This window comes from Phacochoerus africanus, chromosome 4 (assembly GCF_016906955.1).
Source record: "Phacochoerus africanus isolate WHEZ1 chromosome 4, ROS_Pafr_v1, whole genome shotgun sequence".
Taxonomy (NCBI): Eukaryota; Metazoa; Chordata; class Mammalia; order Artiodactyla; family Suidae; genus Phacochoerus; species Phacochoerus africanus.
The window spans coordinates 76656264-76720580 of NC_062547.1; the positions used below are offsets into that span (position 1 = coordinate 76656264).

The 64317-nt window shown below is 52.7% G+C and overlaps 2 protein-coding genes across 5 annotated transcripts; both read left to right on the forward strand.

The window, feature by feature from the left end:
• Positions 1-333: 333 nt before the first annotated feature.
• Positions 334-12918, forward strand: MKNK2 (MAPK interacting serine/threonine kinase 2). Of its 4 annotated transcripts, none has more exons than XM_047777653.1 (14): positions 334-487; positions 630-765; positions 4200-4287; positions 4386-4487; positions 4570-4667; positions 6941-7020; positions 7324-7397; positions 7652-7756; positions 7882-7937; positions 8024-8119; positions 8569-8763; positions 9652-9816; positions 10492-10535; positions 10887-12918. In XM_047777653.1, exons 2-14 carry the CDS (start codon positions 715-717, stop codon positions 11554-11556), a joined length of 1824 nt encoding a protein of 607 aa, XP_047633609.1. In that variant the 5' UTR covers positions 334-487; positions 630-714; the 3' UTR covers positions 11557-12918. The 4 variants fall into 4 exon arrangements, with proteins under 4 accessions (XP_047633609.1, XP_047633611.1, XP_047633610.1 ...); XM_047777654.1 differs by lacking the exon at positions 334-487 and adding an exon at positions 3890-3924 and having other exon boundaries at positions 493-765; XM_047777656.1 differs by lacking the exon at positions 334-487 and having other exon boundaries at positions 518-765; positions 10852-11231.
• A 15094-nt stretch (positions 12919-28012) lies between these two features.
• On the forward strand, positions 28013-50868 carry BTBD2 (BTB domain containing 2). Its single transcript, XM_047777657.1, has 9 exons — positions 28013-28428; positions 40702-40821; positions 45419-45575; positions 46538-46643; positions 46731-46928; positions 48700-48892; positions 49067-49154; positions 49443-49589; positions 49844-50868. Exons 1-9 carry the CDS (start codon positions 28049-28051, stop codon positions 50003-50005), a joined length of 1551 nt encoding a protein of 516 aa, XP_047633613.1. The 5' UTR covers positions 28013-28048; the 3' UTR covers positions 50006-50868.
• Positions 50869-64317: the final 13449 nt, after the last annotated feature.

Here is a 64317-nt window from a genome sequence, read left to right on the forward strand (position 1 = left end):
ATGGCAGGTTCTGGAGCAGGAGAGTGGCTAAAAGGAGTCAGTGTATCTTAGCCCCGGCCAATAGACTGATGTTGCCAGAGGGAAGGGCCGGGCTTTGGCTCAGTGTCAGGGTCCCACGGGCTTCCTCGAGTCTCCGACTGCGTCAGGATCTTGCCCGGTCCCGCGCCAGAAACCCGGAGCACTGCAAGGCGCACGCGCGCAGACACGCCCCACGGCTAGAGCGGCCTTTCAGCCCCGCCCCCGTCGTGCGCACAAGGGCGGGGCATGAGGGGCGGGGTCTGCGTCGGGGCGGGGCCGAACTTGGCTATAAAGGTGGTGGCGACGCGGCGCGCCCGGCTCCTCTCGGCGGTGGCGGCCCTGACGGAGGAGTCCGGGGTGGCGGCAGCGGCGGTGGCGGCGCTGTTCCCCGCGCGGTCCGCGCAGCGGGGTCCGGGCTGCGGCGCGTCTCGGGCGGCGGCATTGCGGCCCCGGCCCGAGCCCGACCCCGGTGAGTGCGGCCCGGTGACCCCAGCCTGGCTCCAACCCAGGCGCGGGGATCGGGCCCCACGGAGCCTAGCCGCCCTGGCCTGGGCTCCCGGCGCGCTGGCTGCGGCCACTCAACGCCCTCCTTTGTCTGCTCCCGCCCACAGGGTCCCCTTCTCGGCCGCCCCCCCGCCCACGGGCCGCCCCCCGGGCCCCTCGTCCCCTCCCCCGCTGGCGGGGCCCGGACAGAAGATGGTGCAGAAGAAAACAGCCGAACTTCAGGGCTTCCACCGTTCGTTCAAGGTGAGGGCCGGATCGGTTTGGAGGCGCCTCGGCCGTACCACTGGAGTGGCCGGTGGCAGGGCGCGGGGGCCCGACCACAGGATCCCTCGGGAGCTCGGGGCAGCACCCCACCCCGCTCCTGGGGCTGCTTCAGCTGTGCACTGGTAGGGGTGTTCAACTGGCCGCAGTCCCGTCTCTGATATCCTGGGGCCTGTGGGTCTTTCTTCTAGGAGTCTGGCCTATGGGGACCCCTGCCTATGTGTTCCCCGCAAACCCCAGCCAGGGGTATACTGGGGGAGGAGGGCGTTCAGTAGGCCACACAGTTCAGTCCCTGGCGCCCTGGGGCCAGTAAGGTCTTTCCTCTGCTGCCCACCCCCCACCCCCACCCCCACCCCCGCCTGTGGGGGCCCCTGGATTTGTGTCTCCTGAAGACCCCTGCTGAGTGTGCACTGGGGCATCTGCAGGCCACAGTCCTGACCCCAGCGTCATGGGGCCTGTGGGGTCTGTGGAGTCCTTCTTCCAGAAACCCCAGGCAGGGCTGCAGGCACCCCCACGCCCTCCTAGGTGGTCTGCAGAATGGGGCAGTGGATTGAATGCTCTCCCAGTCCTCCACCTTCCAGACACCCTAGGCCAGAGTGCTATTTCCTGTCAGAGTGGGAAGTTTCTGCTGGGGCCCCCTGGCTGTGGCCGCCAAGTCCTGGTCTCAGACGAATGAGTCTGGGGCAGGGGGAAGCGGGGCACAGGCAGGTGCTAGGCAGTGGCCCACAGGGCCCGGCCCAGGGGACGCAGTGATGTCAGCGCAGCGGCCACCCCACCTTGCTAGCTGTGTTACGTAATGGCTTCCCTGGGCAGGGACCTGTTGCCCTGTAGAGAAGGCAGGACCTAGGTGTGTGTGTTCACGCGTGCATGCATGTCCATTTGTGTGCATGTGTGCACGCGCGAATATACCTACAGGCAAACTGCACACCACGGTGGGAGGAGCAAGCCGAGACTGGGTTAAAATTCCCAGGCCTGTCCAGCCAGCGTCCTGGGCCAGTGCCCCACCCCTGCCCACACTCCTGTCATCCTCGCTTCTACCCCCGGGGCAGACACAGCCTTGGCATGTCCAAATGTTCAGGTCTGGGCAAGAGGATCAGGATGGACTTGAGATGTCACTGGCGGTGGTCTGAGCCCTCCCAGGGCTGGGCTTGAGCCTAGATGGGGTTAGCGTGTGGGGCCAGCACAGTGGCCAAAGCAAAGTCGAACTTTCTGGATGGTTCCAGCCACCTCCTGCCAAGGCCTGCTGACTAGAAACCCGCAGCCAGCTCTAGGCCTGGCCTGTCCACACTGCCTTGTACTACAGGCTGGCTGGCATCTGCAGGGTGCCAGATAGCCCTGCTTTGAGGTGGCACTGTGGGAGTCCTGAGGGAGTTGGGGGGATACTGGACAGGAGCCCTGGCTCTGAGGTGGCCCTCTGAGTGGCCATGCTAGGAGGCTCCTTCTACTGCACTAGACTGTTTCCTTGGGCTGGGGCACCTCCCTCAGCCTGGCAGCAGGGCAGCAGATAGACAAATCTGCCAGGTGTCTCTGACACATTTTCCCCATTTTAAGATGAGAAAGTGGGAGTTCCCTGGTGGTTCAGCAGGTTAAGGATCCGGCATTGTCACTGCTGTAGTGTAGGTTCAGTCCCTGGCCCGGGAACTTCCACCTGCTGAGGGTGCCCCTCCTCCCCGCAAAAAATGGGAAAGTGGAGGCTTAGAAATAGTGGGGATTTGTCTTTGGTTCCCCTTGCACTTGGTGACAAGGACACAGGAACTGGCCATGCCTGGTGTCTCTTCACCTTGGTGGCTCAGCCACCCTTCCTCTCCAGGGTCCAGCTCTTTGAGTTGGAGGCAGTGACAGGACCTGGAGCCCCTGTTAGGCCCTTGTGCTCGTACATGGTCCCACAAGTTGGGGGTGGCTTCCTCTCGAGTCACCTGTGGGTACTTCAGGCCCAGGCTGATGTCACTAGGCTGAGGTGAGATAACTGGTGAGTGCTACCGCTTGCCTGAGCAGCATGTCCAGCCTCCCTCCTAGTCACCCCCATGTTGGCTCCCTGTAGCTGCACCTCTCAGTGGAAGGACCTGTGTGCCTGACTCCCTGTGGGTGCCAACCCCTGGGTGCCGACCCCCTTGCAGTCAGGCAGGGCCAGCTGCTGGAGCCCTTGCAGGGACTGGCTGGAGCCCCTCCTCCCTCCCCTCCCCTCCAGCCAGGCCTCCTAGCAACTATCTGAAGGGCGGGTGGGGAGGCTGGAGGGCCCACGCCTGTTTTCCAGCCGCTCCCTCTGACCTCTGCCTGCCCCTCTGCTGCTGGACTGGCTTCCGGGCCTCCCATCTACAGGAATTTGGCCAGGCCCCTTCTGCCGGTGGGCCCCTGGGTGTCTCCTGTGGCTCTCCTGGAACTCCTTTTCTGCCAGATGGCTCCCCTGCCAGAGCCCTGGTTCCAGTTGTCCCAAGGCACAGAGAGGGGCAGGGGCTGGGTCCACATCATCCAGCATCAGCACTGGCACCACTTGCTACATGGAGAGGCCCCGCACACACGCTTGAAGCCCTGGCACCTGGTCTGCCAGAATGGGGGAACCTGGTAGGGTCTCAGAGTTCCAGCCTTAAGGCCTCATCCTCATGCCCTGCTGGGGCTGCCAGTCCTCACGTGTTTATCAGGTTGTATTATGTTCAGAGGAACCCCGGCTGCCTTTATTCACTCCCTTGGGCACTCCCCCAGTCTTGGGGCCCCTCCCCAACATTGCTCTTTTCTTAGCTGGGCTCTGGGGCCTGTGAGGGGCTCCCTCCTGGGGTGTGTGAGGTGGATGGGGCAGGGCAGGGAGTGGCCCAGTGTGGGCCAGGAGAGGAGGCAGTTGCTTCAGGATGCACAGAACTGGGGGGCTGGGGCCATCGCAGGCAGTGTCAGGAGCAGAGGTGAGAATCGTCCCATGCAAAAGGAGCAGTGGGGACAAGAGAGCAACGTGAAGTAAAGAGGGCAGTGGTGCCCCCTTTCACAGAGGGGAAACTGAGGCCAGGGGCTGTGGGAGAGCAGGCAGGGCTGCCTAGCTGGGAGCCCTGCCTGGGTAGCTAGTGACTCACTCCCTCGCCCTAACTCCCTGATGCCTTTGATCCCTGCGCCCGCACAGGATCGCCAGGCTGTGGGGCTGGCCCCATCCTGCAGGTGAGCAAACTGAGCTTCAAGGCATGGCTTGGGCCCCATGGTGACTCAGCCCTGTTCTAGGAGGCAAGCATCCCCTGGCCACCTGCATCTGGCTTCTTCCCACCCCACATCACTCTCAGAGGCCCCAAGGGCCCTGGGTTGAAGGTGAAAGGTCCATTTCCTTGTGGTCACGCTGAGCCAGGCTTTCTGGCCTGCAGCATGTGGACATGGGGTCAGGTCAGGGGCATGCTTGGGCCAGGGCCGGGGCCTGAGCTCTCTCTGGTCCTCTTCTGTAGGGGCAGAATCCTTTCGAGCTGGCCTTCTCCCTAGACCCGGCCCACCACGGGGAGACGGACTTGAGCCTGGAGTGCCCAGCCCGCCCTGGTAAGGGGTTGGAAGGGAGGGTGCGCCTCCTGCAGTAAGTAGGGGCAGGGGCCACCTCCTGTGCCAGGTCAGCCTCACCCCCAGGTCTCCCTGCACAGATATGCCCTCGAGCCAGCCCATCGACATCCCTGATGCCAAGAAGAGGGGCAAGAAGAAGAAGAGGTGCCGAGCCACTGACAGTTTTTCTGGCAGGTTTGAAGGTGAGTGCGGCCGATGGGGGCAAGGTGCGGGGCAGATGATGGCCAGGACGGCTCTCACTGCCCCCTGCCCCTGCTTTGGCAGATGTCTACCAGCTGCAGGAGGACGTTCTTGGGGAGGGTGCCCACGCCCGCGTGCAGACCTGTGTCAACCTCATCACCAATCAGGAGTATGCCGTCAAGGTGAGCCGGCCCCCGGCATGTGGGCAGCTCCCCCGCCTCTCCCTGGCAGTGGCTGGGATCTGGCGCAGGCCACCCATGGCGGGAGGAGGGGAGCTGGCATTTGAGCTGGGGGACTGGCAGCTGGGGAAAACCAGTGTCTAAAAATAGCCCCAAGGCCGGTGACTCAGGCCACCCCTGGGAATCCAGGTCAGCCTGGGCTGAGCCCCCAAGTCCAAGTGGGAAGTGACCATAAGGGGTGGGGGAGGGGGGGGGGCTGTGCATGTGGCCAAAGATCTGGTGTCAGAGAGGCCTTCAGGAACTGGGGGCTTCAGGCAGAGCCAGTGCTCACTTGCTGGGTCACACAGGCCAGGCTTTATGTTGGTTACAGAGATGGAAAGGCAGTGCCATACTTAAGCCCAGGGGAGCTGGGCATAAGGGAGACGGGGTCAGGCCCAGGAGAACCTCCTTCACGCCTGTGCTGCTCCTGACCCAGGGTGTGGCTGCGAAGCCTGTGTTGCCTGGCCAAACGTCAGACTCCACGTTCTGAGATGCCTTCCAGGCCTCCCTCGTGACCGTGTCTCAGGGCTGGGTGGGGTCCCAGGAGGCTGAACGTCCAGGAAGGAGGGCCAGGTACTCCCTGGCAAGCAGGCCTGGCTGGATGCCTCGGGTCCTGGAGGAAGTGCAATGACTGGGGTGGCTGTGGTTCCTGTGCCCTGGGAGTTCCTGGGTAGGGTGGGCAGTGAAGAACTGGACATCTGGCATCGAGTAGGTACCACAATAGGTGTTCTCCTGGGCCCCTTCCATCCAAAGGGTCCTACTGGGCAGCCTGGCCTCTGTCACTCTGAGGCTCAGTGGGGTTGGGTTTTACTGTGTGTGACCTCCCAGAAGGCTGTGTGCCTCCAAAGAGGCACCACTGTCTCCTCTGTGAAGTGGCCACATTCCCACGGAACGGGATGAGGGTTAGTTAACACCAGAAGGGTGCACTGGTGGCACTGTCTCAAGGAGTCCCAGAATCTGGTGGCTCTGCTCCTCTGTGGGACAGGTGTATTTGTCACTAGACAGGCAGGACAGTGCTTAGAGTGGCCCAGCCCTGGTGGCCAGTGGACATACCTGCCTGCCTGCTGCTGGAGCCTAGCGTGAGGAACACCCCACATCCCTTCCCCCAAGATGCTGGTGGGCAGGGACCTCTGGGCCTGATGGTGACCTAGCTTACCCCCAACTCAGTGAGAGAGGCCCAGGCTCCAACCTGGGAGGAGCTCCCCATGGGTTCTGGGGGCCCGACACTGGGAGAACGCTGGCAGCACCTTCCGACCTCACCTCTCTGTGAGTGGAGTGTCTGGGGGAGCCCCAGGGGCGGGCCCAGAACCCTCTGGTCCTTAGAGCTCCTGGGTGTCAGGGAAAAGTGAAGGCAGAGGCGTGGGCTGGTTTCTTGATGCTCTGGGATCCCAGGAGGCTGAGCCTGCCCATGGGCAGTAGGGCCAAGCTGAGCCGACCTGAAACAGACTTGGGCTCACAGGACCAGGACCATCTGCCCAGACTAGCATGGGACTTGGGGGCGAGATTGGTGCCCAGGCAAGTGGGCTGGTAGCCAAGCACCCCCAGGCCCCTCCAGTTCCTTGGGTGGTGTGTGAACCAACCTGCCTGGTGGTCACCACCCTCCTAGACAGGGAGGAACCTGCTGCCCTGAAGGGATGGTTTGTTTTTGTTTTTGTTTTTTTTTATCTTTTTGCCTTTTCTAGGGCCACTCCTGCGGCATATGGAGGTTCCTAGGCTAGAGGTCTAATCGGAGCTGTAGCCACCGGCCTACACCAGATAGCAACACCAGATCTGAGCCACGTCTGCAACCTACACCACAGCTCACAGCAACGCTGGATCCTTAACCCACTGAGCAGGACCAGGGAACGAACCTGCGACCTCATGGTTCCTAGTCAGATTCGTTAACCACTGCGCCACCACGGGAACTCCAAGGGGTATTTTTGCAGGGGTTCCAGGTCCCAAATGTGCCTCAAGGCTTGTCGGGGTCAGGGGGTGGTAAGCTGGCCGGCTCCACCTCCCTGCTTTCCCTACCCCCTCACCCCTCCTCAGATGCCTCTGGGAAACACGTTGCCCCCAGTTGGTGCTGACACCACAGTTTTGACTTCCAGCAAATTCTGGGCCCCCATAGGCACTCTCTGCTTTCAGAGTCTAATGAGTGTCAGGCATGGCACAGGAGAAGTTTCTAGCAGAGCCCTCGGGCTGTGGGGGGCCCTGATGATCCAGTTGGTGAATCTCTCCCTCCCCCCACGCCATTTCAGATCATTGAGAAGCAGCCGGGCCACATTCGGAGTAGGGTTTTCCGGGAGGTGGAGATGTTGTATCAGTGCCAGGGACACAGGTAATGTGACCTCCCCTTGCCACAGCACTGGTCCCCAAGCCATCTCTCAGTGGCCTGAACACCTCATCACCCCCACTGTGTGCCAGGCCCAGTGCCAGGTGCTGTGGGTGGGCCCAGCGGCAGGCCTGCTGACAGTCCAAGGTGGGCAGGGTGGAAGCAGGCCCATGGCCCCAGGCTCAGGCTTCCTGTGCCGGGGGTGGGGTTCAGGGGGTAGAGAAGGAGGGCCCCTCCTGGGCTGGGCTGTGGGTGACAGGGGCCTGGGGAAGACTCACTCTTCCTCTGCCTCTCTGCCCCCCACACCAGGAACGTTCTGGAGCTGATTGAGTTCTTTGAGGAGGAGGACCGCTTCTACCTGGTGTTTGAGAAGATGCGGGGCGGTATGTGGGGCCTATGGGACATTCCAGTTGGGTCCTAATGGGCTGGAGGCTCAGTGCCACCAGGGAGAGCCTTTTGGGGGAGAGGGGGAGCTGCATAGCACAGGGGCTTTGTGGAGTCCACACGCCAGCTCACGCTGGAGGACTTGGGGCCCAAGGAGGCCAGAGTAGTGGCTTCTCTGCCAGGGTGGGGTGGGTGCTGGGCATTGGGCAGTGGAGGTGATCCCTGTGTGTTCTGCTCTGTGGCTTGGCCCCAGGCTCCATTCTGAGCCACATCCACAAGCGGCGGCACTTCAATGAGCTGGAAGCCAGCGTGGTGGTGCAGGATGTGGCCAGCGCCCTGGACTTTCTACACAACAAAGGTAAGCGGCCTGCCCCAGGGGTCCCTGAGTGTCCAGCCTTGCTCCCAGTCCACCTGTGCAGGACTCCTGGAAGGCATGCCCACTTGCCCCTGACATTCCCTCGTGGTTCCTGGTTCTCCTTGCAGGGATTGCCCACAGGGATCTAAAGCCGGAAAACATCCTCTGTGAGCACCCCAACCAGGTGAGTGGCGCCTGGGGGTGGGGATGGCTTTCCTTTCCCCAGAGGGCGGGGCCGCTACCCACACTGCCCCGTCCCACCCTTCCCAGGTCTCCCCTGTGAAGATCTGCGACTTTGACCTGGGCAGTGGCATCAAACTCAACGGGGACTGCTCCCCCATTTCCACCCCGGAGCTGCTCACACCGGTGAGGGCCTGCGGAGTCAGGGTGCTCCGAGTGGGGCTGGGAGGAGTAGGTGTTGACAGGGGCCAAACGACTGAAATGGCCCCAGATCTGGTCCCAGGCTGTGATTGCGTAACCTGAAGGTGTGGAGCCTGTTTGGCTGCTTGGGCCTTGGAGCTGGGCTTCCGCTTAGCAACAGCGGCTGATTGGCCCAGGGGGTGCGGCTGGGCGGGGCCGCGGTCAGGCTCTTTGGGGCTGGGCGGGCTGCCATCACCTGTTGATTGGGCGGGGGCAGAGGGTTGGGGCGGGGCTGACCCAGCAGCAGCCTCTAATTGGCCGGTAGGCGGGCCCCCTCGGCAGCCTCTGATTGGTCTGGCGGGGCTGTCTGGCTGCGGTCTCAGGGAAGTACCAGTTGTGGACGCTGCTTCCCACCTCCACCGGGCCCTAATGCCCCACCCTGCCCCCGCCCGCAGTGCGGTTCCGCTGAGTACATGGCCCCGGAGGTGGTGGAGGCCTTCAGCGAGGAAGCCAGCATCTACGACAAGCGCTGCGACCTCTGGAGCCTGGGCGTCATCCTCTACATACTGCTTAGCGGCTACCCGCCCTTCGTGGGCCACTGCGGCAGCGACTGCGGCTGGGACCGCGGAGAGGCCTGCCCCGCCTGCCAGGTGCGAGTAGGGGCCTCCCGTGCACCCCTCTCCTGAGCACCCCACCATGCCTGCCAAGGCAGGCACACGCGTGCACTCGCGCTCACACACTCTGGGACCTGGACTGTAAACTCCCACCTCTGCCTGCCCAGTGCACCCCAAAGGCCTCGTCCATGCATAGAGCTACCCCTCACCCTGGTGGACCTAGACCGAGCATCCCCCAGGACTGTCCAGCGCACCCCAAGGCCTGGCCTGTGCACGTCCACACTTACACCCACCCAAGGCCCTGCTGGATGTACCCCTTGAGAGTCCTTTAGGGCTTGGCCTCTAACCACTGATGACATCCATAGGGCAGTGCCTGCCTGGCCTTCCTGGGTTCCCAGAGACTCTTTGGGTTTACCAGCCCCCTGGAGAAAGCAGTTGGGTCAGGGAGTTGAAGTAGGAGTGAGGCCTATGATTTGGGGTGATCAGGTTCTAGCCTCTACGCACTGTAGGCAGCTCAGGGTTCACGGCCCAGTGACCCCAAAATCTGGCTTGTAAATTGGTCTCCATTTGGGCAGAACCTACCAAGTTCCTCCCTTAGGCCACTCTGGTCCAGCCTACCAGCCATTTCCAGACCACTGGGTCCTTGCCTTCCTTGGCCCCCCAGAACTACTGGTCTTGCTGGCTGATCTCAGGGCACTTTTCAGCCCTCTCTCCATCCTGCTGTATTGGGGGGTTGCAGCCAGGGCCCTTTTCTCTGGGCCCAGGTCATACTCAATGTGGTGGAGTGTGGGGGCCCTGATGGAAGTGTCACTCACTTCCTGTGTTCCTGTGCAGTGCTCCTCCGGGTCCAGGCTTGCCCATTAAGCAGTTCTGGCCTCCACCCTTGCTGGCTGAACTGACCCCTCTCTCCTGTGTCCTCTCCAGAACATGCTGTTTGAGAGCATTCAGGAGGGTAAGTACGAGTTTCCTGAAAAGGACTGGGCCCACATCTCCTTCGCTGCCAAAGACCTCATCTCAAAGCTCCTCGTCCGTGATGCCAAGCGGAGGCTGAGCGCTGCCCAAGTCCTGCAGCATCCCTGGGTGCAGGGGGTGAGTCTCCAGCTGCATCCCCTGGGAGGCGTGGGAGGCCACTCACCTCCATCCAGCCTCTGTGGATGGGCAAGGGTACTAGAACCTTCAGCAGTCCAGCATCAAGACCCCTGCCCTGACTGGGCCAGGGGACTGCAGGAGCTACTTCTTAGCTATTTGCCAGGCCCTGTGTCCTGGAGGCACTGGGGCCTCTTCAGGCCTCAAACAGCACGAAGCTGAGGTCAGCCAGGTAGCAGGGTGGGCAGCAAGCCAGGGTAGATCCATGCCCTGCCAACCCTGTCCAGAGATTTGTCCCCACCAATCTAAGAAAAGATGTTTCTTCTGCCCAGTGGGTGCCTCCCAGATGGGCTGCCATCCCAGGCAGGGAGGCCAGCAGGGCAGGGGCCTTACCCAAAAGTACAAGCTGGCACTAGGGCCCCACTGTCAAGGCGGATGGGCTGGTGGAAGGGGCTCCCAACCCCTTTCCGCAGCTGGGAACCATCTGGAGGGAGTGGCTTTGGTGAGACTCAGGCCCCGCCCACTAGGGCGGGGCTCCTGCTGCGCCTCCCTTCCCCCAGCCTGGCTCAGTTCCGGGGCAGGTGCACGGCTTTAACTCTTGCCCGTCTCACAGACTGCTGGGCGCCCCAGAGGGCGGGCCGGGCTCTGCTATTCAAACTCCCCTTTCTTTTCTTGCAGTGCGCCCCAGAGAACACGCTGCCCACGCCCATGGTCCTGCAGAGGTAAGGCCCGTGTGGGAAACCCCGGGTCCAGGAGGGGGCGCCACATGTGAAGATGTTTAAAGAAGAGAGAAAAAAAAAAACCTCTTTTAAGTCGTGTGGCGAGAAGCTCTTCAAGTGCTTGGGTGTCCTTGTACTGGGTGACGGATTTGGGACCTTAGCAGAGGTTCTAGACCCCTTCCCCCAGGGGCCAGGGTCTCTTGGGGCCCCGCTCCCAAGGAACTGCACAGACCCCAGGGCTCCCGAGGGAAGCAGGGGGACGGTGGCTACCTCCCTCTATTTGGTGACCCATCCCCACGCCCGCCCCCGCTGTCCCCAGGAACAGCTGTGCCAAAGACCTTACCTCGTTCGCAGCCGAGGCCATTGCCATGAACCGGCAGCTGGCCCAGCGAGAAGAGGACGCGGCCGAGGAGGCGGGGCAGGACCAGCCCGTGGTCATCCGAGCTACCTCACGCTGCCTGCAGCTCTCTCCGCCCTCCCAGTCCAAGTTGGCCCAGCGGCGGCAGCGTGCCAGCCTGTCCGCCGCCCCCGTGGTCCTGGTGGGAGAGCACGCGTGACCCCCTCCTTCCCTCTGTACATAGGCCGCCCCACCCCCTTCAAATCTAAAGATTTTTTTAAGCTATTGCCTGCGGGTGACCAGCGGGCTGCCGGCCCCCCAGCTGGCTTCCTAGGCGCTAAGCTCAGCTCCGGGGGGTCTTTTTATATAAGGTTTCTGCTGTTGGGTTTTTTTTCTTTTTTTCTGTTCCCTTTCTTTAAAAAAAGATTTTTTTCCCCCCTCTTAACGGTGTTAAAAGCAAAGCGGGCGCCGGGGAGGAGAACGGAGGGCGCGCGGCTGGGTGGGCCCCCTCCCGCCGCCCCGGCCCCAGAAGCGCCCGGTACTGTGAAGGCCCCTCCCCGCCGCCCGCGTGACTCAGGAGAGGAGGGCGCGGCGTCTTCCCGGGCGGGCGAGCGGGAGCCGGACCGCGCGTCCCCCTCCCCACCCTCACAGTATTTTCAGGGACGGGTCGCCCCCCACCTCCCTTGACGAGACGGTAGCTTCTTCCCTCCCCACAGACACCCTGGGGGCGAGGCGGGGGCTGGGGCTTCTCAGGTCTCTGTCGTAAAAGTGGGACCTGGGGGCTGGCGGGGTGGCTCCGCCCACTGGACCCCCTGCCGACTGACAATCCGGGCTCCCTCGGATCCTGACCTTAAGCTGCAGAGGACCGGGGCCCTTAGCCCCCCCCGGGGACAGTCCACCCGGGAGAGTGGCGCTAGAGGAGGTGGGGGGGCCAGACAGGCGGCCGTCAGCCAACGGGGGGGGGGTCCCGCGGACCCCCCCCCACCCGGGCACCCGAGTGCCCTTTCTCAGGGCTCAGTCTGATCACGGCCACGTCACGCCCGGTCGCTCCCCGGCTCTGGCGTGGAAGCTCTGTCGGCCCCCTCCTCCTGGCGTCTCAGAATCCCCCGACCCCCAAGGGCGGTGTCTCTACCCCGCCCGCCTTCAGGAAAGGCCGCGGCTGCCACGCCCCCTCCGCCCGCGCCAGAGTCAGAAGTCGCGTGACCCGCGGGGCCGGGGAGACTCTGACGCCCTGCGCCCTCGGGTGGGACACTATGCAATCCAGGCTTTCTTTTTTACCGCACACGTGCTTCTGCTAGCGGGGCGCCCCGCGGCCGTCTGGCTTCTAGCTGTTCGCCCATTTCCTTAGCTTCTTAAGACAGTGATTCACTTCCCTTCCCTGTTGAAAAATACTTGAATGTGGGGGGGGAGGGGTGGCTTGGGTGCCGTCTCTGCGGCCCTCTCAGCCTCGTAGATTGTCGCAGTCCGTGGTGGCTGGTGGGGGGCCGCCGCCCCCTCCCGCCCGGATCTGTGGACTGGCCTTTCCAAAGACTGGGGGTGGGGAGGCCACCCCCCATCATTTCTCGCCCATCAGTGATTCCACGTTTTGCAATTTTGGGGATTCTGCCTTTTTGTAAAAAAAAAAAAAAAACAAATGGATTCTCCCGCAGCCGGCGCCGTGGCCATTTTACTAGGGAAAGCTGAGCTGTGAGCAGCTTTTTTTTTTTTTTTTTTTTCCTTCAAAGGTGGGACAGCCACTTCCTCCCCCCTGTCACATCGACAGCGCGGCCTGGAGGACTGGTCAGAACCGTTACTGTGAATGAGCAACCTGGTCCCAGGCTGCTCTGGCGCTGGGGGAAGGGGGAATAGCAGTGTTTCAATGTTAAGATGTGTAAAAAAGACAAAAAAAAACAAAACTTTTTTTTAAAGTGGGGGAAAAAACATCCAAGCACTTTAACTCCACTGTACCAGGTGAACTGATACAGCTCAGAAGTTTTCCTTGACACCAACTGTCAATGCCGGAATTTTATATTCTGTTTTGTAAGGATTTAATAAAAGTCATAAAAGCTAGTTTGCGCGCCCACCTCCTGGTTTTCTGTTGCCCTGTAACTAACTGCTCGGCTCTGCTCCGGGACACCTGGGTCGGTCATCCACAGGTGGGGGCTGGTCCGAGGGCAAGGCTGGCACATGGTCCCCCGTGCCGTTTGGGCTTCCTCACAACAGAGGGTAGATCGAGAGGCCTGGCTGTGGGAGCTCTCCTGTGTCACCCCACAACCAAGGTTAGGTGGGGTAAAGCATGCTGTTGCAGATCCAAGGGGAAGCAGGAAACCAGCTTTTGGTGGGGGAGGGGCACCCCTAGACAATGCAACTTAATTCAATAAACCCCAGTAATTCAAACCTCCCCCTCCTGGCTGGCTCTCCTCCCTCTGTAGACTTAATCCCCTCAGCCATGATTACATTCTTACTGTATGCAGGTCTCTGCTGGGCAGCCCAGGGCCAACGTCTGATCCTGGGAGGTTGGGGGAAGGGAGGAAGTGGAACTGGGAAGACTTCCTGGAGGCAGGAGACAAAAGGGGGCAGTGAAGTCCAGTTGTTAAGGGCAGCAGCAGGGGCTGGAATCCCAGCCCCTTTCCAGACTGCCATGCTTGTCAGTTTCATCTTCTGACAAGCAGGGATCTGAGAGAAACCAGGTGAGGAGGCAAGAAAGTTGCATGGTGAGAGGGTCAAGAGACAAATGATGTCACCCCTACAGGGCCTGGGGTGGGGAGCAGGCTGGTCAGGGGTGGGCTGGTCAAGGCTTGGTCCCTGGAATCTCTGTGTCTATTTCTCTCAGTGAACATCAGGTCCTCAAGGCCCATACACATTGCAGTGAACGTCGTGTCTCCCTCTTTTTCCTGACCGAGTGATGCTCCATTGTACGGACCACATTGTATTTATCCATCATCCACAGAGGGAGGCTGAGTTTCCCACTTTTGGGTGCTGTGAGTCGTGCTGCTGTGAATGTCTGTGTACCTTTGTCTGGGTGTTTCTCTACCCCTGGGTGGACACACGTAGAAGGAATGTGAGCAGGGCACAGACCCCTTCGGATGTCATTTTTGGTAGGACTTCTTGCCGCCACGTGGAGTGTGGGCTTGGGGCCCGGAGGACCAAGTGAGCCATTGTCACCCTTGCAGGCAGCCCAGTGAGGGTGATGGTTGGGAGGCCACAGAACAGACAGGTGCTGGCCAGTGAGGAGGTACCTTCCAGTGCCTGGGAACAGCCTGCACGTTGCCAAGGTGGGGCTTGGGGGGCAGGGGTGCTCTGGGCTGTCAGGAAGGACTCCTGGCAAGACTTAGGCACCAGGATCCCCATCCAGGTTAGGAGCCCAGGCTTGGCAGGTGGGAACCCTCCCCCTCCTAGCACTTCAGAAAGAACCTTCAGGGACACCAAGTAGCTGGGCCCTGCGCCCTAGCGCCCTCCTCTCAGAGCCTACAGTGACCCCACCTGGTCCCCCCACATGCCCCGTCTCAATGCCTCTGGGTGCCTCCCAGTCCCTTGCCTGACCTGGTATACATGGTGGGGGGGGAATAGGGTGGGTACCACATGCCAAGCCACCGCCCCCTCAGGTGGCACCAAGCCCTGCCCAGCCCTGCCAGGCTGCGCCACTGACTTCTGCCTGCCCCCTGTTGCCGGCCAAGTTGCAGCTGCTGCCAGGCACAGCCTGTTCTCAGAGCTGCTCCTATACATTTGATGTTTGTGGTTTCCTCTCAGCTGGTCCCGCCCCTTCCACGTCCTCTGGAGAAGTGGCAGGAAAATCCCAGAGCTGGAGGTGCTAAAGCCATTCCCATGCTGTGACCTGTCTGCACCTCGGTAAATGGGGCTTGGAGCAGGTGTCCCAGCAAACTGCATCTGTTACCCTGAGAGCACAGAGGATCACACCTGTCGTTCAGGAGGTGCCCTCCATCTACCCTCATGGCCAACTGCTGTGGTGCGGTTCTAATAGGGGAAACCAGGCGAGGGTATGGAAAGTATTTGTGCTATCTGTAATTTTTCTGTAAACCTAAAACTGGTTTCTTTATAAATGAATTTTTTTCTTGTTTTTTTATTTTTTTATTTTTTTTGTCTTTTGTCTTTTTAGGGTCACACCCCGCATGGCATGTGGAGGTTCCCAGGCTACAGGTCTAATCAGAGCTGTAGCCACCGGCCTATACCACAGCCACAGCAATGCTAGATCTGAGCCACGTCTGCAAACTATACCACAGCTCACGGCAACGCCGGATCCTTAACCCACTGAGCTAGGCCAGGGATCGAACCCACAACCTCATGGTTCCTAGTCAGATTCTTTTCTGCTATACCACGTTGGGAACTCCCTCACCTAATTTTTTAAAAATAAAATTCATTTTTGGAGTTCCCGTTGTGGCACAGCAGAAACAAATCTGACTAGAAACCATGAGGTTGCAGGTTCCATCCTAGGCCTCCCTCAGTGGGTTAAGGATCCTGCGTTGCCGTGAGCTGTGGTATAGGTTGCAGACATGGCCTGAGTCTGGCATTGCTATTGCTCTGGCGTAGGCCTGTGGCTACAGCTCCAACTTGACCCCTAGCCTGGGAACCTCCATATGTTGCAGGTGCAGCCCTGAAAAGACAAAAAGACAAAAAAAAAAAAAATTAGGTGAAATAAGCCAGGCACCAAAGGCCATATAGTGTGTGACTCCATGGGTGGGAAACATCCCGAATAGGCAAACCCACAGAGGTAGAGAGTGGACTCATGGAGCTAGGGAGGGGGTGGGGTGACAGCTGATGGGCACTGGGTTTTTTTGGGGATGATGGAATGTTCTGGAGTTAGGCATGATTGGTTACACAGCTCTGTGAATGTACTAAATGCCCTGAGGTATTCCCCCCCCCCCTTTTTTTTTTTTTCTTTTTAGGGCTGCACTTGCAACATACGGCGGTTCCCAGGCTAGGGGTCCAATTGGAGTTGTAGCTGCCGGCCTACGCCACAGCCACAGTAATGTGGGAACTGAACCATGTCTGTGACCTACACCACAGCTCACAGGATTGCCGAAACCTTAACCTGCTGAGTAAGGCCAGGGATCAAACCTACATCTTCATGGATACTAGCCGAGTTCGTAACCCACTGAGCCACAAGAGAAACTCCTTGAAGTGTTCCATTTTTTTGTTTTGTTTTGTTTTGTTTTTTTCTATTTTAGGGCCACATCTGCCACATATGGAGGTTCCCAGGCTAGGGGTCGAATTGGGGCTATAGCTGCCAGCCTACACTACAGCCACAACAACACGGAATCTGAGCCATGTCTTCAAATTACACCACAGCTCACAGCAACACCAGATCCTTAACCCACTGAGTGAGGCCAGGGATCAAACCTGCATCTTCATGGATCCTAGTCAGGTTTGTTAACTGTTGAGCTACCAAGGGAACTCTCTGAAGTGTTCCATTTTTGATGGGTGAATTTCATATGCTGTGAATTTCCCCTCAATAAGAATGAAAAGCTGAGAGGACCATGTCTGGGTCAGGTCTGGTACACAGCAGGTGCTCCATAAGTGCACTGAGAACACAGGCGTCTCCTCCCCAAAGCTTAGTGATGTGTGCAGGCTTTATTCCCACCATTGTCCCTCCCCATGGATCACCCCGTCTGACAACCTCTTTAATTGTCTGGACTCAGAGGAAATTGTGGCCTGTCCTGGTCTTCGACTCACCCAGGAGGAGGAGAAACTGGTTTAGCATGATGAAATCAAGTCAGATGTGAGGAAGGATTTCCTTCGTTGGTGGAAGCTGTGATGGGGTGAGCTGGGGAGGGAGGGAGGGAGAGAGGCTGGACTCCAGGGTGGGACACCAGGGTGAGGACAGGATTCACCAATCTGCCTTGCGTGCCTCTGGGATTTGGACGGGCCTCTGGAGCCCAGCAGATTCACAGACAGTCGAGATCCTGTTGCCACCATTTTATGTGCATGTTCAAAGCAGGATCCGCCACCTCCCCACCCTGTCATCAGAAAGTGAGCCTGTCACCACCCCACCCCACCCCCAGCCTCTGGTCCTCTGACACCCAGCACGGTCAATCCTGGCTCCTGAACCATTTTATCCCTTCTCGGAGGCCTGGTGCCAGGCTGACCATGACGAGAAAGCAGCTTCCCACCTGGGCCAGGGACAGGTGAGCCAGGCATGCCAAAATTGAGGGGGGCACCCCAAAATTCCATCATCCAGGTAATGTTTCCTGCTTAGATTGTTTACCGGGACCCCCTGTAGAGTCACAGCAGTTGTTAAGAAATAACATTTCCCCAGTGGCAACATTTTGCAAAAGTCTATTACAATGTCACAAGTGGGATCCTGATATTGCTACAATCAGTTTTATTTGGATGTTGCCACTTTGTCTCTTATTTACTTGTGTGTATGCAGTTTCTCCCACAACAAGGCTCTGGTCTCAAAGCAAAATAGCCCCAGCTTTCAGGTGACAAAATGGCACTCATCCCTGGTTATCACTTAAAAGTAGAAGGCTTCAGACTGTGGCCTGGCGCCCTCTGACAGGAATGCCTGGAATGATGGATGTGTTCCCCATCTGGGCAGCCACCAGCCACATGTGACTAGGAGGCGGGGAACTGTGGCCAATGCAGATGAGAAACACAACACTTTGTGGATTTCATTTTTGTTTTCCTCCATTTATGTAGCTAGCTGGGGCTACAGGCTCCCCCATTGGAGAGCTCAAAAGGCCCCATCTCTCCCTCATGGAGTTCCCATTGTGGCTCAGCGGTAATGAACCTAACTAATATCCATAAGGACTTGTGTTCGATCCCTGGCCTTGCTTAGTGGGTTAAGGATTCCTGCATTGCCACGAGCTGTAGTGTAGGTCGCAGACACAGACACGGCTCCCATCTGGCGTAGCTGTGGCTGTGGCATAGGCTGGTAGCTGCAGCTCCAATTCAGCTCCTAGCTCAGGAACGTCCATATGCTGCAGGTGCCCCCCCCCCACCAAAAAAGGCTCCATTTCTGCCTTATCTTGGGTTTCACCCTGAGTCCTTGATCCTTAGCCTGTTCCTCCAGAGTCCCAGGCATACCATATTCACTCAATAAATGTGTGTGGAGGGACAGGGTGACTGAGCTCTCTGGATGTCTGGATGGGTGGTCCCTCCTGGCCTTCTTTTTTTTGATGGCTGCACCCACAGCATATGGAAGTTCCCAGGCCAGGGATTGAACCTGAGCCTCTGCAGGAATCTGAGCCATTGCAGTGGGATTCTTAACCCACTGCACCACAGCGGGAACTCCCCTCTTGGCCTTCTCACCCCCACTCTGGCCCCTCCATGTGAGCCTGGGTTTACCCTCACCTGGGCTTCAGTATATCCATCTGTAAAAAGGAGAGCCTCTAACTCCTGCATTTGGGGCTGGTATATTCTGTACACCCCAGCAGGGAAGAAGAGACAGTCTCAGATGGGAAACGGAGGCACGGCCATATCAGGTCACCTGCCCACAGGCAAAGGGCTGATGTGTCCTTGGCTGGAGGTGGGCCCTGTGCCCGCTGTTACTTCACACTCAGGCCTCCTCTGCCCACCTGCCTTCCTCACTGCCTTCTCTCTGCCCTCCTTCCCATCACAAAAGAAGTATCGTACGGTATTTGCTTTATGTCCAGAACTACTTTACGGCCCAGAACGAACATCCATAAAATATATCAGTGCCATGGGCTTAGAAAACATCTTAAGCAAATAAGTGTTTTCATTTATGTTGTCCACACGGGAGGTCGGCAACCACAGTTTTCCCCATAATGAATGGGGGGGGGGGCAGGGGACCAGTTGGTCTCTGTGCCAGGTTTGTTAGCTGATATCACCTGACGGCTCGCTTCTTTGGGGTGCTTGTCTGGTCTTGTTTGTTTTGCCTTCTTGGGAGGGCGGGCCTCCCCTCACTTGCAGGTAGGAGATGGGGAGGGCTGGACTTCTCCTTGTGAAGAATTTAGGGGACTTCCCTGTGGTTCAGCAGGTTAAGGACCTGGCGTTGTCTCTGCTAAGGCTTGGGTTGCAGCCCTGGCTTGGGTTCACTCCCTGGCCCCAGGAACTTCCACACGTTGTGGGGGTAGCCAAAAAAAATTATCCAGCTTGAAATGTCATCTGTGCTGAGGGGTGTCAGACAAGGTCCCTGGTAGGAAATCTGGAAACAGGGGGAGTCAGTTTCTCCTTCCTTCCCCTGTTCCAGTCACAGCCACAATTTATGAACCTACAAGAGCTGTGATGTTCCTGAGGGTGAATCTTCTGTTCTGGGTCCAGGCAAACCCTGCAGTCTGACCGGGTATGAGACTTTAAATGGCCCAGAGGGGAGTTCCCGTCGTGGCGCAGTGGTTAACGAATCCGACTAGAAACCATGAGGTTTCAGGTTCGGTCCCTGCCCTTGCTCAGTGGGTTAACGATCCGGCGTTGCCATGAGCTGTGGTGTAGGTTGCAGACGTGGCTCGGATCCCGCGTCTGTGGCTCTGGCGTAGGCCAGTGGCTACAGCTCCGATTCAACCCCTAGCCTGGGAACCTCCATATGCCGTGGGAGCGGCCCAAAGAAATAGCAAAAAGACATAAATAAATAAAATAAATGGCCCAGAGGTTAAATCCAGGCCACGTGCCTGGGCTGGTCCCCACCTGTTTAGGGTCACTGACCTATTTGTAGGTGGTCCCCCCTGGACTAGGATGTCTTTTTTGGAAGTATTTCCACTTTAGAAGCTAATTTAGGCCAAGTAGAATCAAGAAGCCTCAACCTACCACTGAGCTCATTGGCAACCTTCAGGTGCATGTGGGAAGAAAATCTTTTCCTCTACCCTCTTCTGTTCATGAGTGGGGGCCGGCGTTGCCGTGAGCTGTGATGTAGGTTGCAGACACGGCTCGGATCCCGTGTTGCTGTGGCTCTGGCGTAGGCCAGTGGCTACAGCTCCGATTGGACCCCTAGCCTGGGAATCTCCATATGCCGCGAGAGCGGCCCAAGAAATATCAAAAAGACCAAAAAAATAAAAAATAAAAAAATAATGGGGGAAAGGGAGGTGAGAAAGGCCACTTATAGGAGCACAAATTAATGTGAGGAAAGACAAACGGCCTTTAGGACAAGAGGCTGGATATGTGACAGTTTGTGACAATGTCTCTGTGGGTGCTGTCTTGTCTTCTCCTAGAAGAAAATTAGAGTCAATCCCAGGCAGGGATTTATGACAATATGAGGTTCTGTTTTTAGGCAGATAAGGGATTTCAGGAACTCAAAAGCCTTCAGCTCAAAATAATTCTTACTCCAGGGCGGCATATTTTGGGGTGGCAAATCCTGACCTCCTGTTGGCTCCTCTCCAATTTTTTGCTGCTTCCCCGTATTTTCTTCTTCAATGTCATGCATTTATGGTGAAATGAAGTCCTATCTTGCTTGCCAATGATTGTTTCATAACAGTTGCAGAGGGAGGCTCCAGAAATGAATGAAAACTCCTGGGATTGAATATGGAAACAGCGCCGTCTAGAGGCCACCACCAGTTTAGACAGGGCTGGGGGTGGTTCAAGGACCCTAGGTGTGAGACTCAGGCACCATCTCTGAAGGATTCCTGTGATCCCCCTGGGTAGGTGTTTAATTAGCAAACAGGAAACATCAATGTGGTGAGGCAAAAGGCTTGGCGACCTTCCCTTGTCACCCCTGGGTCTGGATGGGCTCAACTTTCTGCATTCACAGCTAATTTCTGTGTGTTTGAAAAGATGCCACATCTAAAGGTAAAAATGTTCATATTTTTATGCCAACTGAACTTAACTGAGGTATAGTTTACTTACAGTGACCTGTACAGGTCCTGAGTGTAGTTTGATGAGTTTAGGGAAATGCGAGATGTCACCCATCCCCAACAAGACCCAGAACATTCCTGCATTCCAGAAAATTCCCTCCACTCCCCAGAAAACCATTTTCTTGATTTTCTCTCACCATAGCATTGCTCCTGTTCTGGAATGTCATCCAGTCGTCCAGAGAAATTTAAAACATTCTTTTTGGGGAATTCCTGTTGTGGCTCAGTGGGAACAAACCTGATAAGTATCCATAAGGATGCAGGTTCCATCCCCAGCCTCAATCAGCAGGTTAAGGATCCAGCGTTGCTGTGAGCTGTGGTGTAGTTCACAGATGCGGCTTGGTTCTGGTGTGGCTGTGGCTGTGGTGTAGGCTGGTAGCTGAAGCTCCAATTTGACCCCTATCCTGAGAACCTCCACATGCCGCAGATGCCCTAAAAAGCAAAACAAACAAACAAACAAAAACATTTTTTTGTTTTTTTTGTTTTGTTTTTTGGCCACATACGTGGCATTTGGAAATTCCTGGGCCAGGGACTGAATCCATGCCGCAACCTGCAACCTATGCCACAGCTGCTGCAATGCTGGATCCTTAACCCACTGGGCCAGAGCTGTGCCCTACAACTTTTGTTTTGTTGTTATTTGAAACATAAACACATTTATAGATAGATTTGTTGGCTTCTTCCCTGGCAGACTTCTGAAGGGTGAGATGTTTAAAAAAATAAAGATCTTGGAGTTCCCGTTGTGGCACAGTGGTTAATGAATCCGACTAGGAACCATGAGGTTGTGGGTTTGATCCCTGGCCTCGCTCAGTGGGTTAAGGATCTGTGAGTTGTGGTGTGGGTCACAGACGAGGCTCGGATCCTGTGTTGCTGTGGCTGTGGTGTGGGCCGGTGGCTACAGCTCCAATTAGACCCCTAGCCTGGGAACCTCCATATGCCGTGGGAGTAGCCCTAGAAAAGGCAAAAAGACAAAAAAAAAAATCTTGTAAAATATTCCTCAAAAGCAGTTTAACTGCCTTCATACCTGTGGGTCCTAAAATTGGTGATTTGAAATAGCATTATGGAAAACTCACCAGTTTTTGTGTTTTGCCCTGATTTATTTAGACAAGATAATCTTGCCAACGGGAAGGGAGAGGTTCTGATCAAAGTCATCCACTCAACTTGTTCCAGGCTCTGGCATTTCAAAGAGGGCAGGATGGTGATCCCCTTCTCTATCCAAAGGTGATTTTTTTTTTTAAATGTGTATGTACAAGTTTAAAAGAGTTTCGGGGGTTCCTGTTGTGGCTTAGCAGGTTTAGAACCCAACTTAGTGTTTGTGAGGATGCAGGTTCGATCCCTGGCCTTGCTCAGTGGGTTAAGTATCTGGCATGGCCACAAGCTGCAACATGGGACACAAATTCAGCTCAGATCTGGTGTTGCTGTGGCTGTGGTGTAGTCTGGCAGCTGCAGCTCCAATTTGACCCCTAGCCTGGGAACTTACATATACTCCAAGTGCAGCCCTAAAAAGAAAAAAATAAAATATTTTCAAGTCTAGAGCCCTTTATAAAAGGCTCTCAGTTTAAAATATAATGAATACAGCATATTAAAATTGAACATTTGTTTCTCACATTTCAGAATATTTCCTTATAATTTGCTAAAATAAATGTGTCTTGGGGCATTCCCATTGTGGCTCAGTGGTACAGAGAACTCAGGTTTGACCCCTGGCCTTGCTCACTGGGTTAAGGATTGACGTGAGCTGTGGTGTAGGTCTCAGGAGTGGCTTGGGTCTGGCTTTGCTGTGGCTGTGGTGTAGGCCCAGAGCTGCAGCTCCAGTTTGACCCTTGAGTGAGGAGGCCAGGGATGAGGCCATCGAACTGACAACCTCATGGATACTAGTTGGATTCATTTCTGCTGCAACACAGTGGGAACTCCAGATTTTTTTTTAAGTTTCTTAAAATTTTGACTCATCTTTGTAGCAAGAGGGCAGTTACAAGCTGCAAGATTGGGGATCAAACATCATCTATTTTACTCCTTGCAGAGAGTCCCATTTTTGCATCCCTCTTGAAATGGCTAAAGCTTTCTGAATTCCCTATATTTGCTTTTTTTTTTTTTTTTTTTGGTCTTTTTAGGGCTACACCTGTGGCATATATATGCCACCATCTTGAAAGGATCAGCCCAAGCTTTTTTTTTTTTGCTTTTTAGGGCCCCACCCGTGGCATGTAGAGCTTCTCAGGCTAGGGGTCTAATTGGAGCTGTTGCTGCTGGCCTATGCCAGAGCCACAGCAACATGGGATCCAAGCTGCATCTGCGACCTACACCAAAGCTCACGGCAACGCTGGATCCTTAACCCACTGAGCAAGGCCAGGGATCGAACCCGAAACCTCATGGTTCCTAGTCTGATTCATTAACAACTAAGACGGGACAGGAACTCTCCCCCTGATGTCTTTTAAAACATCATTTGTGAAAACCTTTTTTATTGTGACTTGTAGTGCATTTTCAGAAAAGTGCATGGAATGCAAATGGATAATTTAACAAGTTCTTATTATAAAGCCAGCACATGACCACTGCCAGGACCTTAGAAACCCTCCCCACCCCCCAGTGCAACAGCAAGACTCATCTGGATCCATTCCTCCCTTCCCCTAGTGTAGCCAGTAACTGGAAATTTATCTATTACTTTTTCATTTTGTTTATAGTTTGACCATATGAGTATGCAGTGGGAATTTAGTTTTGCCACTTTTTGAACTTTACATAAGTGGAATTATATTGCGTGTATTCTTTTGTGTCTGGTTTCTTTCAATTAACATTTGTCTAGATTATTCCATGTGGTGGAGTGTATTCATTGTCATGACTGCATATATTCCATAGTGTGAATATACCATCAAGTTATTTATTATTTGACTTGAGTTATATTTGGATTTGGGCTATTACCAAAAAAAAAAAAGCAACGTGTCCATGGATATGTCTGGCTATCTATGTGCTTGCATTTCACTAGGGTATATACCTAGGATTGGAATGGCCAGCATGTAATGTTTGTGAATCTTCAAACTCCCTTGAAAATGGTAAACTTTTTTTTTTTTTTTTTTGGTGCAGCTCTTTTTGGGGTGGTACCTGTGGCATGGAGTTTCCCTTGCTAGGGGTCAAATTGGAGTTGCAGCTGCTGGCCCTATGCCACAGCCACAGCAATGAAGGATCCAAGCTGAGTCTGCAACCTACACCACAGCTCGCTCACAGTAACACCAGATCCTTGACCCACTGAGCAAGACCAGTGATTGAACCCGCATCTTCATGGATACTAATTAGATTAGTTTCTGCTGTGTCACAACAGGAACTCCCAGTGAAGCTTTTAAATCTTTGACCTTGTTAGGTATTAATAGATAAGAAACTACACATCAAGCAACTGTTTTCACCATTAGCCCTTCTTGTCTGAAGTTCTGCATCCACAGATTCAACCAAATGCAGCTTGAAAACATTAAAAAAGGGTGTGGGGAGGTAGTTCCCTAGTGGTGAAGGATTCAGCATTGTCACTGTTTTGGTTTAGGTTCAGCCCCTGGCCTGGGAATTTCTTTTTTCTTTTTTTTTTTTTTTTTGGTCTTTTTGCTATTTCTTGGGCCGATCCCGCGGCATATGGAGGTTCCCAGGCTAGGGGTCAAATCGGGTCAAATCAGCCTACGCCAGAGCCACAGCTACGCGGGATCCGAGCCGTGTCTGCAACCTACACCACAGCTCACGGCAACGCCAGATTCTTAACCCACTGAGCAAGGGCAGGGACCGAACCTGCAACCTCATGATTCCTAGTTGGATTCGTTAACCACTGCACCATGATGGGAACTCCTGGCCTGGGAATTTCTGCACGCCACAGACAAGAACAACAACAACAACAACAAAGCGAAAGTTAAGTTTGCTGTACACAGGCAACTATTTACAGAATATTGCCATTATATCAGGTATTACAAGTAGTCTAGAAATGATATATGGATCATTTGTGCATGGGTTATATGCAAATACTACATAATTTTCTTTTTTCTTCTTCTTCCAGTTTTGAGTTAGAACTGACATACAGCTCTGTATAAGTTTAAGGTATACAGCATATATGATTTGACTTATGAAATGATTATCACTAGTGAACATCTATCATCTCCTATAGATACAAAGTTAAAGAGAAAAAATTTTCCTTGTCATGAGAACTCTTGGCATTTTCTAACTTTCAGATATATCATATAGCATATATATGTACCGACAGCAGTGTTCATTATATTTATCATGTTGTACTATACATCCCTCATACTTGTTTCACTTATAATGCAAATACTACATAATTTTCTTATAAGGGACTTAAGCATCTTTAGAGTTTGGTGTCTGCAGGAGTTGTGGAAACTATCCCTACAGGACACTGGGAGAGGCCCTAAATAACCACGCAGTGTTAGGGATTATTAAAACAGACATACACGAAGACAAAGTCACTTCCCTGTCCATCATTAGTGGGAGGTGTTCAGAGATGGCCACTGGGGCCAGTTGTACCAGTTACATGCCTGTGGCCACGAGTAATAGAGAACCTGACTCTGCTTGCTTAACTCCATAAAGACTTTATTAGTTTACAGAACAAATAGCCCTAAGCTAGGTCAGCCTCCAGGCTCAGGATGATGGGGATGGATGTCCCTACCCATGCAGGCTATTTCTTTCATGTCATTGGCCAGGACTAGTCACATGCCCAGGTCCCTGAACCAATCAGTGGTTGAGTCATTCAGGCTTCTCCTGATAGCATCTGTGATTGTAGAGCTTAATTTCCAACCACAGTTATTTTAGATACTGTTGATATTACTATCACAGCCTGGATTTATATTTTATATTGACAGATGAACAAGAAATTATGCAGGTTATAGTAGGATCTTTGGAGACATATATTGTTCACCAAATGATAAAAGGGTAAAATTATACTTTGGGTGAGGCACTTAAAGAGCAGAAATCAGCAAACGTTTTCTGTAAAGGGCCAAAGAGTAAATATTTTCATCTTGGCTGGCTATACGGTCTCTGTGGCAACTACTCAGATCTGCCTCTAACATGTGAATAAATGGGAGTGGGCGTGTACCAATAAAACTTTATTTACAAGGGACAGGTGGTGGGCGGTTCTGGCTGGCAGGCAGGCTGCAGGGTTTTAATGGAGCATTGTTGGAGCTAAATTAGATTTTTTTTTTTTGTCTTTGTGCTATTTCTTGGGCCGCTCCCGCGGCATATGGAGGTTCCCAGGCTAGGGGTTGAATCGGAGCTGTAGCCACCGGCCTACACCAGAGCCACAGCAACGTGGGATCCGAGCCGCGTCTGCAACCTACACCACAGCTCACGGCAACGCCAGATCGTTAACCCACTGAGCAAGGGCAGGGACCGATCCCGCAACCTCATGGTTCCTAGTCGGATTCGTTAACCACTGTGCTACGACGGGAACTCCATGGAGCTAAATTAGAAATAGCAACAGGAACTCCCAATCTTTGAAATTTATTATTTCTACCTGACCACTGAAGTAGCCTGTAATCAGTTTCCCATCACAAATCTGCGTGCAGTAATTAGAGAGGTGACCCCATATCCAGAATGCAAGTCATCAGTATTTTTCCCCATTCCAAGGAATAGGGCTCTGAGACTAACTAGTTTTACTATTTTTCAGAGCAGGAAAGGTGCAGTGTGGGCCTGGACTATTTTGTTGAGGGAAAGAAGGGCTGCTTCTCTGAGTTTTGGGGGTGTTGAAGGCACACAGGAGCCCACTTAACGGCATCTCTCATCAATAATGATTAATGAATGATGCACTCATGAAACTAGTCAAGTTTGAGCACCATGAATTCATAATTATCCTCAAGACAAGACAGGATTTTCTTTATCAAGCCCCTAGTTCTACTTCCACAGCCTGATTTTCTTTGGATGAACCATTAAAAATTTTTTTTAATATATATATATGATTTTTTTTAGGGCCACACCCGAGGCATGTGGAAGTTCCTGGGCTAGGGGTCGAATTGGAGATGCAGCTGCCAGCCTGCACCACAGCCACAGCAACACCAGATTCAAGACGCATCTGCAGCCTACACCACAGTTTATGGCAACGCCAAATCCTTAACCCACTGAGTGAGGCCAGGGCTCCAACCAGCATCCTTATGGATACTAGTTGGATTCATTTCCACTATGCTGCAACAGGAAATCCTCTCTATTTTTTATATATTACTTTTATTTATTTAATTTTTATGGCCACACTCACAGCATGTCGAAGTTCTCGGGTCAGGGATTGAATTTGAGCTGCAGCTGCTGCAGCACCAGATCCTTTAACTCACTGTGCTGGGCTGCGGGGATCTAAGCTGCTGCAGTCGGATTCATAACCCACTGTGTCACAGCGGGAACTCCTATATATTACTATATATTACTTTTAAAGTGAAACAAAGGTCTTTGAAAAAAAAAATCAGGTTTGAGATGGCTTTGCGCATGGTTATAATGTTGTACGATTTGGCCTTCTGTTCATTTCTCACCCCAAAGGGCAGAGGCAGTGGGCTAGCAAGGTGGGAGTGTCTAAAATCCAGGGGCCAAGGCTGATAGTGGAAGTCTATGTAGGGGTGGGGCTAATGCCAAGGAGCTAGGAGGGCTGATGACATCCACAGAGCTGAGTTCCCAGGTGAAGGGGTTTGGCTTTCATGGGGAGCACCTGGAGGGCTTTAAGTAGCGGCTCCCAAAGACCTGGTTTAAGTTGGGAGGAGACTAGATTCTAAAAAGAGTAAGGAAGGTTGTTGGGTGGTTGGGGCTGGTGGTTGTCAGGGAGCAAGCTGGGCAGTTTTAGACGACAGTGGTAGTGGAATGGGGCCTGGACTGCCACAGAATTCTCCGGAACAGTGCAAAATGAAAACATGGGGGCGCCCCCCACCCTGAAAAAAACCCCATGCAGCCCATTGTTAAAAATTTACTTCCCTGAGGTGAGAGCAGAGCCGGTCCTCGAGGGGACCCAGGAAAAGGGAGACGATTCACGGTCTGCTTTGGAGGTAAGAACTGGCCAGGATTCGGGCTGAAACTGGACGCTGAGGAGGAATGTCTTGCGTGTGGCTTTGCGGGCGGTCCATGGGCCACCGCCCAAATGAAGAAATCCCTTCTCCACGGGGAGAGGTTTCCCAACCCTTTTATTTTTTTTTCTGCCCTGCCCAGCATGCAGATGTTTCCAGGCCAGGGATCGAACCTGTGCCACAGCAATGACAACGCCAAATCCTTAACCTGCTGAGCCACCAGGGAACTCCATCCCAGTCACTTTTTAGACGCTTAATTTTCCCCTTCCTTTCCCTTTGCCCCCTCCTACCCCCCCGGCCCCTCCTCTCCGGTCTCTCCCCCTCCCCTCCCTTCCCCCCTTGCCCCCTCCTCCCCCACCCTTGCCCCACCCCTCCGCTTTACCCCCCCCCTCCCCCGCCCCCTCCCTCCCGCCCCGCCCCGCCCGGCGCCGCACCGACAAGATGGCGGCGGGTGGGAGCGGCGGGCGCGCGTCGTGCCCGCCGGGGGTCGGCCCGGGAGCGGGGGGCGGCCCGGGGCCCAGCGCCAACGCCGCCCCGGCTCCCGGCAACGCGGCGGCCGCCGCCGCCGCCGCTCCGGCCCCCGCCGCCCCCGGGCCGCCGCCGCCGGTGTCGGGGCCGGGCGCGCAGGCCGCGGCGGGCGGGGAGCGGGCGGCCGAGGAGCCGGGGGCGGCCGCGCTGCTGCGCGAGCCCGTCTACAACTGGCAGGCCACCAAGCCCACGGTGAAGGAGCGCTTCGCCTTCCTCTTCAACAACGAGGTGCTCTGCGACGTGCACTTCCTGGTGGGCAAGGGGCTCGGCGCGCAGCGCATCCCGGCGCACAGGTGGGCCGCCGTCCCGAACCCTCCGCCCCCGCCCCTGCCATCCCGAACCCCGCTACTCCTGGGATCCACCAACCCCCTGGACCTACCGTTCCCGAACCCCGCCACCCCTGGGACCTACCCCCGGCCCCCAACCCCGCCATCCCCAGGACCCATCTTCCCTGGATCGGGGACCCGCCATTCGCGGAACCCTGCTGGCTCAGGGACTTGCCCTGCCCGGACATCCAGTGTCTCTAGGACCCTTTCGTCCCCAGTACCCATCATCCTCAGGCCCCATCCTTCCTCGGCCCTGCCAGGCGCCCATCCACCCCGTATTTCCAGATACTAGCCATATTCTGGTCCTGAGACCCTCTGCCTTTTCATTCTCATCAGTGACTCCTGGCTCTGCGACCCCTGACCCCACCACCTTGGCCAGGATCTCCCAGACCCAGGGACCTTTTCCACCCCTGGCGTTCCTGGGACCTTTCAACCCCTGCCAGGCTCTCCAGGCCCTGCTGTCCCAGCTTGGCCAGCCTGAGGACCCCAGACACAGCCACCTCCCTCCACTTCCTCCATCATGACCTCGTCCTCCTGACTGCCCCATCCTTTTTGGGGCTGAAACCCCCAGAGCCTCATCAGACCTCCAGCTCATGAACCCAGGACCCCCAGACTCCTGAGCCACAGAACCTGCAGTGACCCCCCATCTCGGTGCTGCCCTCAGCTCCCTGACCCCTTACCCTCAAGGCCTCTTCTCCAGAGGCGGGAGTTCTGGGTCCAGGCCCCATCCCTCTGCCAGTCTCTAGGATGCGGCCCCCAGGCCCTTAGGTGGGGTGGGGCTGATGTCCGACACTGCCCTGCCCACTGCTGGTTCCTCTGGCCCTGCTCTCTGGGTAGCGGGGAGGCGCTGAGGGGGTTCTGTTAGGGGAGGGGTTAGGGGGATTCTCCTCATTCTGCTTGGAGTGTCCCCCAGCCTGCTGTGAGGGTCCTCTCTACCTTTCTGATGTGTGGCTTTTATTTAGCCTGTGCCTCTGAAATCCTTCTTTCTGGTTTTTCTTGGTTATTAATGTACAACTGGGTCTAAATTCCTGTCCAAGGAAGGTTCCAGGCCCGTGGTTGGGTCCCCAGGACCATGTGTGTGTTGCAGCCCCCCCCCCCTCCACCGAAAACTCAGAGCTGGAGGTGGTGGATGTGCTGCCTTTGAGCTCCCAGCCTCCCTCGCACCGTTCCTACCCACATTCCTGCTCTGTGGGCATCCTCCATTGAAGGTGCTAGTTCTTTTTCTTTTTAGCTTTTCAGTGATTATTTCATGTGCATTGTTGAAATTTTACCTCCAGTGGTCAGTGGTCGGGTAGATGACTGCCCCATGAGTGACCCTGGCCCCTGGTGAGCCTCAGTTTCCCCCCGTGACTGGGGACTGAGCCCTGGGACCCCTCCTTCCCGGGACCACTGGGAGGATGGACCCTGTGCTGATCACAGTGACCCAGGGCTCGTCCTCTGTATGGGCTGGCTTAAAATACAGGGGGGTCATGACCCAGAGTCTAAAATGAACACCCCAGAACCTCACTGATGGAACAGAGGTGGAGAGAGGACAAGCTTCCTTCTGGAGAGTTCCTCTGGACCTCATTCCCACCTCCAATCCTGGGTGGGCCCAATCTGGGGGCTTGCTTGTAAAGAGAAGACTAGAACCCAACCTGGAGGAAATTGGGCAGATGCCATCTTTGCCAGATGGTCAAGGTCAACTTCACAGTGATATCCTGGGGGTGACAGGCCCCCCCCTCAGCAGAAATTGATGAGAAGGGCATGTCACCTTAGCGTGTTTTTTCCCAAACCTGTAACCCCAGTGTCTTGGGTTGAATGGTGCCTCCTCCCCAAAATGTGTGCCCACGTCCTGACACCCAGAACCTGTGAGTGGGAGCTGATTTGGAAAAAGGGTCTTTGCAGGTGTGATTAAGAGTTGCAAGAGATCATTCTGGATTATCTGAATGGGTCCTAAATCCAACGTCGAGTGTCCTTAGAGGGACACTCTGAGGAGAGATGGAGGGAAGACAGTCACATGACAGTGGAGCCAGAGGCTGCAGGGACACAGCCACAAGCCCAGGGTGCCTAGGGGCCACCAGAAACTGGAAGAGGCAGGAAGGATCCTCCCCTGGAGCCCGGGGTGGGGAGCTCCGCCCTGTGACACTCTGATAAACCTGATCTTGGACATGTGGCCTCAGGAACGTGAGAGAATAAATTTTTCTTGTTTCAAGTCACCCAATTTGCAGTAATTTGTTAGAACAGCCCCAGGAAACCAGTACAGCTAGTCCTCTCAGAAAATACCAGATAAACCCAGCTTGGGGACATCCTGCAGAACTCAGGCCAGTCCTCAAGATGGTCCTGGGAGGGGCCCGAGGACACAGCTAAACACTGCTTTCCTGAAAGAATGAACGGCCTGGGGCAGAAAGGAGGAAAGGCGGACCTAGTAACTGGGGAACAAGGCCTGAGGTCCCTCATACCTGGCAGAGCGGGGAGGGGCTTGTGCTGACTTCCTGGAAGGGTGTGGGGTCCAGACCCACCGTCTCCCAGGACCCTGGATTGGGGTGGTCTTGGGCTGGGGTCAGGGGGGCTGTGAACTCTGCATGGTGCACGGTGACCAGTGACCTGGGCACGGGAGACAGGAGGGCTGGAGTCGGCCTGGCTTGTGTGACTTCAAAGGGCCTGGGCCGAACACACTCAGGCCTCAATCAGACCACCGCCCATTCTGCTTAGCTTTGCAGCTCCCACCTCCTTGCCCTACACTCTTTTCCCTTCTAACTTTCCCTGGCTGTCGTTGGCTTTATGTATGACTGTGTGGCTATGAGCAGGGCTTTGCCTCCCCGTCCTGCATTTCATGTGCCCAGGAGAAAGCCTGGCATCTACACTTGAGGGGCTCCCTCTGAGGAAATGCCAGATATCTGTAGGGTAACACTGTGTAAGTCAGACAGCTCCACAACATTAATATCTAAAATACCTTTCTTCTTCTATCACGGGAAACCTAGCGGCACAGAGAAGCCCAGGAAGTGGAGCAGCGTGTGTCTGGGGTCCCTATCTTTCTTTGATCTATTTGTGTGTGCTGCACCCAATGACACCGTTTTGATGACTGTGACTTTATGGCGGGGTTTTGAGGATTGCTGAGGCTGTTCCAGTTTTATTCCTTATCAAGACTTTTTCAGCTGGTCTCACACACTTCACTCTTCTACATTCAATCACCCATCCCTCCCTCCCTCTCTCCCTCCCTCTATCCTCATTGAAAAACGGTGCTGACAGAAAGCATCGTTTTCCCTGTGAAACTTCCCTTCTAGTGCAGCACTGGCAAGTTTATCTACTGAGCCAGCTAGTAAATAGTCTCAGCAGGCCACATGGTCTCTGTCCCAACTGCTTAATTCTGCAGCACAAATGCTCTAACCCAGAAATGAATGGGTGTGGCTGTGTGCCAGTAAAACTTTATTTACAAAAACAAATGGTGGGCCAGATTTGGTCTGAGGGCTGTAGCTGACCACCCCCTGGCTCAGTGGTTCCTTATGATCTTTTTTTTTTTTTTTTTTGTCTTTTTGCTATTTCTTGGGCTGCTCCCTCGGCATAAGGAGGTTCCCAGGCTAGGGGTCGAATCGGAGCCACAGCCGCCGGCCTATGCCAGAGCCACAGCAACGCGGGATCCGAGCCGAGTCTGCAACCTATACCACAGCTCACGGCAACGCCAGATCGTTAACCCACTGAGCAAGGGCAGGGCCACAGCAATGCGGGATCCGAGCCGCGTCTGCAGCCTACGCCACAGCTCACGGCAACGCCGGATCCTTAACCCACTGAGCAAGGGCAGGGATCGAAGCTGCAACCTCATGGTTCCTAGTCGGCTTTGTTAACCACTGCGCCACGACGGGAACTCCTCCTTATGATCTTTAGAATCAACTTGTCAAGTGCTAAAAGGGTTTACTGGAAGGACTGGTCTTCCCAAAGATACCTGGTTGGGAGAGCTGACAGTTTAGAATACAAAGTATATGTGGGAACATGTCTCTCCATTTATCCAGGGCACTTTGGGGTGTCCTTTAGAAAATTTTGTAGTTTGTTCAAATAGCTCTTGCATGTTTATTGTTTTTGCTTCAATTTTTACCCCCCTCAGTAGTGAATGTTTTCTTTTTTCTTTCTTTCTTTTTTTTTTTTTTTTGGTCTTTGGTTGTTGTTGCTGCTATTTCTTGGGCCGCTCCCGAGGCATATGGAGGTTCCCAGGCTAGGGGTTGAATCGGAGCTGTAGCCACCGGCCTACGCCAGAGCCACAGCAACACGGGATCCGAGCCGAGTCTGCAACCTACACCACAGCTCACGGCAACGCCAGATCGTTAACCCACTGAGCAAGGGCAGGGACCGAACCCGCAACCTCATGGTTCCTAGTCGGATTCGTTAACCACTGCGCCACGACGGGAACTCCGTCTTTCTTTTTTTTTTTTTTTTTTTTTTTTTTTTTTTAGGTCTACACCCTTGACATATGGAAGTTCCCAGGCTGTGGGTCAAATCAGAGCTGTAGCTGCCAGCCTACGCCACAGCCATAGGAACACCAGATCCCAGCCGCATCTGAGACCTACACTACAGCTCACTGCATTGCTGGATTCTTAATCCACTGAGCGAGACCAGGGATCAAACCTGAATCCTCAGGGATGCCCACTGGATTCATTACTGCTGAGCCAAGAGGGGAACTCCAGTGGTGAATAATTTCTGCATCATTTTTTCTGGCTGGTTCTTTCTATTTTTTTTATTATTATTATTACTATTTTTTTTTTGTCTTTTTATGGAGTTTCCCAGGCTAGGGGTCAAATTGGAGCTGTAGCTGCCGGCCTACACCAGAGCCACAGCAACTCGGGATCCGAGCCGTGTCTGCAATCTACACCACAGCTAACAGCAACGCCAGATCGTCAACGCACTGAGCAAGGGCAGGAATCGAACCCACAACCTCATGGTTCCTAGTCGGATTCGTTAACCACTGCACCACGAAGGGAACTCCTGGCTGGTTCTTTCTAGATTTTTTTTTTTTTTTTTTTTGCTTATTTTTGTCTGATCTGAACAGTTTCTTGTTTTTGCTTTTTTTGTCTTTTTGGGGCCACACCTGTGGCATATGGAGGTTCCCAGGCTAGGGGCCGAACTGGCGCTGTAGCTGCTGGCCTATACCACAAACATAGCAATGCTAGATCTGAGCCTCATCTTCAACCTACACCACAGCTCACAGCAACGCTGGATCCTTAACCCACTGGGCAAGGCCAGGGATGGAACCCACATCCTCGTGGATGCTAGTCAGGTTCATTAACTACTGAGCCACAATGGGAACTCTGTGATCTGAACAATTTCTTTCTGAACGCTTCTTAGTGTTAATAATTGTTCCACTGATTCTGTGGTCTGGTGCTGTCCAGTAGACTTCTCTGTGATGATGGGAATGTTCTAGATCTGTGCTCTCCAGTGCTGGCCACTAATTACATGTGGCTCCCGAGCCCTTGAAATGTGGCTCTTGCAGCCAAGAGACTGAGTCTTTTGTATAACTTAATTTTGATTTAGATTTTTTTAATTTTTGATTTTTTGGCTGTGCCCACGACACATGAAAGTTCCTGAGCCACTGCAGTGACAACACCAGATCCTTAACCCACTGAGCCACCAGGGAATTCTAGTCTTAGGATTTTAAATGAGAGAATCACTCTGTGGGCAAGTAATTTCTCATTCCCGCTCATGTTTCCGCCTCGTTTTTTTTTTTGTTCTGACTGCATTTCTGACCACCAGGGCATTGCTGTGTAGCAGAGGTGTTTTCTGAAGTTAAATGTGATTGTTGATACTGGTTTCAACAAATCCCCTTTAATAGGTTAAGTTTCTTTCCATTCTGTGTTCACTGAGAGTTCCCATGGAGTGTGAGCGTGGGATGTTACCCAGCCCTTTGAATGGATTTTGGTTAGTTTGATCTGATGATTGGCCGTGGAGAAAATTATACATTTGGATAACAACCACCAGTGCCCAGTCTGGGAGCCACTTCTGTCACCCCAGAGGCCTCTCTCCCGACTTGCCCTCAGTCCCCACTCCCACCCCAGGCTCTAGGCAATCACTGATCTTCTGTCTGTGTCCCTGGTTTTGCTATTTTTAGAAATTTCATATTAATCCTAACCCTAATTCTAGTTAGAATATATAGGCTTTGGGAGTTCCCGTCGTGGCGCAGTGGTTAACGAATCCGACTAGGAACCATGAGGTTGCGGGTTCGGTCCCTGCCCTTGCTCAGTGCGTTGACGATCCGGTGTTGCCGTGAGCTGTGGTGTAGGTTGCAGACACGGCTCGGATCCTGCGTTGCTGTGGCTCTGGCGTAGGCCGGCAGCTACAGCTCTGATTCAACCCCTAGCCTGGGAACCTCCATATGCCTCGGGAGCGGCCCAAGAAATAGCAAAAAGACAAAAAAAAAAAAAGAATATATAGGCTTTGGTTCAGCTTCTTAGTGTTGTGTTTATTTGTTTTTCATGTTGTTTTGTTTGGCATATGTGTGGCAAGCAGAATTTCCCGGGCCAGGGATAGAATCTGCACCACAGCTGCAGTCCAAGCCATAGCAGTGATAATGCAGGATCCTTACCTGCTATGGTTAACCTGCTGGGCCACAAGGGAACTCCAGTGTCCTGTTTTTTAGTTCCAACCACACCATTGTATCAGCAGTTCATTTCTTTTTCTTTTTTTTTAATTTTCCCACTGTACAGCAAGGGGATCAAGTTATCCTTACATGTATACATTACAATTACATCTTTTCCCCCCACCCTTTGTTCTGTTGCAACATGAGTATCTAGACAAAGTTCTCAATGCTACTCAACAGGATCTCCTTGTAAATCTATTCTAAGTTGCGTCTGATAAGCCCAAGCTCCCGATCCCTCCCACTCCCTCCCGCTCCCATCAGGCAGCCACGAGTCTTCAAGTCCGTGATTTTCTTTTCTGAGATGTTCATTTGTGCTGGATATTAGAGTCCAGTTATAAGTGATATCATATGGTATTTGTCTTTGTCTTTCTGGCTCATTTCACTCAGTATGAGATTCTCTAGTTCCATCCATGTTGCTGCAAATGGCATTATGTCATTCTTTTTTTATGGCTGAGTAGTATTCCATTGTGTGTATATACCACATCTTCTGAATCCAGTCATCTGTTGATGGAAGCAGTTCGTTTTTTTTTTTTTTTGTCTTTTTGTCTTTTTTGTTGTTGTTGTTGCTATTTCTTGGGCCGCTCCCGCGGCATATGGAGGTTCCCAGGCTAGGGGTTGAATCGGAGCTGTAGCCACCGGCCTACACCAGAGCCACAGCAACGTGGGATCCGAGCCGCGTCTGCAACCTACACCACAGCTCATGGCAACGCTGGATCGTCAACGCACTGAGCAAGGGCAGGGACCGAACCCGCAACCTCATGGTTCCTAGTCGGATTCGTTAACCACTGCGCCATGACGGGAAATCCGAAGCAGTTCATTTCTTACTGCTTAAGTAGTTCTTGTTACCACTGAGTTCCACTGCATGGATGGCCCTGGCTTTGTCCATTCACCAGTCAGTGGGCATAGGTTATTTCCAGCCTTTCACTACAAGGAATTTCTAGATTTTCTAGATCCTAGAGACCGAGGTTTACCTTGCTGATTTTAGCTCTTCATGTAATGTGTATATACTGATTACCTCTAATTGCTCTGCTAGTGGTGTTCCTCATACTGCGATGGGAAGTCTTTGCAATTTGTTCCAATTAAGATCTTTTCTAGGAGTTCCCTTGTGGTGCAACAAAACGAATTCGACTAGTATCCATGAGGATGTGGGTTCAATCCCTGACCCCGCTCAGTGGGCCAGGGATCCAGCGTCGTGAACTGTGGTGTAGGTTGAAGACACGGCTCAGATCTGGTGTTGCTGTGGCTGTGGAGCAGGCTGGCAGCTGCAGCTCCGATTCAACCCCTGGCCTGGGAACCTCCATATGCCAAGGGTGCGGCCCTAAAAATCAAAAAAGAAAACAAAAACCCATCTTTTCTAACTTCCCTGTGTTCCTTCTCTGACCCATGGGTTTCTGAGACGTGTTGTTTCATGTTCCAGTGCTTGGGGCTTTCTCAGAGGGCTTTGTGTTGTTGAAGTAGCATTTAATTCCTCTGTCTAGAGCACATGCTTTGACGGCTGGCAGTGCCTCTGTGGATATTTGTTTGGCTTGGCACCTGGTCTGTCCTGGAGAATGTTCCATTGTGCTGAAGAACTCGCATTCTGCCCTCATTGGGCGCAGGGTTCTGTAAAGGTCGGCTGACGGTGTGGCTCCTGTATCCTTGCGGGTTCTGTCAGTGGCAGAGGACGAGGTGGCAACTCCACCGAGACGGTTGAATCATCTCTTTCTCCCTTTAACACTCAGTTTCTGCTTCGTGTGGCTTGGGACTTGGTTGTGAACATTGTCACCTGCTCCCACGCGCTGCCCCTCTGTCCGTCCACCACATTCCTCATCTTCGGTCTGTTTCGTCTGCTGTCAGTGCAGTCACTCCAGCTCTCTGGCAGTTCCTTCGGCAGGATATGTCTTTCCTCGTCTTTCTGCTTTGTTTTTCTTGGCCATGCAGCACCACAGCTGTAACCAGAGCCACGGCAGTGACAACGCCATATCCTTAACCCACTGAGCCACCAGGGAGCTCCCCCATCTTTCTGCTTCCATCCCCTTTGTGTGTCTGGATGTAAAATGTTGGTGTGTGTCCTCTATGCAGCATATCAGGAGCCCACGACGTCCATCGGACCCATCTCTGGTGACATGACGTGAGCCTTGGCCATGGGGTAGGTTTCGCCACTGGAATGTCACCGCCATGCCCTTGTAAACCACCCTTCCTGGTGATGCTTGGGACTGAACAGACATCCCGTTTCTACTCCTACTTTTCCCTGCTGGTGCAGATCCAGGGATGACGGCTCTTACTGGAAACAGTTATTTACTCTGGCATCTGCCACATGGTGATTTCCTATTTCTGTAACTCCTGCATTTGTTAACTGGAATTCTGAAAGGAAGAGCCCTCCGTTCCCTTTATTCATCCGTTTCTTCAGTATTGTATTTATTTTGTCATGGGCTCATGGATATTTATTTTACTTTATGGGTCATTGCCCTGTATAGACTTTATTGTTCTTGCTCGCATCATCCCAGATTTGGCCAGAGAAATCCCTTACAATTGGTTCTCATGTCCCTTCAACAGCTCCCCATCGTGTTGGGAGCATTTCTTTACATTCTGGCCCCATAAGACACTCCAAGCTCTTCGTGTCTTTCTCCTGCCCTAGCTGTGGAATCAGCCATTTCTCCAAGGATCTTTAGTTCCTTTTAGTGGGAAATGTATTTGTTTATTTTGTTACTATTATTTTTGGCTGCACCCATGGCATGTGGAAGTTCCTGGGCCAAGGATCAAACCCATGACATAGGAGCGACCCGAGCCACTGGAGTGACAGCACTAGGTCTTTAACCTGCTGTGCCACATTTGGAACTGCTTTTAAAAATAATGTTGATGGAGTTCCCATTGTGGCATAGTGGAGATGAATCCAACTAGTATCGATGAGGATGTGGGTTCCATCCCTGGCCTCACTCAGTGGGTTAAGGATCCGCTGTGGCTGTGGCTGTGGTGTAGGCCACAGCTACAGCTCCGATTCGACCCCTAGCCTGGGAACTTCCATATGCTGCACCTGCAGCCCTAAAAAGACAAAAAAAGCAAAAATTTTAAAAATTATGGTAAAATATGCATACCATAAAATTTACCGTCCTAACCATTTTTAGGTGCACCAGCCCAGTGGCATTAGGCACATTCACCTTGTCACACGACCATCCCCACCATCGTCTCCAGAACTTGCCCTTTTCTTTCCAAACTGAAACTCTGTCCCCCTGAAACACTGATTCCCCCTCCCCTCGCCCAGGCCCTGCCCCACCATCTACTGCCTGTTTCTGTGGATCTGACTCCTCTAGGAGTGGAATCACTGGCTTCTCTCACTGAGCATCCTGTCCTTAGTTTCATCCCCACTGGAGCAGGTGTCAGAATCTCCTTTTAACCTAATCTTCCTTGTATGGAGGGACCACGTTTTATTCATCCATCATCTGTCGAGGGATACTGGGTTGCTTCCACCTTTGTTCTGAGTCGTGCTGCTGTGAACACTCGAGCACAGGTTCCATTTGGATGTGTGCTCATCTCTCTGGGCACCTACTCCGGGGGAGCACTGCTGGGTCAGAGGACAACTGCATGTTGAACCCTCTGGGGGACCACTGGCCTGTTGAGCATGGCCGCTGCGCAGCTTGCCTTCCTACCCGCCCTGCACCAAGCTCTGATTTCTCCACATCGTTGGCAACTGTTGTCATTGTCTGTAGTTTTCAGGCTGGTGGTCCTGGGGGTGAGGGAATGTCTCATTGTGGATTTGATTTGCCATGTTTATTGTCACTGTTTGAGGATGGGCAGAAGCCTGCAGGGGCAAGGAGGCCCCGAGGAAGCAGGCAAGCAGGCAGGCCGTGTGTGGAGGAGCCTTGGAGATAATCAGACCCTCTTGAGCTGCTGGCCTTGCCAGGCCTGGCATTGGCCATCGTGTCTGCTGACTGCGCTGAGGGTGCGTGAGGCTCTTGACCACAGGGCCTCCAGGGCTCTGCGCTAACACACCAGGCCTTGGTGGGCTGCCTCTTCTTTCCAGTGACTCAGTGGGAAAGGTTTCCTCACAGGAGATCAAGATGCTTTGTTAAGTCTAGAAAGGAAGGAGGATGGGAAGGCACTTTATTTATGGATCATGTGGGAGTGCAGTGCAGGGGACCTGGAGCCCAGCTGCAGGGTGAATGGGCAAGTGGCCTGAGGCTGCTGTGGGGCTGGCAGCTGCCATGCAGGAGCATCCTGGGGTGCCTGATGAGCAGAGTGGACCTGCAGTTTCCCTCTTTCAATCCTGGAATCCAATCCACAGGTCCAGGATCCAGGGGTAGGGGGTGGGGCTGCGTTCCCTTCGGAGGCTCCAGGGGAGCGTCCTTCCTGCCTCCTGGGGGTTCTGGCCTTTTCCTTCCTGTCTCTGCCTCTGTCATCATATGTCTGTGGCCAAATTTCCCTCTTCTCATAAGGGCCCAGCCTGGGTTAGTGTGGTCTCCAACTTTTTTTTTTTTTTTTTTTTGGCTGCATGGGAAATTTCCCAGGCCAGGGATTGAACTGCACCACAGCAGTGACCTGAGCCACAGTAGTGACAATGCCAGGTCCTTAACCCTCTGAGCCTCCAGGGAACTCCTTAGGGTGGTCTTGTCTTAACTAATGACATCTGCAAAGACCCAATTTCCAAACGGGGTCCCATTCTATTTTGGGTGGATGTGACTTTGGTGGTCACTGTTCACCCACCTACACTCGGTTGCACACCTGGGCCTCATTTCTGGTCTGGGCCTTGGTGCTGTCGAGCCCTTGGCCGGATTGGGGACCAGATGAGGGCCTGGCATGGCGGTGGGCATACACCCATGATGGAGGAGTAGGGGGCAGCTGGAGCCCCCCCTTGTGGAAAGTCAGGGGCTGCCTAGCATGGGGTTCACTGGGCGCTATGGGAAGGTCGCCCCAGGCACAGGGCAGAGGCTGGGACATGGGCTGTGTCTGCTGATTCTGGAGGTTTCTGAGTAGGAGTGGCTGTTTGCAGCCCTACATGCATCACAATGGGGACCCTGGGAGAGGGTGTAGCACAGGGGGCCTTGCAGACCCAGAGGACAGGAGCTCTGCAGGGGACAGGCTTTGAGCCGGGCTCCCAGGCTGTCTCTGCCTCCCTGGGGGGAAGCAGTCATGGGGTGGGCCCTGGGGGCCATGGCTTCACAACACAGAGGCAGCAGTTACAGGCCTGCCATGGCCACTCACTAATGCTCCCTTGGCCTCAGTTGGTTTGAGTGTCCCTGCCAGGCCTCCCCTGACCTTGGCTTCCTCGTGGCTTGTGTTCTCCCCCCCTCCTCCCCCAGTCGGGCTGCCTCCCTGCAACAAGGCCAGGGTCCCAGTGCCCACAGTCTGGGCACTGAAATGGTACGTGCAGAGGGAGGGAGGGAATGAATGAATGAGTGAGTGAGATGGGGGAGCAGCCAGAGGGCCCTGAGCCATTTAACCACTGGGGAAATGGCTTCACCTCTCTGGCCTCTGTTCTGTTGAGCCCTCTGAACTGCCTGCTCCTCAGTGCCAGCCTCCTGGATGAGCCACAGTGATGCTCTGGGCAGGTGATGCTGCTGCAGGTGTTGGCAGGGGAGTCCCTGCTGCAGGGACCGTCACCATACACTCAGGGGCCAGGGGGGCCATTCAGAAGGTAACTGGGTCTTCTCTGATAATGGCAGGTTTGTGCTGGCCGTGGGCAGTGCTGTCTTTGATGCCATGTTCAATGGGGGAATGGCCACCACGTCCACTGAGATCGAATTGCCCGACGTGGAGCCGGCTGCCTTCCTAGCGCTGCTCAAGTAAGACTTTCCAGCTCCTTCCTACCGTGGGGGGCGGGGGTGGGAAACACACCTGATGTTTAAAAAACATAGACCCCCTGGTGACAGCCCCCTGGAAGTTTCCCCCATGAGGGGTGGGCTCTGGTGGCCCCTACCACATTTTTCTTTTTTTTTTTTTTGTCTTTTGTCCTTTTAGGCCCACACCCATGGCATATGGAGGGTCCCAGGCTAGGGGTCTAATTGGAGCTGTTGCGACCAGCCTACACCACAGCCCATGGCAACGCCGGATCCTTAACCCACTGAGCAAGGCCAGGGATCAAACCCACAACCTCATGGTTCCTAGTCGGATTCGCTTCCACTGTAACATGACAGGAACTCCCACATTTTCATTTTTCTATTTTTCGTATCAAGACATAGTTCACGTACCATAAAAATTACCCTTTTAGTACATTCAGAGTTATGCAGCCATCACCTGTAATTCCAAAACATTCCATCACCCCAGGCTCCCAGACCCTGACAATCAGGAACCCACCCTCTCTCTATATGGATGTGCCTGTTCTGGACATTTCCCATCCATGGCGTCACACACTGTGTGTCCTTCTGTCTGTTTCTCTCAGCATCATTGTCTCCAGGTCCATCTATGCTGTAGCATTTTTGAATCCCTCATTAGATTTTTTTTGTCCATGCTGCAGCATGCAGAAGTTCCCAGCCCGGGGACTGAACCATGCCACAGCAGTGACAACACCGGATCCTTCATCCATTGAGCCACCAGGGAATTCCAACAGAGGTTTTCTGGTGTTTTGTTTTTTTGTGCGTGTCTTTTTAGGGCCTCACCTGTGGCATATGGAAGTTCCCAGGCTAGGGATCAAATTGGAGCTACAGCTGCTGGACTACACCACAGCCACAGCAACGCTGGATCCTTAACCCACTGAACAAGGCCAGGGATTGAACCTGCTTCCTCCTGGATGCTAGTCAGATTCATTACCTCTGAGCCATGGTGGGAACTCCCCAACAGAGTTTTTGAATAGCCTAACATAAGAATTAAAAATTCCACCTATATTTTCTTTGAGTTTTCAAATGTTTTCTCAAGGACTTTAAAGCAAAGATAGGGAATGCCTGGGGTGAGGCTTCTGCACACAGGTTGCGGGACATGGTGGAGGCTGGTCCTCCTCTTTCCAGAAATGCTGGCTGGAAATGGTCTGGGTAACTTGAAACAACTTTTCAAAGGTAGAGTTTATTTTTTTCCCTTCTGATGATCAAAATGGCATTGGTTCACAGAGAGAAAGGGAAGAAAGGAAAGGGCAATGGAGCGAGCCTGTCTCTGCTCTCCAAGACCACCATGGGGGGCCTTGGCTGGCTGCCTTCATTCCTGTCCTTTCCTGTTTATACCACGTGCTCGAAGCCCCCCCACCCCCGCCCCCGGTGTCATCACCTCCTTCGCTCCTCTGGTGTCCAGAGTTCACCATCAGGTGTAGGTTGGTTCCCATCAACTCCACCTAATGTTGTTGACTCCTGGGAGCTAATCACACACAGCACTTTCTGGAGTAATCTCGTTCCTCTGTCTTACCAGACAGTTTTTTCAGACCAGAGGCCACAGACTGCCTGGGGACGGCAGGGGCTCTGTCTCCACTGCTCCTTGCTGTCACTGCAAAGGCAACCAAAGCAGCCTCGAATGATTGGTACACTTGGACAGAGCTGTGTGCCAAGAAAACTTTATTTACGAAACATGTGGCAGAACCATAGCAAGGGGTTACTTCACTCCCACAAGGATAGCTATTATTAAAAACAAACCAGGGAGCTCCCTTTGCAGCTCAGTGGAAATTAATCTGACTAGCATCCTTGAGGACGTGGGTTCGATCCCTGGCCTCACTCAGTAGGTTAAGAATCCGGCATTGCTGTGAAATGTGGTATAGGTCACAGATGTGGCTCAGATCCTGTGTTGCTGTGGCTGTAGTGTTGGCTGGCAGTGTAGCTCCGATTGGACCCATAGCCTGGGAACTTCCATGTGCAATGGGTGTGGCCCTTAAAAGACCAAAAAAAAAAAAACCAACCCACAAATAAACAAAAAAACTCCCAAACAAACCAGGAGTTCCCAGATGGCTCAGTGGGTTAAGGATCCAACACTGTCACTGCTGTGGCTCAGGTCACTGCTGTGGCCTAGAGTTTAGTTCCTGGCCCCAGGGAACTTCTGTATGCTGCAGGTTAGGCCAAAAAAAAAAAAAAAACGGAAAAAACATCCAGAACTTTCCACTGTGTCACAGTGAGTTAAGGATCCAGCATTGTCACAGCTGTGGCTTGGATTTGATCCCTGACCTGGAACATCCCTATGCTGCTGCTAGCGGCCCTAGAAAAAGCAAAAAAAGACAAAAAAAAAGGGAAGAGATTCTGACACCTGCTTTAACATGGATGAAACTTGGGGACGTGATGCTCAGTGAGATAAGCCAGGCGCGAAAGGACAGTTACTATCTGATTCCCTGCGTGTGAGCTCCCTGAAGAGTCAGATCCACAGAGACAGGAACTAGATGGGGGGCCCTGGGGCTGGGGGAGGGGAGGGGGAGTCAGTGTTTCATGGGGAAGATGAAAAAGTTCTGGAGACTGGTGGTTGCAAAATAGTGTGAATGTACTTAATGCTGAGCACTTTAATAAAATGGTTAAAATGGGGAGGTTCCCACATGGCACAGTGGGTTAAGGATGGGATGTTGCTGCAGCTGCGGCACAGGTTGCAACTGTGGCATGGGTTTTTGATCCCTGGCCCTGGGAACTTCCTCATGCCATGAGTGTGGGCACACACACACCAAAAAAAAAAAAAAAAGCAAATTTAAAATATTTATTTATTTATTTATTTGCTTTATAGGGCCACACAAGCAGCCTATGGAAGTTCCCAGGCTGGGGTTGAATTGTAGCCACCAGCCTATGCCACAGCCACAGTCACAGCAACACAGGATCCGAGCTGTGTTTACAACCTCTACCACAGCTCATGGCAATGCCAGATCCTTAACCCACTGGGAGGGGCCAGAGATGGAACCCACATCTCATGGATACTAGTTGGGTTTGTTACCACTGAGCCACAATGGGAACTCCCAGAAAATTTTATGTTATGTGTTACCGTAATTATTTATTTATTTATTTTTGGGTCTTTTCTAGGGCCGCACCTGCGGCATATGGAGGTTCCCAGGCTAGGGGTCCAATTGGAGCTATAGCCACTGGCCTACACCAGAGCCATAGCAATGCCAGATCCGAGCCATGTCTGTGACCTACACCACAGCTCACGGCAATGCTGGATCCTTAACCCACTGAGCAAGGCCAGGGATCGAACCTGCAACCTCATAGTTCCTAGTCGGGTTCTCTTAACTACTGCGCCACAACAGGAACTCCTATTTTACCATAATTTTAAAACAGTATAGAAATGTAAAAGTCACATCTGCTTAAAAAAAAAAAAAAAAAGAGTTCCGACCATGGCTCAGCAGAAACAAATCTGTGAATCTGACTGGTATCCATGAGGACACAGGTTTGATCCCTGGCCTCACTCAGTGGGTTGAGGATCCGGCGTTGCTGTGAGCTGCTGTGTAGGTTGCAGAGGCTGTGGTGTAGGCTGGCAGCTACAGCTCCAATTTGACTCCTAGCCTCCATATGCTGTGGGTAAGGCCCTAAAAAGACCCCCCCCCCAAAAAAAAAAATCAAAACCAAAAACAAATGACTGGTTGCAGTTAGCCAAGCTCTGCCTTAGCCTAAGCTTGGTAGGACCTGGAGTTGAAGGCTGTTAGCCCATCTCATCTCCATCTCCGTGTCTCTCCCTGTCCTCTCTCTCCATCTCTCTCTATCTCTGGGGTTTTGATAACCACGGCTGCTCCTGAAAGAGTGGACACTGTCTCTTTGCACGTGCCCTGGCCTGTCCCTTTCCAGGGTTCCCCCTCAGCACTGCTGACACTGGTGGTCATTCTTTGTCCCTGACCCTGAGGGACACCAGCCGTTGTTGTGTGGTTTTCCTGTGCATTCTCAAGGGGCTGAATCCCAGAAGAGCGGGCACCTTCCAGGAATTCACCCTTTGGGCTCCTCCTGGTTGGGCTCCTCTGTCCCGCCCCGCATGTCCATGTGTCCATGGTGCCCGTGCACGGACACTCAAGCTGTTCGAGTGGTTCCTGCTGCTGTGCACCCAGGCAATCACTTCTGGGCACGTGGAGGAGTGACCTGGCACCCAGGGCCGCCTCCGAGGTGCTCCCACCTTGAGGGGCACCAGGAGTCTTGATTTCTCCATGTCTGCACCGTTTTCCTGGTGACTTTGTAATCGACCCAACTAAAGACACCATGCAGAGTTGGGCAAAGGCGGGTGGTCACCGCGTCCACCAGTGTCTGCACCTCACAGCTGGGTCAAGCAAAGACTCTCCCTGTCCTGGGGCAAATACCCTGCTGCCCACAGAGGAGCCGGACAGATCCCTGCCTGCTGTGTAGACATGTTTCCTGCTGTTGGCAGGTGGGCGGTTTAGCTCTGCTCCTTTTCTCGGGTAATGGCCTTTGCCGGGTCAGATCCACAGGTCAGAAGGCCACGGATGCTGATTCTGGATGGTTCCTCAGGGGGTGGGGGCTGGGGGGCTGTGCTCACGCTTGTGTCCACCCCCAGGTTTCTGTACTCGGATGAGGTGCAGATCGGGCCCGAGACGGTCATGACCACGCTGTACACCGCCAAGAAGTACGCGGTGCCAGCACTCGAGGCCCACTGCGTGGAGTTCCTGAAGAAGAATCTGAGGGCTGACAATGCGTTCATGCTGCTCACGCAGGTGCTGGGCTGGGGCAGGCGCCAGGGCTGGGGAGGATGCGCGGCTAGGGTGGGCTGAGGGCACAGGGAGGGGCAGGGGAGGACCAGTGGGGGGATTGCTGAGTTTTAGGTGCCCCTTAAGTCTTGCGCCAAGGTGAGAGTCTCCCTCACCTTGCCCCCTGGCGGCACCTCAGTGAGTTCTAGGGGTTTCCCAGGTCGCCTTTCATGTAAGGCAGCTTGTTGGCAGAATAGCCCATGCCATTCAGTCAGCCAAGTTTACCGCTTGCACTTTGGTGCCCTTGTGCAGGAACCAGGTGTGAGGAGAAAGGTGTTCGTTAGAGGGCCCCCTTTGGGGCTATTTGGTCCTGCTGGCTGCGGTGGGGCTGGTACCACTTTGGGGACTAGGAGGTGGCAGGGACAGGGCGGCAACTAGGTGTCATCATGGTACCACAGACCCCTCGCAGAGGTGACATCTGGGCCTTGGCCCAGACTGCTGAGCCACTCTCAGGGGCCAGAGCCTGGACAGCTGTGTGGGGGCCACTACCGGCCATTTGTTGAGAGTGGCAGCCCCCTGGGGGGTCCCAGCCCCCAGCCAGGCCCTAGGCAGAAGGGTGTGGGAGTCAAGCTGTCTAACAGCTTCCTGGACAGAAGGCACCAGAATCTTCTCCCTCCCTGGCCCCTGGCCCCCATGTGGTCAGAGGCACAGCACTGCCCTGTCCTGCACTCATTCTCAGCCCTCTCCTAGGGCTCCTGCCCCACCCAAGGCCCCTACTTGGGGACTGGGCCTAAACTGCCAGGTACCCCAGCTTTAGAGGTGCAGGCCCCAGGCAGTGGTCACTGACTCTTTGAACCTCAAGGAAGAAAATCCCCCTGGCCCCTCGGCAGATACCCTGGGGAAACCTTGGTTCCTGGAACTTGAAATCGTGACCACTCTGGAGCCAGGATGGGTCTGGGCTGGCTGTTGACATGCTCTCCCCCCACCAGGCGAGGCTCTTCGATGAGCCGCAGCTCGCCAGCCTGTGCCTGGAGAACATTGACAAGAACACGGCTGACGCCATCACAGCGGAGGGCTTTACTGACATTGACCTGGGTGAGGCCGCGGGGCTGGGGCAGGCTTGGGGGACACACTTGTCCAGTAGAGACCCCACCACCTCCCGCTGACAGCCCTTCCCTGCAGACACGCTGGTGGCCGTGCTGGAGCGGGACACCCTGGGCATCCGGGAGGTGCGTCTGTTCAATGCCGTGGTCCGCTGGTCCGAGGCTGAGTGTCAGCGGCAGCAGCTGCAGGTGACGCCTGAGAACAAGCGGAAGGTTCTGGGCAAGGCGCTGGCCCTCATCCGCTTCCCGCTGATGACCATCGAGGAGTTTGCTGCAGGTAACAGTCAAGAGGGCCAAGGGAACGCTCAGGAGGAGCCTGACCCCCAGGGACCATGCGTGTGACTCAGTCTGTGTCCCTTGGCCTTGCCCCAGTGGGTCTGGCGCTGGCCATGTCCACCCAAGAGCCCCATGACAGCTTCTCTGTGCTGATGACACACTTGCTGTGTTCTTGTAAGCCTGGACCAGGTTCGATACTGTGAAGCTGGGAGCGCCCACAGATTCCGACCCTCCATGTCTCAGTGTCCACCGCGTGTGCTTGAGTGCACCAGGCCCTGAGGGTCCCCATCTTGGCTCACAACCCAGGGGCTGGGCTCTGGCACCCACATACTTGCTGAGCCCTGTGAAGGGGTGGGAAGTGTCTGGGGTTACAGGGGGCTGCGGGGGCCACTGCTACAGGGGCTGGGGTTCAGGCCCAGGTGGGGGTATCCCTGACTGTCTCCCTCTCCGTGGGAGAGCTGTGTGGCAATGTTGGCCAACCTGGCATCCCTCCCCTTGGCTGGGCCTCCTCTTGGTATCAGTCTTCTGGATGGTGCCGACCGCAGGCCATACTGGCCTGGAATGCTGAAGGTTGCCAGCTTTAGCAAGCAACAGCAAACCAATGAATATTTGAGTGTGTCTCCCATACACCAGTTGGGGGTACTCACTGTACAGATTAACCCTCTTTGATTTGAAACAGACTTGACTGGGTGTGTGCACCCCCAAACTGCTCTCCTCACGGTCCCCAGCCCACCTGGCCACCAAAGCCCCCAGGGTCTCAGGTCATCTGGAAGCGCCATCCCCCCAGCCTGCAAGCACCTGGAATGTGTATCTAGTGAATGTGAGCTGGGTCCCTGCCCTGTCACTCTGGGGTGGTACCCATGGGGCTTCAGCTCTGTCATTTGTTGCAGAGAATGCTCTTTCTGCTTATTCTGTTCCACTTGAAAATCCAGGAAAGTAGAAATTTGGGAAAAACTCCCCCAAAGACCCCGCCGGCTAAGTGCGTCACGACTGAGGACTGATGTGTTTTTCTTTCTGCATTTTCTCTGCAGAGATTAAAAAAAAGATGGTTAAAGTCTATTCAGTTTTGCATCTTAATTGCTCATGTGATCTGTGGAAATCTCTTTTCCCTGTTGCTAAGATCTGTGTGCATGTGGGGCTGTGGGGCCATGGGCCCAGCTGTAGCCATCCTGCGGCGGAAATGAGCTCAAAGGTGGTGGGATAAGTGACTCTGGTAAAGTGAGGATGGTGCCGCCGAGGCCTGTGTTCAGTGCCCTGTCCTGGTACAGGTGACCGACCAGGTGGCTGACTGGGGTGCATGTAAGGCTCTAGCCCTGAGCGGCCCCAGAATCGCCTACCCTCCCTGGCCTGTGGCCTCCTTGTCAAGGTCTCATTGGTACATCTAGGCTACTGGCTTGGGGCCTGTCTTGGGGGCTGGCATCTCCCTGTCCCTGTAGGTGCCAGGGATGGGCGGCAATTGCTGGGTGGGCCAGCAGTGGTCACCTGGGGAGGTCCTGGTCGAGGCTGGGAGACCTGGGGCAGTAAGGGGGATTTTGCCCAATTAGCTGGCGGATTAGCATTGGCCCCATGTCTGCGCTGGACCCCTCCCCAAACAAGGGCAGAAGGGTTATCCACCCCACCAGGGCTGCTTGGACCCATGACGTTTTGCAGAAGATCTGGTGTCAGGTCTGAAAGATGCTGAGTCGTCAAGGTGCTGGATCCCCTGCTTCCCGGTGTCTTCTACACACTTGGGGCTTGCCCCAACCTTCCCAACCCACCCTCTGTGTCTACAGGGCCCGCGCAGTCGGGCATCCTCATGGACCGCGAGGTGGTCAGCCTCTTCCTGCACTTCACCGTCAACCCCAAGCCCCGCGTGGACTTCATTGATCGGCCACGCTGCTGCCTCCGCGGGAAGGAGTGCAGCATCAACCGCTTCCAGCAGGTGGAGAGCCGCTGGGGCTATAGTGGCACGAGCGACCGCATCAGGTGCGCAGGGGCAGGGATGTAGGGGTGGGGCTGGGACAGTGTAGGAGGGGAATGGAGTCCTGGGGGTGCAGTGCCAAGGCTGGGGACCTGGGCAGGCATCCCGGGGGTGGGGGCAGGGACTGCGTCTGAGGACAGGTCAGGTAGCTCAGCAGCTCCCTCCTCTGGCCGAGTCAGGTTCTCCGTCAACAAGCGCATCTTCGTGGTTGGCTTTGGACTTTATGGCTCCATCCACGGGCCCACGGATTACCAAGTCAACATCCAGGTACCCGCCCCTCCTCTTCTCCTGCAGATCCCGCCCTCCCCTCCGCTCCCTCCCTCCCAGTCAAGGCTCTGCTTCTATTTATTCCCACAAGGTGAGATTAATGTTCTGGAGACCCTGAGACCCAGGGCGGTCCCTCCCCTACCCCCAGCCTCCTTGGTCACAGGCTGGACCCTCCACCTGCGGGGCCTGGGGGTGTGGCTCTGCCCTCGGTTGTGACTCCGTGGGGTCATGCAGGTGGGCACCTGGGCAGGGCCACCCTGATGAGCAGTACCTGGCTTCTGCCCTCAGATCATCCACACTGACAGCAACACGGTTCTGGGCCAGAACGACACAGGCTTCAGCTGTGATGGCTCTGCCAGCACCTTCCGGGTCATGTTTAAGGAGCCGGTGGAGGTTCTGCCCAACGTCAACTACACAGCATGTGCCACGCTCAAGGTGTGCCTGACCCTGCCCCCCACCCAGGACCCTGGCTCTTGGCTCCGATCCCAGGACCCCAGCCCCAAACCTGACCCTGATCCCCAACCAGAGCCCAAACCCTAACCTTCTTCTCTAGCCCCACCCCAGACTCTGATTCCTGACCCCTACCCAGGACCCTGACTGTCCATTGTACCCTCTAGTGGTTGAGGGGGAGGCTTCACTCTGTCACATGCAGCGCATCCTCCCTGACCCACTGGGCCCCACCCCCACAGGGCCCTGACTCCCACTACGGCACCAAGGGCCTACGCAAGGTGACCCACGAGTCGCCCACAACGGGGGCCAAGACGTGCTTCACCTTCTGCTATGCGGCCGGGAACAACAACGGCACGTCCGTGGAGGATGGTCAGATCCCCGAGGTCATCTTCTACACCTAGGCCGCCTGGCCCAGCACGTCCAAGGGGGGGGTGCCAGGCCCCTGACCACCCAGCACAAGTAGGCCGCCCAACCCCGCTGTGCCCGGCACCCCATGTGCCGTGTGCTCCCTGCCATGTTTCTGGGCACCGGCGAGCTGGCTGCCTGTTCTGACAAGCCCGGAGGTGGCGGGGTGGGCAGGTGGGTGGTGGGAGACAATCCCTCAGGACTCGAGGGGCAGGGCTGGCCTGACCTCACCCTGAGCCGAGGGTCTGCCTGCTGCCCCTGCAGCTCAGGGTTGCCAGACTGGCTGCCTGACCATAGGATTGGTGTAGGGTGTCGCCTCATGTTTGTTTCAGCTGCACATGGCAATGCATCTCGGATCCCCATTTCTCTGGTAGGAGACCACGTGCGGGGCCCCAGTACGTGGGTGGGATCTTGTGTTCCTTCTGGTCTGTTCACCGGGGACATTCAGGCCACCCTGACCCTCCCTAGGACACAGGCCTGAGCCCTTCTGAGGTCCTGCAGGCCAGCTTCCTGCCAGGCCCAGGCCCAGCCAGTGGGCCCCTGTGAAGGACCTTCCCTGTCCTGCCCCTCTGGACGCCCCTCCCAGCCCTACAGCCATGGACATGGGAAGCAGCCCTGTCCACCTGGGAGGGGCAATGCTGCGGGCCAGCCTTGGTGGCTGTGTCCTGGCTGGCCCACCTCCGGCCCCAGGTGGGCGCTCTGCTCAGAGGTGCTGGAGGGTGCAGCCCTTCCCCCACCCGCAGGTACTGCCCCTCCCACCCATGTTCCCATCTGGAGCCTGTGTCCTCCCCAAAGCCATGGAAGGTGTGTTGTCACACCGCTCTCCCAATTTTTTTTTTAAATAAAGGAAAGAAACATACCAGCCCTGATCCATGTGCTACTTCCCGTTGGAGCTGGAGGGATGGGACCCTGCAGCTGTTCCCCCCGCCCCGCCCCGGGAGAGGGCCTGTCTCCCTATGTGGACTTCTCACCTTCGGGGCATCCAGATCATATGGAGCTCCTGGTGGGTGGGGACCCTCCACCCTCCCCAGTCCTTCTGACCTCTGCAGAAGACCACTGGGTCCCCGCTGTGCCCCTGCTAAGCAGGAACAGGGAAGCCCAGGGAGGGTGGCAGCATGGGCACAGCCATCAGCAGGTGCTGGCCACATGGTGGAGCCGTGGGATCCTCCTGGCACTTTCTGCAGGTGCACAAGCTATGCAGGGGTCTTGTTGGCTGTGCCCCTGGACATGGGGCTGCACCCAGAGAGGACCTGCTGGTCTGCTCCAGGGACTTCCTGCTTTCACACTCATACTAGATCCTGTACAGTGAGGACTTGGGAACAAGTAGCAGCCAGAGGCAGTCTGCGGGAGGATGAGGCATCTTACTGGATAAGGTATGATCCAGACCCAGGATGGGCTGGCTGGTGAGACCCTCTCTGTGCCCTGAGCTCTGGCCCTCAGGCTCTGCGTCACCTCCTGAGACCAGCCACACTGCAGGAGGACCCAAGGAGTGGGGTAGGGCACGAACCACCTTTCAGTGTAGCCTGAAGAGCAGCCGGTCCTGGGGGCAGGGCGGCCACTGCAGTTAGGGCTGCCTCCTCAGGACAGGATGATGGCATCAGGGTAACTGCGGGGTGGGCATGAGCAGGAGCAGGGATGTGGCAGAAAGAGGCAACAAGATGGTGGAGTTGGCAGAACAGCCCCAGAGACATCTGTGCTCCATCTTGGGACCTGTGGCTGTGTAGGGTCATGGTGAGCTGCTGTGACTATCTCCCTGCCAAAGATAGATAATCATAGCTATCTGTCATTGGAGACAGACAACAGTAGCAGCAGCCACTGCTAGCTGCCATGACAATGTCCTCACCAGCTCAGAAATTACACAGCAAGAGAGAAAACAGAAAATGGACACAGACCCAGACGTATTTCAGAAATTGGAGTTACAGCATACCTCAACAGAATTAAGGCCATATATGCCAAACCCACAGCTGACATCATACTTAATAGTGAAAAGCTGAAAGCCATTTCCTCTAAAGTCAGGAAGAGGACAAGGATTCCCATTCTTGCTACTTGTATTCAACATAGTTTTGGAAAGTCCTAGTTATATCAGAGAAGAAAGTAAAAATGAATCCAAACTGGAAAGAAGTAAAACTGTTACTATTTGCAGATGATGTGATACTGTACATAGAAAATCCTAAAAACAGGACCAGAAAACTACTAGAGCTCATCAGTAAAGTTTGAGGATACAAACAACATATAGAAACCTGTTGGATTTCTACACATGAACAAAATGTCAGAAAGATATCAAGGAGACCGCCCCAATTACCATCACATGAGAAAGAGTAAAAAACCTAGGAATAGGCATTCCCATTGTGGCTCAGTGGAAAGGAATCTGACTAGTATTTATGAGGATACAGGTTCAATCCCTGGTCTCACTCAGTGGATTAAGGATCCAGCGTTGCCATGAGCTGTGGTGTAGGTCGCAGACATGACTCGGATCTGGTGGTGTTGGGGCTGTGGCATAGGCCAGCAGCTACAGTTTGAATTCAACCGTGAGCCTAGGAACCTCCATGGGCCGAGGGCGCAGCCCTAAAAACAAACAAACAAAAAAAGTGGTGCTGGGAAAACTGGACAGCTACATGTAAGAGAATGAAATTAGAACACTCCCTAACACCATATACAAAAATAAACTCAAAATGGATTACAGACCTAAATGTAAGACGATACTATAAAACTCCTGGAGGAAAACAGAGGCAGAACATCCTCTGACATAAATCACAGCAATATTTTTTTTGGATCTGTATCCTAGAATAATAAACACATGAGGAGTTCCTGTCGTGGCTCAGTGGTTAACGAATCCAACTAGGAACCATGAGGTCGTGGGTTCGATCCCTGGCCTCGCTCAGTGGGTTAAGAATCCGGCGTTGCCGTGAGCTGTGGTGTAGGTTGCAGATGTGGCTCAGATCCCCGAGTTGCTTTGGCTCTGGCATAGGCCGGTGGCTACAGCTCTGATTTGGCCCCAGCCTGGGAACCTCCATATATTGCGGGAGTGGCCCAAGAAATGGCAAAAAGACAATAAAAAAACCAACAACAACAAAAAACAAATGAGACCTAATTAAAAGCTTTAGTTCAGCAAAGGAAACCACAAACAAAATGAAAAGACAATCTAAGGATGACAGAATATATCTGCAAACAATATGACCAACAAGAGATTAATTTCCAACCTACACAAACAACACATGCAGTTCAACATAAAAAAAAAAAAAAGTCCAAGTCCAATAAAAGAAGTGGGCAGAAGACCTAAACAGATAATTCTCCAAAAATGACATACAGATGGTCAACAGGCACATGAAAAGATGCTCAACATTGCTAGTTACTAGAGAAATGCAAATCAAAACTACAATGAGGTACCACCTCATATCAGACAGAATGCCCATCATTAATAAGTCTACAAATAACAAATACTGGAGAGGGTGTGGAGAAAAGAGAACCTGCCTACACTGTTGGTGGAATATAAGTTGGTACAGCCACTATGGAAAACCATATGGAGGTTCCTCAGAAAAGTAAAAACAGAACTACCATATGATCCAGCAGTCCCACTCCTGGGCATATATCCAAAAAAGATGTAAACTAATTTGAAAAGATAAATGTACCCCCATGTTCATAGCAGCACTATTCACAATAGCCAAGATAGGAAAGCAAACTAAATATCTACTAAAAGTTAAATGGATAAACACACACAGGAATATTACTCACCCAACACAAGGAATGAAATATTTCCATTTGCAGCAACATGGATGGACCTGGGGATTATCATACTAAGTGAAGTAAGTCAGAGAAGAAATGTCATATAATATCACTGATATGTGGAATCTAAAAAAAACGATACAAATGAAATTATTTATAAAACAGAAACTGACTCATATACATAGAAAACAAACTTTAGGAGGGCCTAACCTGGAGTTCCAGAGGAGACGAAGAGGGAGAATGTAGACATGGTGGCTAAAAATCATTAAAATGAGGGAGTTCCCATCATGGCTCAGCAGTTAACGAATCCAACTAGGAACCATGAGATTTGGGGTTTGATCCCTGACCTCAATCAGTGGGTTACAGATCTGGCATTGCCATGAGCTGTGGTGTAGGTCATAGACACAGCTGGGATCCAGTGTTGCTGTGGCTGTGGTGTAGGCCGGCAGCTACAGCTCTGATTTGACCCTCTAGCCTGGGAACCTCCATATGCCATGGGTGTGGCCCTAGAAAAGACAAAAAAAAAGAAAAAAAAATCTTCAAACTGAGTAAGGATATCAACCCACATATTTTAAAATTTCAGTGATCCAGAAGTTCCTGTCGAGGCTCAGCAAAAAAGAATCTGACTAGCATCCATGGGGATGCAGGTTCGATCCCTAGCCTTGCTCAGTGGGTTAAGGATCCAGCGTTGCCATGAGCTGTGGTGTAGGTCCACTAATGTGGCTTGGATCTGGCGTTGCTGTGGCTGTGGTGTAGGCCCGCAGCTACAGCTCCGATTCAACCCCTAGCCTGGGAACCTCCATATGCTGTGGGTGCGGCCCTAAAAAGAGAAAAATAAAATAAAATTTCAGTGATCCAAAGTAGAATAAAAGAGGAAAAAACATGTATAGTCAAACTGCTGAAAACCAAAGGAAAAAGTCTTAAAAGCAGCCAAGAAAAAGAACTACCAAACTAGAATTCTGTGCCCTTCAAAAATGAAATTAAAGACAAGGGAGAGATGGAGTCGAAAGAAAATGGACAGCAAGATGGTAGACAGAAGCTCAGCTGTATCAGGAATCACAATACACACTCTACTTAAAAAAGACTGTTGAGACTGGATACAAAACCAAAACTAAACCACTTGATACTTACAAGTCTCACTTTAATTATATAAATATACAGAAAGAGTGAAGATAAAAGATGGAAAAGTTATACAATACAAATGATAACCCAAAGAATGTTGGTGTATTTCCATCAACATCAGACAAAGTAAACCTTAAGGCAGTAAGTGTTACTCAAAGTTAAAACATTTCTCAATAAGAGGGTCAGTTATAGGAGTTCCCGTTGTGGCTCAGCAGTAACAAACCCGAGTAGTATCCATGAGGATGTGAGTTCGATCCCTAGCCCCACTCAGTGGGTTAAGGATCCGGCGTTGCCATGAGCTGTAGTGTAGGTCACGGATGCAGCTCAGATCTTGTGTTGCTGTGGCTGTGGTATAGACCGGCAGCTGTAGCTCTGATTGGACCCCTAGCCTGGCAACTTCTATATGCCCTAATGCATCATTGCATCATGTGCGAGTGTGGCCCTAAAAAAAAAAGAGAGTTGACAAGAAGGGATTCCAGACAAGATGGTGGAGCAGGACTTGAGTTCACCTCCTTTCATGAAACACCAAAATCACAACAAACTAGAGGAGTTCCCGCTGTGGCATGGTGGAAATGAACCTGACTAGTACCCATGAGGATGTGGGTTGGATCCCTGACCCCATTCAATGGGTTAAGGATCCGGCACTGCCATGAGCTGTGGTGTCAGCTGCAGATGTGGCATTTCTGTGGCTGTGGTGTAGGCTGGTAGAGCTCTGATTCAACCCCTAGCCTGGGAACTTCCATATGTGCGGTGCAGCCCTAAAAAGCAAAAACAAACAAAAAACTTATTTCTGAACAGCCATCAACAAGATAGACCACAAAAAAGATGTCCTATTCCTAAAGACAAAGAAGAAACCACAACGAGATGGTAGGGAGGGCACTTTCATCATAAAAGCAATCCTAGGAGTTCCAATCTGTGGCGCAATGGATTAAGACTCCCACTGTCGCAGCTTGGATGGCTGCTGAAGCACAGGTTCAGTCCCCAGCCCAGCAAAGTGGGTTAAAGATGTGGCACTTCCACATGTGGCTAAGATTCGATCCCTGGTCTGGGAACTTCCATATGCTGTGGGTGTGACCATTAAAAAGACAAAAAAAGCAATCCCATACCTGGTGAGTGGGCAACCCCATAGACTGGAAAATAACCATATCACAGAGGCTCTCCCACAGGAGTGAGAGTTCCAAACCCACATCAGGATCCCCAGCCTGGGTATCTGGCTTTGGGAGGAAGCGTCAAGCATTTGGCTCTGAATGTCCGTGGGACTTGAGTGCAGGAGCTCCACAGGACCGGGGGAAACAGACACCACTATGGGAGGGTGCTCACAGGCTTTCATGTGCATTGGGACCTAAGGCAAAGCAGAGACTCCATAAGAATCTGGGTCAGACCTGCCTGCGGTTCTTGGAGGATCTCCTGGGGAGGGAGGGGTTGGCTGCGTTTCACTGTGGAGGCAGGACACCGGAGGTAGAGGCCCCAGAGAATGTGAGCTCCCCTGGAGGATGCCATTTTAGAAAAATGTGGCACAGCTGCAGGCATAGCCCCCAGGCCAAACCACAAACAGGGCAGGAACACAGCCCCACCCATCAGCCAACAGGCCACCTCTAATCATAGCCTGGGACACAGCCCCACCCACCAGTGGGCAGGCACAAGTCCCTCCCATCAGGAAGCCTGTAGCAAGCCCCAGAACCAACCTCAGCCACAAGGGGGGCAGAGAGCAGAAGCAAGAGAGGCTACAACCCTACAGCCTGCAGAAAAGAGACCACAAACACAGAAATCTAGACAAAATGAAATGGCAGAGAAACACACTCCAGATGAAGAAACAAAACAAAACCCCAGAACAGCTAGGTGAAGTGGACATAAGCAACCTACATGAAAAAGACTTTATTTTTATTTTTTGCTTTTTAGGGTCAAATCCACGGCATATGGAAGTTCCCAGGCTAGGAATTGAACTGGAGCTACAGCTGCTGGCCTACACCACAGCTACAGCAACACCAGATCCTTAACCCACTGAGCAAGGCCAGGGATTGAACCCACATTCTCATGGATCCTAGTCAGGTTTGTTGCCACTGAACCACAACGGGAACTCCGAAAGACTTTAGAGTAATGATAGTAAGAAGGATCCAAGATCTCAAAAAAAAAACAAAAAAAAAAACAAATCACTGGAGACATAGCTCAGTAATTACAATAAATGTTCAACAAAGAAAGAGAAGATTTAAAGAGATGACAGAACAAAACTATAGGCAAATCAGCAAATCTATATTCATGGCTAAGAGAGACATCACATCTCTCTATAAATGACAGAGGAAATCAGTAAGGATCATGAAGATTTCAACAACATAAATAACATTACTTGACCTGGTCAGTATACGCAAAACACTACTCCCTGCAATTGCAGAACACAAGTTCTTGTCCAGTGCACAGGAAACAATGACCACAATCGGTCACTGTATCGTAATTCGGGTCTAAACAAGAATAATTTATCTCCTGCAGAGCATGTTCTCTGACTAAAGTGGAATCAAATTGGAATCAACCATACAGTAATTAATAAGAAATCCCCAAAGGTTTGGTAATTAAATACTTTGACATAAACATAGGCTAAAATAGAAACCATATGGAAATTAGGAGCTATTTTGAACTGAATGATACTGCAACTCTAACAGAATTTGAGGATCCTGTGAAAGCAGAACTGAGGGGGATATTTATACTTTATTCACAGATTGGAAAAGAAGGTTTAAAATAGATGGTCTAAGATTTCATCTTCAGACAATAGAGAATTAACAGCAAGTTCAACCCCAAACAAGAGAAATAACAAAATAATGAGACTAAAAATGAAGGAGAAAACAAATGAAATACAAACAAACCATTAGTTGGTTATTTGATGTTTTTAAAAATTTTTTTAAAGAGAGACAAGACTAATATCAGAAATGAGAAGGGGGGGGAGTTCCCGTCGTGGCGCAATGGTTAACGAATCCGACTAGGAATCATGAGGTTGCGGGTTCGGTCCCTGCCCTTGCTCAGTGGGTTAACGATCTGGCGTTGCCGTGAGCTGTGGTGTAGGTTGCAGACGCGGCTCGGATCCCGCATTGCTGTGGCTCTGGCGTAGGCTGGTGGCTCCAGCTCCGATTCGACCCCTAGCCTGGGAACCTCCATATACCGCGGGAGCGGCCCAAGAAATAGCAACAACAACAACAAAAAAGACAAAAGACAAAAAAAAAAAGAAATGAGAATGGGGAGTTCCTGTCATGGCACAGTGGTTAACGAATCCAACTAGGAACCATGAGGTTGCGGGTTCAATCCCTGGCCTTGCTCAGTGGGTTAAGGATCTGGCGTTGCCTTGAGCTGTGGTGTAGTTCGCAGATGCAGCTTGGATCCCATGTTGCTGTAGTTCTGGCATAGGCTGGCGACTACAGCTCCGATTAGACCCCTAGCCTGGGAACCTCCATGTGCCACAGGAGTGGCCCTAGAAAAAGGCAAAAAGACCAAAAAAAAAAAAAAAGAAAAGAAAGAAAGAAAAAAAAGAAATGAGAAGGGGACACCACTACAGATCCTATAGACATTCAAGAGATAATAAAAGAGGCTCAATTTCTGGTTAGGATATAGACTGTGATGGCAGACCATAGCTTTAGCTGGTTAAAAGTAAAACTAGAAAAAGAACACATTCAGACTTCCCTGGTAGCTCAGCAGGTGAAGGGTCCAGTGTTGTCACTGCTGTGATGAGGGTTCAATCCCTGGCCTGGGAACTTCTGCATGCCACGGGTATGGCGAAGAAAAAGAAAAAGGACAGAGTCATTACAGAAATCATATGTAGGTATAGCCAGTGTGCAAAACAGCATGGAAGTTCCTCAAAAAGTTTTAAATAGAACTACCATATGATCCAGCAATCCCACCTGTGGGTATATAGCCAAAGGAAATGAGATCAGTTGTCTTAAAGAATTTTCTGTATCCCCATGTTCACTGCAGCACTATTTACAGTGAATAGTGTGACATGGAAACAAGCTAAGTGTCCCCTGATGGATGAATGGACCAAAAAAATAGGTGTGTTTGTATTCTGGTATATAATAAGCACAGTATCATTCAGTTCAAAATAGTTTCTAATTTTCATATGGTGTATGTGTGTGTGTGTCTGTGTGTATATTTTACAGACTATTACTCAGCCTTAAAAAATAAGTTCTGGGAGTTGCCATCATGGCTCAGTGGTTGGCGAATCCAACTAGGAACCATGAGGTTGTGGGTTCAGTCCCTGGCCTTGCTCAGTGGGTTAAGGATCCGGCATTGCCGTGAGCTGTGGTGTAGGTTCCTAGCCTGGGAACCTCCATATGCTGCAGGAGCGGCCCAAGAAATGGCAAAAAGACCAAAAAAAAAAAAAAAAAGAAGTTCTGGGGGAAGTTCCTGTCATGGCTCAGCAGTTAACGAACCCGACTGGTATCCATGAGGACATGGGTTCAATCCCTGGCCTTGCTCAGTGGGTTAAGGATCCAGCGTTGCCAATCAGTGTGGTGTAGGTCACAGACTAGGCTCAGTTCCTAAGTTGCTGTGGCTGTGGTGTAGGCCGGCAGCTTCAGCTCTGATTTGACCCCTAGCCTGGGAACCTCCATATGCTGTGGGTGCAGCCTTATAAAGACAAAAAAAACAAAAAAAAGAAGAGAAAAGTCTTATAGGCAACATGGATGAACCTGGAGGACATGAATGCTAAGTGAAATGAGCCAAAGATAGAAAAATAAATATCATCTGATCTCACTTATATGTGGAGCCTAAACTTGAGCCTAAAGAAGAAATCATGGAGGCAGAGAACAGAATGGTGTTTGCCAGGGGCTGGGGGTTTGCGAAATGGGGAGATGCTCATCAAACGATATGAGCTTTCAATTCCAAGATGACTAAGTTCTAGGGAGCCAATGCACAGTGTGGTGACTGTAGTTGATAATACTGTATATTATACTTGAAATTGGCCAAGAGAGTAAACCATATGCATAATCATGTGAGTGATGGGTGTGTTAATTACCTTGTCTGATCATTTCATGATGTACATGTACATGAGACCATCACATCACATACCCTAAATTAGAATAACCATATATTCATATCTGCAAATAAGCCCTCATTGTATGTTTTAAAAATAACCAAATATAATTTAAAATACATCAAGAAGCTATGGATACCAAGAAATCTACAGGAACTAATTCCATTGAGGGAAGTGCGTTCCAGGTGAAGGAGGATGGTGAGCGGCCCCCAATAGCAGCTGTGGGGGGCTGGGAGCTGCTGTGGGCAGGGCACTCTCTGGGGAAGGGGAGCCAGGTGAGGGCTGGTGGCCGTGTGGACTGGCAGAATAGCCTTAGAAGAGCTGGGAGAGTTGGTAGACTGTCTCCCATGAGACTGACTCTGCCTCTCACTGGGTGGTGAGCCAGCCAGGCTGGAGAAGCAGTGTGAAATCTGTTAGAATGTGGGGCTTGTGGGTCAAGACATAAGTGAAATTTGTGATTATCTGCACTAAAACCGAAGCTGATTAAAGTGGAAACCAGCCCAACTAGCCAGCTCAACTCCCAGTTGGAGAATTAAGAGACCCCTCTACAAGCTGCCTGACGAGGACTGCTCTGTCTGGGGAAATCCATCTGGTTTATGCAGAAGGGTGAAAAGATGGAGGATTTCAACAGAGAAATGGAAACTCTACAAAGAGAAAACAATGGAAATTCTGGAACTAAAAAACATCTGAACAGAATATTCTGGACTTGGGTAGCTTATAGGCAGACACAACACAATATCCAAAGACAGGTCAAAATTACCCACACTGAAGTCTAGAGAGGAAAAGGGAAAACTAGACCACAGTGGGAGAGACCTGTGGGATCTTACCACATAGTCCCACCTACAGGCAACTGAAGTCCTGGGGGAGAAGAGAGGGAAATGGGCAAGACAAATATTTGATAATAGCAGGAAATTTATCAACTCAAATCTAAGAGCTCAGCAAACATCCAGCAGGATACAAACAAAGAAAACCAGCTCAAACAACTCAATAAAAAAGCAAACTCAAACAAGAAGTAGACAGAAGATCCCTTATGGTGCAGCAGGTTAAGGATCTGGTATCACTGCAGCAGCTCGGTCGCTGCTGAGGCATGGGGATCGATCCCTGGTTCGGGAACATCCACACGCCACATATGTGGCCAAAAAAGAAAAGAAAAAGTAGAAGACCTAAACAGACATTTCTCCAAAGACATACGGACAGCCAAAAGGCACATAAAAAGATGCTCAATGTCACTAATTACTAGAGAAATGCAAGTCAAAACTACAATGCTGCATCACCTCACACTGGTCAGAACAGCCATCACCAAAAAGTCTACAAATAACAGGAGTTGCCCTCATGGCTTGGGGAAACAAATCCAGCTAGTATCCATTAGGATGTGGGTTTGATCCTTGGCCTGGCTTGGTGGGTCAGAGATCTGGCGTTGCCATGAGCTGTGGTGTAGGTTGCAGACATGGCTCAGATCCCATGTTGCTGTGGCTGTGGTGTAGGCTGGCAGCTGTAGCCCTAGCCTGAACATCCCTATGCTGTGGGTGTGGCCCTAAAGAGCAAAAAAACCCAACCAACCAAACCAACCAACCAACCAAAACCCTCTACAAATAACAAATGCTGGAGAGGATGTAGAAAAAAGGGAACCCTCTTACACTGTTGGTGAGAATGTAAAAAGTGGAGCCACTATGGAAAACAGTATGGAGGTTTCTTAAAAAACTAAAGAGCTGCCATATAATCCAGCAATCCCATTTCTTGGCATATATCCTTAGATAACCATAATTGGAAAAAATACATGCACCCCAATGTTCAATGCAGCACTACTTACAACAGCCAAGACATGGAAGCAACCTAAGTGTCCACCAACAGAAGAATAGATTAAGAAGATGTCGTACATATATACAATACAATATTACTCAGCCATAAAAAAGGACGAAATAATGCTACTTGCAGCAACATGGATGGACCTAGAGAGTATCCTATTAAGTGAATTAAGTCAAAGAAAATATCACATGATGTTGCTTATATGTGGACATAATAAAATATGGCACAAATGAACTTATTTACAAAACAAATTCAGACATAGAAAACTTATGGTATCCAAAGGGGAAGGGGAGAGGGGAGGGATCAATGAGGAGTTTGGGATTAACATATACACAGTACTATACGTAAAATATGTAACAACACGAGGAACTATATTCAATATCATATAATGACCTATAACGGTTTCTTTCTTTTTTTAATGGCTCCACCTGCAGCATATGGAAGTTTCTGGGCTGGCAATCAAATCCAAGCCATAGTGGTGACCTATGCTGCAGCCGTTCGACAGTGGATCCTTTAATCCACTGCAGCAGGCTAGGGATTGAACCTGCACTTCCATAGCAAGGCAAGCCACTGCAGTTGGATCCTTTTTCTTTTCATGGCCACACCTGTGGCACAAGGAAGGTCCCAGGCTAGGGGTCAAATCAGAGCTGCAGCTGCTGGCCTACTCCACAGCCATGCCAGATCCAAGCTGCATCTGCTACCTATACTACAGCTCACGGCAACACTGGATCCTTCATCTACTGAGCGAGGCCGGGGACAGAACCCACATCCTGTGGATAATAGTCAGCTTTGATACTGCTGAGCCACAATGGGAACTCTTGCAGTTGGATTCTTAACCCATTGCACCACGGTGGGAACTCCCATGACCTACAATGGAAAAAATCTAAAAAAGAATACATACACACATAGAATCACTTTGCTATATATTAAAAACTAATGCAATATTGTAAATCATCTATATTTCAATTAAAAAGAAAGAAACCTACACATAAGAGTAAAAAACTTCAAAACAAAGATAAAAAGCAGCCAGACAAAAGGGGCACATTCCAGGAGTTCCCTGGTGGCCTGGTGGTTGAGGACTTGGTGATGTCCCACAGGTCCAATCCCTGGCCAGGCACCTTGGCACAACCACGGCCGCGGGCACCTTCTTCTGCAGAGGTGAATAGTGCCTACTCATCTGCCATCAGGAACAGTGGAAGGAACGGTCTCTCTGAAGCACTAAGTAAGCCAAGAAAGCCAAACCCAAGCCACCTGCCCAGTGAGAATCCCCTTCCCACAGAAAACACCTTGTATGAACGCAGGCAAAACAGATTTCCAGGCAACCAAAAAGCTGAGAGAATTTGTTGCCAACGAGCCTGCAGTCCAAGGCGTTACCTGGAGCTTTCCAGGCAGAAGGGGCAGGGGGGTATCAGATGGGCCTGCAGTTGGCAGGAGGCAGCCAAGGCCAGTAGGAAGTGTGAACAGGGAAACACAGAAAACTTTTACAAGTTTGTGAAAGACTCGACCATATAAAGCAAATATAACAACGTGGAACTGTGGGGCTTGTAATAAATGTTAGAAGTGAAATAAAAGGCAGAGATAGCATGAGAGGGGGCAGTGGAAACAGCGTCGTGTGCACAAACCTCGTGGGCACGAACACAGGGACTGCCTTCTATTTCCACCCTGTTGTTTATCATCAAAGTTGTGACAGAGCCAATGCTCTGGGTCCTGTCCCCACAGGGTTGCTGCTGACCCTCCATGGCCCTGGTTGCTTTGAAGGCCATCCTGGAGGTCTGGGGAAGCCGCAGCTCACACCCGTCTCGCCAGCTTCCGAAAAGGCTGCAATGCCCGGATCTCAACCCCAGCACATGCTTCTGTCTCCGCCTGCAGGTCCTGAGCATGGTCATCACTTTAAAACCTAAGCCTTGCAAGGACACTCCTTGGGGATGGCTGCTCTCCCACTCGCTCTAGAAAGCTCCTTCAGCAGTAGCTTTAAGTACTGGCTCAGAGGCCAACACAGCCTACAGCCTCCTCCTCACCCCCAGCCCCTCACCGTCACCATCTGCCTCACCTCTCCAAGCTCTTGATCTCCTGCTTCCCAGGCCTCTTCTCAAATCTTCCTTGGAGCCTTGGGCCCCTTGTGGTTTATTCACCTCTAGAATCATTTGTTCTTACCTTTTCTTCCCGAATCTGATTGGCGTCTGTTTTTGTCCATGTCCGTCATTCGTTTTGGATTTCTGATCCACGATGGTCTCGCATCTGGTGCTTTGGGGACAGTCTTGTCCTTCACTGGCCTCATGCCATCTCCCTAGGAGGCTGGGGCTTGCTCCGTGGGGGTGTGGGACTTGTTCTGGTTGTGCTGTGAACTTCTGGCCACTGTGCTGGCAGCCCCCTGCTGTTGCTCCCACATGAGGGGCGGGGGTCAAGGGTAGTGGGAGGCCAGCCTCCCACGGGGACTTGGGGATTTTATGGAACCTGTTATGCCGTGTTGAGGACTGCTACCACGGGTGTCCTGCTAGCCAGCTAGGGCTGCGATAATACCACCACACACAGCACTGCTCTCTCTTCTGGAAGCTGCAGTCCAAGATCAGTGTGGCCGGTCCCTGCATGGCCGCCTGCCCACTGTGTCCTCACACAGCAGAGCACACTCTGATCTCCTCCTCTTCT

Excerpts from the sequence above, each read along its gene's own strand:
- MKNK2 (XM_047777653.1), top strand. The coding sequence starts at position 715 with ATGGTGCAGAAGAAAACAGCCGAACTTCAGGGCTTCCACCGTTCGTTC. Across the intron at positions 4,668-6,940 it reads ATCAGGAGTATGCCGTCAAG|ATCATTGAGAAGCAGCCGGG; the intron begins GTGAGCCGGCCC and ends ACGCCATTTCAG. Across the intron at positions 7,757-7,881 it reads GGACTTTCTACACAACAAAG|GGATTGCCCACAGGGATCTA; the intron begins GTAAGCGGCCTG and ends TTCTCCTTGCAG.
- BTBD2 (XM_047777657.1), top strand. The coding sequence starts at position 28,049 with ATGGCGGCGGGTGGGAGCGGCGGGCGCGCGTCGTGCCCGCCGGGGGTC. Across the intron at positions 40,822-45,418 it reads GCCTTCCTAGCGCTGCTCAA|GTTTCTGTACTCGGATGAGG; the intron begins GTAAGACTTTCC and ends GTCCACCCCCAG. Across the intron at positions 49,155-49,442 it reads ATTACCAAGTCAACATCCAG|ATCATCCACACTGACAGCAA; the intron begins GTACCCGCCCCT and ends TTCTGCCCTCAG.